This window comes from Phaseolus vulgaris, chromosome 1 (assembly GCF_051622355.1).
Source record: "Phaseolus vulgaris cultivar YP4 chromosome 1, ASM5162235v1, whole genome shotgun sequence".
Taxonomy (NCBI): domain Eukaryota; kingdom Viridiplantae; phylum Streptophyta; class Magnoliopsida; order Fabales; family Fabaceae; genus Phaseolus; species Phaseolus vulgaris.
Window position 1 is genome coordinate 33,023,868 of NC_143498.1, and position 72,089 is coordinate 33,095,956.

At 33.4% G+C, this 72,089-nt stretch overlaps 4 protein-coding genes across 6 annotated transcripts; 2 read left to right on the top strand and 2 right to left on the bottom strand.

Annotated features, from left to right (window-relative positions):
• Window positions 1-11,304: 11,304 nt before the first annotated feature.
• On the top strand, window positions 11,305-14,504 carry LOC137813849 (ARM repeat superfamily protein). Of its 2 annotated transcripts, none has more exons than XM_068616292.2 (3): window positions 11,305-11,378; window positions 11,825-13,140; window positions 13,833-14,504. In XM_068616292.2, the coding sequence occupies exons 2-3, from the start codon at window positions 11,839-11,841 to the stop codon at window positions 14,301-14,303; spliced, it is 1,773 nt and encodes a 590-aa protein (XP_068472393.1). In that variant the 5' UTR covers window positions 11,305-11,378; window positions 11,825-11,838; the 3' UTR covers window positions 14,304-14,504. The 2 variants fall into 2 exon arrangements, with proteins under 2 accessions (XP_068472393.1, XP_068472394.1); XM_068616293.2 differs by having other exon boundaries at window positions 11,327-11,483.
• A 4,666-nt stretch (window positions 14,505-19,170) lies between these two features.
• PNSB2 (NDH-dependent cyclic electron flow 1) lies at window positions 19,171-21,189 on the bottom strand. Its single transcript, XM_068616294.1, has 3 exons — window positions 20,463-21,189; window positions 19,930-20,370; window positions 19,171-19,676 (listed from the first exon to the last, which is right to left on the bottom strand). The coding sequence occupies exons 1-3, from the start codon at window positions 20,892-20,894 to the stop codon at window positions 19,479-19,481; spliced, it is 1,071 nt and encodes a 356-aa protein (XP_068472395.1). The 5' UTR covers window positions 20,895-21,189; the 3' UTR covers window positions 19,171-19,478.
• Window positions 21,190-22,184: 995 nt separating this feature from the next.
• LOC137813851 (YTH domain-containing protein ECT4) lies at window positions 22,185-26,481 on the bottom strand. Of its 2 annotated transcripts, none has more exons than XM_068616295.1 (9): window positions 26,347-26,481; window positions 25,738-25,814; window positions 25,537-25,633; window positions 25,369-25,436; window positions 24,311-24,913; window positions 23,382-23,942; window positions 23,077-23,289; window positions 22,689-22,835; window positions 22,185-22,547 (listed from the first exon to the last, which is right to left on the bottom strand). In XM_068616295.1, exons 1-9 carry the CDS (start codon window positions 26,372-26,374, stop codon window positions 22,365-22,367), a joined length of 1,977 nt encoding a protein of 658 aa, XP_068472396.1. In that variant the 5' UTR covers window positions 26,375-26,481; the 3' UTR covers window positions 22,185-22,364. The 2 variants fall into 2 exon arrangements, with proteins under 2 accessions (XP_068472396.1, XP_068472397.1); XM_068616296.2 differs by having other exon boundaries at window positions 25,532-25,633; window positions 26,347-26,469.
• Window positions 26,482-49,689: 23,208 nt separating this feature from the next.
• LOC137813852 (uncharacterized) lies at window positions 49,690-55,976 on the top strand. The gene is made up of 2 exons (XM_068616298.2): window positions 49,690-51,324; window positions 55,307-55,976. Exons 1-2 carry the CDS (start codon window positions 50,819-50,821, stop codon window positions 55,446-55,448), a joined length of 648 nt encoding a protein of 215 aa, XP_068472399.2. The 5' UTR covers window positions 49,690-50,818; the 3' UTR covers window positions 55,449-55,976.
• The last annotated feature ends 16,113 nt before the right edge of the window (window positions 55,977-72,089 follow it).

Below are 72,089 nucleotides of genomic sequence, written 5' to 3' on the forward strand. Positions count from 1 at the left end.
TTGTCAAAGATCAAACACCCTCAAACTTAGCCAAACATATAATTTAATATGCATAAAATAAATCACATGATATAAATAGCCAAACATTTCTAAAAAAAAAATCAACCAAAACATTCTACAAGCAACATAAATAAAATCCTAATATTAATTTCAAACAATTTGTCAGAGAATAAATACTCTCAAACTTAGCTAAACTTATAATTTAATGTGCATAAAATAAATCACACGTCATACTTAAGTTGTTGGATTCAGTCTTATTTATTTGACATGTGACCTAAACTTACAACATTCAAATAAAATGCTAAAAACAAACTTAAAACAACAACAAAAAATACTTTATTATATCAAAATTGGATCACAAATAATCTTAGTTTCAAAAGTTCACATAAACTTTATTTATATATTCCAAATATACTTCCAATTATAGAAATTTTAATTTCATCATCACCAAATTTTTGCCAATAATATTTATCATAGTATTTTCTTAATCAAAATCAATCCAACATATCAAGACACTAACTCAACATTTCAATATCAATAATATTTTGCAGTCATTCCATAGTTATAATGAGAGGAATATGCTACATGAGAAAAGAAGAGAAAGAATCATAATAAGAAAGAAGAAATATAGAAGGAATACAAAACGATAAAAAAAAATGTATTATACCCAACAATAACAAAATTTGTCATTGAAAATACTCGTACTAGAGAAAATATAGGAATACATATATCATTTCTTTCCATCTCCCAAGGAGAATCATCATATCTTAGATCCTACACCACCTTCACCATGTTGATGTTTTTAACACGCAATTGTTTCACTTATGAATCTATTATGTTGACTAGCCTAACTTCAAAACATAAGTTGTATTTGAATTGAACTATATGAGACTCTAGAATATGTTCAAGGTTAGGTACATACTTTCTCAATGTGATGCATTGAATATGTTATGTGGGATAACAGAGGAAGTAGGGCGAGTTCATAAGTTACTAGGCTTATTCCCTGAGAATGTGATAAGGCCCAATGAATTTATGAGAAAACTTCCTAGACTTGATATCCCTTCCTAAGCTAGTGAAAGGTGTACACTACAAGAAAATCATTAAATAGAAACTAATTTTAAAGACAAAAAATAATTAGTTGTTATAGTGACCAAATTAGAGACAACTTTGGAGACTAAAAAAAATTTTGGTTTATAAATTAGTTTCTATTATTGTTAAATGGTTTCTAAATTGGTATCTAATTAGCTACCAAGGTTTTAACTACCTTTTATTTAGATTCTAAATTTGGTAGCAAAAACCTTGGTAGCTAATTAGATACCAATTTAGAAACCATTTAACAATAATAGAAACTAATTTAAAAACCAAAAAATTTTTTAGTCTCCAAAATAGTCTCTAATTTGGTGACTATAGCAACTAATTATTTTTTGTCTCTAAAATTGGTTTCTAATCAATGATTTTCTTGTAGTAGTAACCCAAAGAAATACATGATGACCAATAGAGAACTTTAAAGGTTTTCTTTGTTGATATGCATAAATTTTTTGCATGATCAAAGGAGTTTTTAATGTCCCTTGTATCAACTTAACCTTCTCAGTGGTTTGTTAAAACATATCAAGTCATATTAAAACACTTTCCCCAACATGATACCAACAAAGAGGTGTCATGCCTTCCTACCATACAATGCTTCATAAGGTGATATTTCAATACTCATTCGATATTATTATTATTATTGTACCGACCCGGTAGTCGGGAGTGATGACGTGGCAGCAAGCGAAAATATAGGCGTGTTGAACGGAACACCTGGCTGACAGAAGGGAAGGACATCGGGAAGTCTGTGTAGTCGCTAATCGTTAAGTTGGCGTGCTCCGATCTCTAGCATATATAAACCGGCAGTCACCAGGCTTTTGTCGTAGTCGCCGTCTGCGAGCTTAGACGACCAAGTGGTCAGAGATCGCCGAGAGGGGACATCGCCGAAAGATCAGGAAAGCTTGTTCAAGGCTTTCAAAGGGCACGAGTACGAAGGATGAAGTTATCATATGATCATTCCCTAGCCAGAGGTTGAGGCCGGGGAACAGTTTACCAGAACATGCACGATGAGCAAGTAATGCAGATCGTGATAGCGGCAGGCGAGACCACAGAGAAGGTGTGCATGGTGACACCCCGTCCTCGCCATTAGAAGAGATCGCGCTCCAAGGCAGCTATGCCCCGAGTTGCTCCTCACCTGAGTAACTTAGTCGAACAGCCTGAAGAGTAGAAGTGGCGCTCAAGCAGAAGACGTTCCAGATGGTGACACGTGTACAGCTGGATGCGAGCCACGTATTCAGAGGTGTAACCGTCATTTGCTTGGATCAAGCTTGATCTCATGGCAATGCAAAAAGCAGGCTTGTGTAGCTCTTTCCACTGCTGAAGCAGAATACATTGCAGCAGGGAGTTGTTGTGCTCAAACTATATGGCTAAGACAACAATTGAATGATTTTGGTATCTTACTTAACCATATACCTCTGCTGTGTGATAATACAAGTGCAATCAACTTAACCAAAAATCCTGTCATGCATTCAAGAACCAAACACATTGAAATTAGGCATCATTTTCTAAGGGAACACATATCTAATGGAACATGTGATATTAAGTTCATTGGTACTGATTTACAACTTGTTGATTTGTTCACAAAACCATTAGCCAAAGATAGGTTTAATTTTGTGCTTAATGAATTGGGTATTATAAATGTCAATTGTGCCTAGCAGTGAAAAATTAAATCTGTTTATTCGTAATTGAATATGTTTATTTTCTGCACTGGTATGCATTTATGACTAGGAAAGAGAAATTTTGATATTTGACTGCTTGACTGACCTAGTGGGCATTAACCTCTGTACCTTTGACGGTTTTGGTCATGGTTATGTAACCGATTTGATGGTTTGGATGCTCAATAAAGGCATGAGTATGTGCATCGTGACCTTAAATATTTGCTGCATATTTTCAAAGATTCTCTGCACAAATTCAAAGCATAAAATCTTCATGCATATCCACTCATAACTGCCATATCAACCCATTCATTTCTATATAAATCTGTGTGAATACTTGCTACCCACATTGGCTATTCCTTTTCTGTTCTCACCATTTGAAACCAAGAAAAGAATTCAGGTTCAACCATGGCTTCTTCTTCCAAGAAACAGAAAAATAAGGGGAAGCAAACCACCTTTCAAGGTGTGCTAGAAGGTTGGTTCGCTGGAAATGAAGAAGGCATCAATGCCTACATTCACGAGACAAGCAGAAAACAGATTAACATCCCCAAGGTGTTGGATTTCAACTGGCTGAAATCTGAAAAACTGGTAGAAACAAGGGCTGTGTTGAAGCACCAGAAACTGAAAAAGCTGCTGGAATTAACGGGTAATGTTTATCCTGACTTGGTTAAGGTGTTTTATACTAACCTCACATTGGATGGGAAGAATGTTGTCTCTTATGTGAAAGGAATTAAGATGAAGATCACAAGTGAGGTGTGGAACTCTGTGGCTGGAATAAAATATGCTGGATTGAAAGTAGGAAAGGGAAATACCAGTGGAATTTCAGAATTCAACAAGCTGCAATATTATAAGAGTTGCATGAGGAATCCTACAAAGAGTATAAACAGGTTCCATGCAAGGCATTTGAACCTCACTCCACGTCTAGTTTCCTACATCATAGCATGGCAACTTATTCCAAGAGGGACAAACCATGTTGTCTTACATGAAGAGGATCTCATTCTCCTATATTGCATCATGAACCAGATTAAGGTAAACTGGGTTTTCATTATCAATGAACACATGCTCAAATAAAAAAGGTTGGCTGATTACTGATTTCCCTATGCTATAATTGTTTCCAAATTGATTGATTACTTTGGTATTGATGTTACAAATGAGAGAAACGACCCTATCAAGGCTGTAAGTGAGATTGATACTTCAACTCTCACCAAAATGGGTTTTCACAAGATTGAGGACAAGTGGGTGGTTCTCAAAGGGAAGGACCCTCAAGTAGAACATGAGGCATCAAACCTCCACAATGAGGATGAGGATGAAGCTGTTCCTATGGATGATGACTCACCTGCTACCCAGTCTGTGCATGAGGAAGCTGCTGCAAATGCCATAGTTGCCTATCAAGCTCCAGAATACCGAGGAGAACCAATGTCTATGTTTGAGAGGCAAGTGTTGTATCCTCTTGATGTAATGTCTGCAGAACAAAGGGCATACTTTGAGACTACTCATGCAAGGTTTCAACACCTTGATGATCAGATTGAAGGGGTTCAGGCACAACTTGCAGAGCTTTACTACAAGGATCAGTAGTCATCTGTTTTTATTGCTTTCTTTATCAGCTTTCAAATGTCTGTAATGCTGAACAATATGGTTTATTTTCTGAACTATTATGGTTATGGTTTCTGTTTCATATTTGTTTTTTCCCTGGGCTTATATGTTGTTTGATGAATCCAAAGGGGGAGAAAAATAGCTGAAAAATAGCTCACCATTGCTAGGTGAAGCTAGCTGAAACAGGGAGTTAATTATGCACCTTAAAACCATTTCAAATGCTATGCAATGTTGCTGTTTTTTTCTGGTTTAAAATCTAGTGCAGTGCAGGTGCTTAAAGCAACAAAGCTATGAGGTTAGCTATGGGGATTTGTCTCCATCAAACAGGGGGAGATTGTTGAAGATGGTTGCTGCCCCTTCAAGATTGTGTTTGATGAAGACTTTTATGTTCATTTCATGTGTATTTTTGCTTTGCTTTAAGTGTGTCTTAGGTAGTGCTTAGAGGTTGTCTAAGAGTGGGCTTTTTGCTGAGTAACTCACCTCATAACCACTGGCCATGTGATAAGAACAAGCATAAGTTTTCTTAAACTGTTTTTCACATGTTTTACAAAAAACACGTTTACTGCATAAAAATAAATCTGTTCTTTTCTAAATAAACAAATTCATTTTTACATTGATGCCTTGGCTAAGTCTTGTGAAAATTAGATTTTGTGCATCATGTATTTTGACTAAGTCTTCTATCTTTCAAAACGACTGTGTTTCAAACAGTTAAGCTTTTCTGTTTTCGTTTTGAAAAATAAATATGTTCATCTGTAAATGAATAGATTATTTTTTGTCTCTGGTGCCATGTCAAGCTTAAACGATTTTCAGTTTTATCTCAGCACCAGAATGGTTGACTAAGTCTCCTCACTTAACAAATTCTCTAACTGCTTTTGAAAATAAATCTGTTCATTTTATTTTCAATCTGTTCATTTTATAACAGCTTTAATTGTTTTTCAAAATTCTGTTATAAGTTGGTTTTCTATAAAATGAAAACTTGTTTCTGAGTTTAAACATCGTTCATACATTTGCAAAAACAAGTTTTGACAGCAGAGAATTAAAAGTTTAAAAAAGGATTAGCATTTGTTCTTCAAAGATTTCGAAAATCACAAAGTGCTTGTTCTTGGTTTGGTTCCAAAAGCTTGGTGTGAGGTGCTGCTACTGTTCTAGCAATCTTGCCTACTGGTTTAAGGCAGATCTTTGTATCCTCAATCAGGTGTAGTCGTTTCACTTCTCATTTCTTGTAATAGTTTGGTTGAACACTCTTCTTGATAGGTTTTCTTGGAGAGTGTGTGTGAGCTGAAATAGGTTTTTTCAGCAAGAGTACCTAAGTTCTTGTAGGTTTCAAGAACAGTGGGAATTGTACTTGGTTGTACTGTGTTTTAGTGATTTCCACCTGGATTTGGTGAAGACTGGATGTAGCTCAGTTGAGTGAACCAGTATAACTGCTTGTGTCCATTCTCTCCCACTCTCTGCAATTTCGTTTCTGCATAATTGATAAAACAACAAAGAAATAAATTTGTTCAATTGAAAATAAATCTGTTCTTTCTGGGCGTTGTGCATACTGTTCTTAATTTCTGGAAAACTGTCTGGTTTCAATAAGAACACTGATAATCTGTTAAAGGCTAATAAAACAGGTTGAGTGTGATAGATTGCCTCACTAATTGTCAAGCCCTTAACTGAACCTAAATCACATTATTTGGTATTAAGGTTTGTTGTTTTTGTGTTTCACTGTTTTTCGTTCTAATATCAGTGTGTGTGCATCTGGAAAATCTATCTGCATAATCTTGTGATTAACCTTGTTGTATAAACTCTTTTCAAACAAAAATAGTGCTGAAATAAATCTGTTCATTTTCACATAAATCGATTTATTTTCTGTAAACTGTGTTAAACACTGTTTCTGCGAGAAAGTTTTAAAAGGTCAATTCACCCCCCCTCTTGAACTTTGGCACTATTAAACCCAACAAATAATACTAATAATACTAATAATACTAATAATATTTTATAATACTAATAATATTAATAATACTAATAACATTTTATAATACTAATAATATTAATAATATTTTATAATACTAATAATATTAATAATACTAATAATATTAATAATATGAATATAATATTAATAATATTATTAATAACATTAAAAATATTATTAATAACATTAAAAATATTATTAATATTATTAATAATATGAATAATGTTAATAATATGAATATAATATTAAGAATATGAATATTGAATATAATATTAATAATATGAATATAATTTATATTATTATTATTATAAATTGTATAAATTATATTAATAATAATATGTATAAATTATATTAATAATAATAAGTTTAGATTTTGGAACTTGGGTTTAACTGCAGTTTGCTTCCAGTATTAATTTGGAACTTGGGTTCGAGTCCTATCCAGTCTAGATTCCATTAGGCTGGCTTCTAATAATCGGAAATAATGAAAATGATTTTTTTTTTTTTTTTTGCATTACATACGGATTTTGGGCCTTACATACGGATTTATCATATACTATGTTGAAAGGTTGATGGAAAATCATCCAAACACAACTCCCACATAATAAGAAGGATGAAAACCTAAAACTTTGTTTAAGAGCTTATTAGCATATATGGGACTAAGTGTGGTTTTTGTATATCTTATGTAGTGTTAGTTAAATGATATGCACACGATTTTTAAGATAACATTGAACTTAACAAAATTATTTGAGTTTATTTTGTATTGTAAAGAATGTTCTCATCTTCATGTCTATTAAGAAGATTTCTTAAAGCTTTTACCAACATCAAAGATCTCTTAAAGGACGTACTAAAGTTGTTTCACACTAACTCACACCGTGATACGCCTTATGTCAACTATATAAAGGTTATTTGTAACGTACGATCATATGTTTTACTCCAGTTTGGACAAAAGCTCTCTAACCTAGATCGAATAAGTCATGACAACTCTCAGGATGTTGCTTAAAGAATAGATAAATATTTAATGTTGCATGGAGCACATTTAATGTATCTCTACCTCTATGCATGGACAAATGAATGATTGAAGATGAAGATTTGAAGTAAAGCTTCTCAACGGGTAGAAAAGGATTTACAACGACTCTTTTCAAATTTGAAGAGCAAAAACAAGTGATCAAGAGTTGTCGAAACGCTATTAATTTTCTTTCTCAAATCTTTTTATGTCTTAAGTTTTTCACAAGAATATTGTTTGTGTCTGTTTAACAAACTAGACGAGTGTTTTGCTTTTTCTAGTAAGTAAAATCATGTGATCTTTTAGGTCATTCCTTTCTTTATAAAACCCTTTAGTTATGAGTGATTGTATTCCAAATAGTACTCAACTTTTAACCAATAGTAATTGCATTCCAAATAAACAATACTTTGGATTTTTAGCCAAGAGTGATTATTGTTCTAAACAATACTCGGGTTTTAGTTAGAAGTAGTTGTGTTCTAAATTATTCTTAAATTTTTAGCTAGGAGTAACTAAATGTCTAAATAATACCGAGATTATTTTAGCCAAGACTGGTTGAAGTTCAAACAATACTTGATTGTATCTTCACAGTGTTAATCTACCTAATAAAACTTATTCGTTGATAAAAAAACATAATATACATTTACAAACAAACAATGTATATAAATATATAAATTGCATGTTATTGAATTTCTTCAAACAAAAGAATAAGAATTTTAAAACACTAAATTTTTAAAAATATTTTTGATAAATCGTTTATCATATTAAAAACATGTGTTCATTAACACAATTTTACTAAAAAATTTAATACATAAGTCAACACTTTATTCTCATGTGTCTAGTCAGTTTATACAAGTTTTTATATATTTGATGTTAAGTGTACCATACCACATTATTTTTAAGATTGTTTTTTTCTAATTCTAAAAAGTGTTTCCTCCATTTTGTTGTTTTTATGTATTTTAAATTTTATCTCTAATGAGGTCTTATTATAAAATGTTATTTTATGTAAGTCTGGCTGTATCATATTTTTTAAAATTCTTTTTAAATTTTATTACTTATACTTTATTTTTCTGTGAAAAAAAAGTTATGTTAAAATCACAAATAATTTTTTTTATGTCGGTTCTTAATTTTACAACTTTTATGTGACATCAATATACTCTAAAAAGAAATCTTATAATCCTATTATAAAATCTACATTTGAAATGCTTAAGATTATTTTAGGTCAACCAGTAAATATAATAAATCTTTTTAATTACACTACAATAATTGTATAGTTTTCCAATACGATAAATAGAGATATAAATTACTTAAAAATTATCTTAAATATTAAAAAATTACAAAATAATAATAAATATGTCATAGAGATTCTAAAAGACAAATAAAAAACACAACAAAAACATTTAAAAACTGTCCCAAGGAGTGAAGGGCGCTTCTTTTCAAATTTCAAATTCGGTTACAATTTAAAAGAGTGGGAAAGGGCCCTACCAATATCATCATCCAGATCAGAAAAGCAAATAAGACAAAATTAAAAATCAATTCACAATATTACCCTCTCACTATTACCAATACACTTTTTAAAATATTAATTCAAATGCATCCCATGATTTTGGCATCATTTAGGGCTATAATTATGTAATCATTGAGTTTATAATTTTGTTTTTATCATAATAGAAAGGCTAAAAAGTACTTACAATTTGAAAATAAGAATAACAATGAAACAATTAATCATCCACTATGTTTACAATTGAAGATGATAAACAATTTAAATGCTCATTTTTGTTATTTTTTAGATTTTTATCAAATTTATATAAAATTTGTGCATAATTTGACAATAAAATAAATTATGTATTAACTATTATTTTATTTAATTAAAATATAGATATATAAAATAAATACATTTAAAATAAAATAAGTTTGCCATTGAAGATAGTTTTTTTTTTTAAATTTTATTATATTTTAATTAAATTATAGTTATTAAACTTTTAGTATTATGCTAAAATTTATATTTTTAAAAGTTATAAAAATGCTAAGATGATAATAAAATATTTAATTATATATATATATGTGTGTGCACGAAATAAAAATTTATAAAACTATTATATGGAAACAAATACATAAAGGTGGTTATACATATTATTCTTTTTTTATCTCTTTTCCATTTAAAAATATTTGGTTAAATCAGTTTATTTTTCTTCATTTATCTGACTTGGACGGTACTCCAACTGTGAGATTCTTTTAACTGTATCTTTATCAAATGCATGGTTGTAAAAAAATTGGTTGGTAAATATAAGATCATAGGTTTTAAGCTTAGTTTCATTACCTAGGTAATGATATATTGATAATTTTTATTTTTTTATATAACTAAATTATAACCTTTAATATTATTATTTTAATATTTTTTATATCATTTAATTATAAATTTATTTTTATTGTATATTTATATCTAATAAATTAACTAATTTAAGATTTATTTATATTTATAAAAAATTTCATGTTATGCATCATTATGTAACTTCACATTTTAGTTAAACTGACACTTCAAGTAATAACAATCATTTGCTATCACATAAAAAAATATTATTAAAAAAAATAAAAAAATACGATGAGTTAAACCAAAACTTCATATGTTAAAAAAACACAAATAAGGTAGGTTAAAAAAAAAATTCTCGTTTTCTAATTTTTTTAATTTTTATTTCTTAGTTTTTTTTACTTTTTTTCTTGCAAAAATTCATTCCTAAAAACAAATATTAGAGTTTTTTTTTTTAAATCAACAAAACTGTATTGATTTCATATATTTATTGAATTGCATTGATTTCATAGAGTTGAAAGTTAAAATTTGTGTACCAATAATATTTAGCATTGAATTACATTCATTTCATAGAGTTGAAATTTGTATACTAATAATATTTAACAATGAATTACATTGATTTCATAGAGTTCAAATCTGTGCAAGTGATCATGGACCATGAAGGTTTACAATTATAATTGGTACCAAAATAGTAAATATTAAAAGTCAAGGTAGTAGTTACAAAGGAAACTAAGATGTTTTATATTTAATTTATTTTCTTTATGAAACATTTGTATATAGTTATAGCCCAATGTTACAAAACTACTTTTTTACTATGTAATATGAGTATACATAATTATACATAGAATATAGTATTAGGGCAGTTATGTATTTAAAGTTGGGTGTTAAGAAAATTAAGATAAAAAAACCATTTTAAATTAAGAAAGTTTGATTATTTTTAATTTCATAATTCAATTATTCAATGTATTTATTATTTTATGTAAATAAGATAAATTTTTTGGATACGTTTCCCAAATTTTTAAAATTAGAAATAAATATTTTGTAAATAAAAACTAGAAAACCAATTTTTTTTAATGAAAAAACATATCTTTCTATCTACTTATTTTAAATATATGCTAACATTTTTTTTTAAAGTTCATCTATTTTATAACTGATTTCAACCTATAATTGTTGTTATTTAAGATGTGAATTGAATAATGATACTTAATATAAAAATATTTTTTTTATTCTATAAAGAAATAAAAAGTTAGTAAAAACAGTACATTAGAAAAGAAAAAACTTATATATGGTACTATGAATAGAACAAAGCTAATCTCTAGCTAAATTTATAATTTTATTTAAAAATATATAATATATTTAGTAAAATGAAAGTTTTTAAATTAAACTTTAAATTTAATTGAAAAGTAACACCAACTATAATCAATAATATTTATAAAATGGGTAGTAATTGATAGGATATTTTTGGTTTTAGGGTTATCAAAGAATCAATGCTTTGGTAATTGGTAGGAATTTTAGTAGTCAAAGCTCTTAATTACTTAACTGCTCATTTTTTCGTTAAGGTCAAAGCTTTTAAAAGTGTATTAATTGTTTTTTCAAAAACAAGTGAGGGTAGTTTTGGAAGCATAAATTCTGAATAATGTGGGGCCCACAGTGAGGATAGCGGCGTAATTTGAAAGAAATTTTGAATAGCTCACTCCCCGCTACTTCTACCTCTTCTTAAAATCCTTTTTGCATTTCATCATTCAACTGCTGCTCAATCTTATCATCCATCTTTACGTTAAGGTGAACTTTCTAGCTTCAATCTTTGCCGTGCCTTCTCCAATAGTATAATTCTCATCATTTTCCTTTTTTTTTTTTGTTTAAGTAACGTGTTTCCTTCCCAAGAAGGTAAATTAATAAGAACTAATTTCCCCTTCTCTTGCATGGTCCAAAGATTCTGTTTTTTTGTTTAATTGTTGAGGATTCAGTGATTTGAGGAAGGGGTGCAGTGGAGTTTCATGCCAGTGGTTTTTGCACCCTTTTGGGTTTTTTGTTTTCTTGTTTAGAAAATTTGTGAATTTTAGATTTCTCTTACAATACCTTTTGAAATGTTTGCTCTTTGTGTTTTATTACTTGATTGTCATTGTTCATGGGGTGGTGTGTGTTCGGTTGTAGTTCAAGAAAAAAAATGTTTTTTCTTTTATGGTTAACTTTTTTCGTTGTCATTGATGATGGTGGTGTGTGTTTAGTTTTAGTTCAAAAAATGGGAAGGAGTCTCAGCCCTTCGGTGTGGCAGGAGCTGGCAAATCTTGACAAAGATGATAGTCGCAAATCTGCCATGAAAGCATTGAAATCCTATGTCAAAGATTTGGATTTCAAGGCCATTCCTGTGTTTCTTGCAAAAGTTTCAGAGAGCAAGGAAAATTGTTCTGAGGAATTCACAATCTCAATCTATGAGGTTCTTGCACGGGTTCATGGTGTCAAAATTGTTCCTTTGATAGGTAGAATCATGACAACCATAATCAAGACGTTGACTTCAAGTGCTGGATCTTTCCCTCTCCAACAAGCTTGTTCAAAGGTGGTTCCTGCTATTGCAAGATATGGAATTGACCCCTCAACTCCAGAAGATCAAAGGAGGAACATAATTCAGTCCCTTTGCATGCCACTTTCTGATTCTCTTGCGAGTTCTCAGGAGGGCCTAACTTCGGGTGCTGCCCTTTGCTTGAAGGCTCTGGTGGATTCAGAAAACTGGAAGTATGCTTCTGATGAATTGGTGAATAGGGTTTGCCAGAATGTTGCTGTGGCATTAGATGGGAAGTCTGGTCAAACCAACTCACACATGGGTCTGGTTATGTCTTTGGCCAGGCGCAATGCTTTGATCATTGAAGCATATGCAAGGTTGCTCATACAATCTGGAATAAGAATGGTGAATGCTGGTCTTGTGGAGGGGAATTCTCAGAAAAGGCTTTCATCCATTCAGATGGTCAACTACTTGATGAGAAGTTTGGATTCCAGGAGCATATTCTCAGAGGTTGAATTCATAATTGAGGAGTTGGACAAGTGCCAATCTGATAAAATGGCATTTGTCCAAGGTGCAGCACTTGAGGCTTTGCAAACGGCCAAGAGAATTGCAAGTGATAAAAAGCCAAGATATGCAAAAAGTCCTTCCTCAGTGACAGGGTCAAATTTTAGTAGGAGAGAAGGAGAAAATACTTCTTCTGGTGAGGGAGAAAATACTTCTTCTACTCCTTCCTCTATTTCACCACAATCGCGCACTTTTGACTTTTTTCCTGGATATGAATCTATTGAGTCTCCTATTTCAAGCAACTTAGACTATGAAAGAAGAAGCGTGACTAGGAAGCTTTGGAGTAATGAAAATGGAGGGGTTGATGTGTCTCTGAAGGATGGCTTGTTCTCACGAGTCGTAAAAGAAAGTTCTTTATCAGAGCATTCATCGATTCATGAGTTTCCAAGTGGAGATGGATATTATACAGAGGAATTTGCTGGTTTCATGGACAGAAATCCCAGGCATGGAGTATCCAGAAGTACCACCACAAGTCCACTAGTAAGTTTCTCTTACATTGGTCATGTTCCAGTCAAAAATAAATGGTTGAATGTGGCATCCCTTTATTCCCATAATAGAGAAAAAAGTAACGTGACAGAACATATCAATTGGCAGTAGAATCGTAGAGTATTATTTTTTTCTTTTCATCTCCAATTCTTCTTAACCTCCTCCATTCATGTTTTCAACTGCGAAATGTATAGTTTACCTTTTACAGGACAATTCTGACAGAAGCAAGTTTTCTTAGAGTTGGCTAACATTTGAAGAGCTTGATTTACTATCCATTTTTTTATTCAGAAATGGTAACTGTTTTATGCTCTTAAAAGTATTTTAGAATATAATGTTTTCAATGCTTGAGAAATCACAGAAAGATTACAAATAATGTTTATATACTGAGAGTAGAACAATTGAAACCAATAAAAATATATTCTATAACTAAATAGAGTCCCTCCAAATGCATACGTAGCTAATATGTTTTTCAAAACATAACTAAATAGAATCCCTCCAAATGCATACATAACTTGTGAGCTTTGTGAAAACTGACCTTTTAGCATGCCTTAAAAGCTGCGCATCTTAATGCAATTGTTTTTATTGAACAGTAAGTAAAATTTCAATGTTTCTTAACTCAATGTTAGCGGTTAAATCATTTGTTTACTAATGGAGTTAGCATATTGTGTGGTGCTTTTGTTGATCAGAGGTCACGCACTCAGGCAACTGTTGACAGCATAAAAATCTTCAAGACCCCTAGAAAACTAATTCACTCTCTTCAAGATTCAAGTGATTTGACTTTGGGTTGTTCTAAGAAACAGAATAGAAGGTTCAAGAGTTTATCCTCAGGCAATATTGAGTGGAGTCCAGCTTCTAAATATGACCAGAACGATTTCTCTAATGATGTGAAGTGTGATAGTGAAGTAATTGAAAGTTGTGCAGAGGTTGAGTTTCAAGGTGGCTCAGAGTCGGTCTCATCAACTGATGACCTTCCTGGAGATGCCAGCAAGCAGACGTCAACCAAAGTGGTTCCAGAAGATAGGAATTTTACACCAACTGCTCTACAACAGACTAAATACAAATTGGTTTGTGGTCTTTCATTTGTTCTTCTTGCAGTGGCTACTCCTTTACTTTGGATCAATAGTCAGGATGAAGGTCATTATCTTGTACCAACATAACATCATTATTACCTGGTACATCTGAGAATTAAGAGCATTTTAGGTATGCTTTTGTGAAAGTAGGTGTTAATTCCAACAATGTTGGAAAATTCGGTGTAGCAGGAGTCTATGTTATGGTCCATTGAGCATCTTCAATGTGAATTTGTTTTCCTGTAAACACTTATAAATTTTTATGAAAATTTACTTTCTAGTGAAGGGTTACATGAATGGCTTTTTATTGTGCTAGTGGTGGATCTCTTAAGATTAGTATTGAAATTTAGGTATTGAGATATTTCTTTTGATACCCTAAGACTCACTTCACTCTGGCCCATGACTCATTTGCGTATTGACAGGTATTTAGTAACCATAAAATGTCTATATAAGAAAATGTTAAGAACAAATCAATATCTCCTATAGAACACTCTTTCTCAACAAAGAAGGTTGAAGAATAACTCCCTATTTTAAGATATAACAGTTGTCCTCGCTTTTTAGCAACTCCAATCAAAGTTTGAAAATTGAATTTACATTTGATGTAACTCTATCCATATTAGCATCCTTTGGATTAGTCTCCTTCCTTGAATTAGAACCTCAATCACAATTCTATTATTTTTCTTTTTAATTCTTCTGTTTGTGGTATGTAGGTAACATTTCCTATTCTCTCTATAACACTTTACAAGGGTTATACTACCTTGCTGCTAATCTTTTCTTCCCTTGTTCTTACTATATAATTTACTGCTTCCAATATTGAGTCTGCAGTCATTATCATGGTTGGGTGGGAAGGTGGATATTCATTACCATTTGTGAGGCATTTCCCTTGAAACACATTATTCAAGGCCTTAGTGGGTCATTTGTTCAAGGGTGAAAAGACCGCAGTAGCTTTACCCCATTACAAAAATTCACTCATCAATATCGAGGACTATTTCTTCCTGCACCTCAACACCTTCTTCCCTCACCTCCATAAGTTTTTAAATTTCCAAAAAATGTCCCTTTATAATATTTTGGATTACGTAATCTGGAAGTCATTTTTTAAATTTGTAATTAGCTACCGAATTACATAATCCGGAAGGCATTTTTCAAATGCATGATTATTCTCTGGATTACATAATCCAGAAATCTTATTTAACTTTTGCATTATGTAATCTTGAAGTCTTTTTTCAAGTCTTTTTTCAAATGAGTTTCCGAATTACATAATTCTGTTACTTCTGCAGTTCTAAATGAATGAACCAAAGAAAAAAAAAATAGCATATTTAGTTAATCTATCAATTATTACAAAAATAACGTGTTACATTTATTTACCCATTTCTTTACCACCTTTTGCATTCATTTCCAATGAAACTGTTCTTTGATTATCCTGTAAGTTAGCTCATAATTAACCTGAATGACCCCTATTGGTTGAATTATGAAAGTTTCAGAGGATTTTAGTCTTCAGACCTACATCATTTCCAACCACAAGCTTGCCTTTCCTTCCAAGAAATTCTCCATCATACGTATAGTGCTTGTAAGGTTGTTGTCATATTTTGTCCACTATCTTCTTTATGTACGAGGAAAATGATGTTTTGACAATTTTAAAAGTTGTATAAAACTCTTGATGTAATGGGTTTTGATATAAATATATATAATAAATGGTAAATTTGTAATTAAATGATATGGAAAAAATATTAAAATAATAGTATTGAGGTTGTAATGTTGTTGTATAAAAAAAATGGATTGTCAATTAAATGATATGACTTATGATCTGCCTTCTAGGAATTTTTTTCCTTTTCAATTAACAGAGATGTCTAAATTAAGAGTGTTGCTAAAGTGCCTTTACCTTTATTTCTAGATAAATTGCAATATTTCCTTTGTACGCAATACTAAAATCAAATCCCATTAATTTATCTAATCCCCAACCTAGAAGTTTTGATTGTGTGCTTAAACACAACAAGCCGAAAGCTTGAAAAACATAAAGCAATTGCATGGAAGTTTTGATTATGCGCTTAAACACAACAAGCCAAAAGCTTGAAAAACATAAAGCAATTGCATTGCATCTTACAAAAGTTGATCAAAACATGAGTGCATGTGCTTCATTTGATATGGTGTGCATTTTTAACAATTATTTGGTATAAAATATTCTCTTAGTGAGGAAAATAAGTATTGTAGCTATCAAAGTGTTTGCGTGAAAGAAAGAAAGAAGAAGAGAAATTCATGTTGCATGTCATGCATTTAATGCTTCTCAATGAAAGAGCTCATCAAATAATAGAAGAAAAATAAGAAGACAATGAAGATAGCTCATAGCTACCCAACGATCAGTATTAAGTAATAATGATTATCAAATTATACGACGCAATTATATGTAATTATAGGCAATTAATTTGATAATGATAGAATCTCATGATTAGTGATTCACTACATAATTAGCTTGTAGCTTGTAATTTAAAGAGAAAGTCTTCATACACTTGTATATGTTTCTATATATGGAGTGATGTAAATACACACAGAAGAATAAGACATTACCATTTTTCTTACCATCTTCTTATATACTATTATCTTATATGGTATCATAACACCGATCAACAATAATGGTAAAAGTGGCGCGTTTATAATGTGTGCCCACAACTTGTTTGTTGATTATGCGTCTACGAAACTATGGATTTTGGATAGCGGAGCAACCGATCACATTGCATCTTATTCACAATTTTTCACACACACTTTATCTTTATTCCAAATGTTAATCTGTCCACAGGCTCAACTGCAACCATATCATCTACGGGCACGATTAAATTCCAAGATGTTCTTTGTGTTCCTTCTTTCAATTTAAAATCTCATGTTCGTTATTAAGATAACCAATTCACTAAAGGCGTTTTGCAGGACTTGGCTACGGGGGAAGATGATTGGCTCAGGTAAACAATACGCAGGCTTATACTACATGCCCCTCTTCCAAACCAAGCCCGCGCATCTCAAATTTCGACCCACCCTGATTTATGGCACAAGTGCCTCAGAGATCCTTCTTTGGCGCGTTTGCAACTTGCATCTTCATTACTACCTATCAGTAAAAATCTCATTTCCATTCATAATAATTGTAGTATTTCTCCCAAAGCTAAACAGATAAGACTACCCTTTCCTTTATGACAATAAATTTTCATTCTCCATTTAATCTATTGCATTGTGACATTTGGGGTCCTCATGAAACCCCAAATCATTTTGAAAAACGTTTTTTTCTCATTATATTCGATGACTATACTAGATGATGGATTGTGCCTTCATGATCGATTGGAATTCTTGAATGTTGAGATTAATTGCGAAAGCTTCAATGGAGTATGCGTGCAAGGAGGCTCACTTGGAGCTATGGATTCCTTGAAGGTTCATGCTAGGTATGAAGAATGATTGGTTGGGCCATATCACTTGAGCTAGGTGAAGAAGAAGACTGAAGTGTCTATCCTAAGGAGGCAAGACAAGAGTGAGAATTTGGCTAGCAACTTTGGCACCAATTTCATTCATTCATTATTCTTACAAAAATATGAGCCAAGCACCTCAATTTATAGGAGAGAGGGCTAAACATTTTGGAGCCAAAATTTAAAAATTCAAAATAAAACTCTTCAATGAGAAGGTGTCATGTCGAGTCATGTTTTCCATGTTTAGCTCACACCTTCCATGTTAAATCATCTTCACTCCTATGTTGCTATGTGGACGTCCATGTGCTCCATGCCTAGATATTTTCGTTCTCCCATATACCCTAGACGTTTTAGGGTTACATTGGGCTCAAAGAAGCCCAATTGTTACTCTAAATAGTCACTTTTAACCCTAACTAGACTTATTTTACTATTGGCCCAAACCCAAAAACCTATGCTACTTGGTCCAATTGTTGTATGCTACTAGGCCCAATACATGGCCCATGAAATTCTAAACAACTTTGTACAATTTATTTAAGCTAAAGCTTGACCCATAAATAATGTTGACCAGTCAGCAAAAACTCAGTCTTCTTGTGTTCTTCTGGCCAAAGTTGTAGTTTATGTTTTGATGACTTTGAGGTCTTCTTGGATATGTTTGTACATTCCTTCACCCTAGAGTTGTTCTCTTGATTGGGCCTACAAAAATAAACAAAAGCCCAATTAGACCCATATTTGCAATTAAATCAATAAACAACCTCTAGGTCTTCATCCTCCTTATTATGGATTGTGTGGTTGGACGGTTTCCATCACTAGATGTACTGGGTTATTTCTTATGAATCACAAATCTGAAATCCAACATCTCTTAGAATCATTCATTACATTTTGCACAAAATCAATTTCAGGCATCTATTAAAATCATCTGTGTTAACAACGGATTGGAATTTATTTCAATGCGTAATTTTTTTTTCTCAAAAAACAAAATGGAGTAGTAGAACGCAAACATATACACATTTTAAACATAACACGAACCCTCCTATTTCAGTTTCATTTACCATTAAAATTTTGAGAGAAATGCATATTAACCGTCACATATATCGCTTGCCATCACCTTTACTCAAATAAAACGTTGAGAAAAATCTTTATTTTTAAATGATTGAATAGATTGGTACGAGTCTTGTTCATTATAAATAAATGCTCAAGAGTGTATACATAATTTTCATAACAAAATAATTAAGTTCGGAAAAATCAGACTAGGTAAACAGTCTAGAAAATAAACAAAGACAAGAGTGTCTACCATTTTTAAAATTATAAGATTCTCTAACGAGTTTAACATAATTAGAAACTTGAGTTAAAGGTTGCTTACGCTTAAAATTTTAAACTACGGCTAATGATGTTTTTAGCTTAATCATAATTTGTTCTTCTTGCTCAAATAACAGGTTTTATCTCATGTCAAATATAACAAGTACAGTATTATAAGTAGTTTTGATCATTTAGGCTCCAAAATGCATTCAAGGGATCCATTGAAATGAAAAATCTGCAAGCATTATGTAACTTCTTTTATTGATATGGTATTTTACTATTGAACATATAGACCAAATAACAATATATATAACTTTTGGAAAGAACGACACAAATCCTGCTCCAGAAAGAAAAAAAAACTAATAAAAAAATTAAAAATGGAGTGAAGCATGAAGGAAGAAAGATAGAAAAATGAAAGGTGCAGATGTTGCGTTTGGTTTTTTAACTTTACTGTGAAACTAAGTTATACTTTAATTTCACATCTCAAACACGATTTCACACTTCTCAGTGGATTTTCGGAACACACTAATCATGTTAGATTATCATGTTCAATCACCTGTGCCCCTCTCCATTCTTCACCAGGATTCACAGTCACAGGCACCAGTAATGAAGCAGGGCCAGTGCAGATGAAGTAGTCCTTTCCATATTTCTTTGACAAGGAACCAGGGCTTGATAAATAAATATCCTCAAAACCCATTCTTATCACCCTGAAGAAAATCTCACGTCCCTGAAAATCGACCAGGAGCTATTCAGCAAAAGCTTTCACAAAATAAGGTGCATGAAACAAAATTCTAACAACATATGTTCTTGTCTCTCTACATAAAACAAAAATATCTGTAGTTTCTGATGGGATTTTAAAGTCACATTACTTTTTATCAATGAAAAGACTAAAAAGGTATTAAGTATTTATAATTAGTAAATCTGAATTTCAAAATATTCTGATGTTTGATCAGAGGGTACACTTTGATAATCATTCTAACCTGGTCAATGGTTTCGTACTTGGAAGGAGGGGTATTATAGAATGTCTTTAATCTTTCCTCTGGAGGTGCTGAATAAACTCTACTCATCTTATTCTCAAGGAGGGTCATGGTCAAATCTTGCTTACCCCACGTACCAAACTTGACTTCAGGTTCAGCACCAAAGGAAAACCATCTAGGAGGCTCAAATAAGGTAGCTTCAGATGGAGTCAAGATTTGAAAAGGAGAAGATGGAGGAGAGTGAGGGATATATGAGCAGCTTCTGAGGCCTTGAACTGCTGTTCCAGCTCTTGTCTTAGATCTAAAATGGCTTAGTATAGCGTTGGTTAGAGTGGCAGGCTTGGGGCCTAGGTTCTTAGCTACCACTGCTGTGGCCATGCTCACAGGATAGAGAGTCACGATGTATGTGAGATCAAAGAATCTACTAGTGCAGCTCAATTCAACCTGAGGGAAATAGAATAGAAGCAAGAACACCAAGTTTCAGTGCTAGATTCACATGCAAAAGAAGACTATAAGAAAGAGGAATCAAAGGGTACCTGGAGAGCATCAATGGCATCAGAGTCAACATCAGTAACAGTCCACTCTAAAGTGGAAGGGAGTAACCCTTTGGCTCCAGGTTGCAGTATTTCATTCATGACCAAACCAACCCCACCTTTAGCCTTGTATGGAGCGGATTCAGTTGCAGGAATTGTGTAAAGAGCCTCCTCGAAACCATCATCTTTCCAATGAACTTTTGGTCTGTATGATGTGACATGAGCATCAGGTATGCTTAGCCTCAAGGAGCTGCCATTTCTGATTGTGAGCTCCACAATGGGGATGTTATCAGAGTCGAAGAACTTGATGCCTTTTCTGCCAAATTTCTGAGTGAGTGAATCAGCAGTGGGAAGAGTGGTGGTAGAGGTGTTTGCTGCTGAGGAGGCCTTGATTAAGTTGAGGTTGGGAAGAGATAAGGAAAGAAAAGAAGCCATGGAGAAGTTGAAATAAGCTAGCTACCTCATTTAACAGCTTCCACACAGAGTGGTGATGATGAGCATCTTGTTCCTAAGGCTCACCCTTAACTCAACACAACTATCTATTTGGATAAAAAAAACACTTTTTGTTGGCTTTTTGCTCACTCTAAAACGGAGCATCATGTTACCAAGTCAAAAATCTTGAAAGGCTCAATCCAAGAAAGGAGAACTCTGCTGTGCCACAAATCTCCTTTGTTATCCATTTTGTCGATTTCTTTCAAGTAATTAAATTTACTACATTTCTCTTTACGCTTCCTACCTCAATTGCGAACATGAATTTAAGCTAATCGCAAAATAAGCCTTTCATCATTTCTAGTCTCACGTAATCATTTTCATTTTTCCCGGAACGTCTAAAGGTCAAGAATTTCTTAATAGGAATCATTATATATATTGTGTAAGTGGGGGAAAATAAGAATTAAATATTTAATTTAATTATTTACTATAAAAAATCAGATTTGTTTTCTTAAGATTAAATTTTAAATTATTAAATTAACATATATGTTTATATTTAAATATATATATATCTTTATAACGAATTGAAGAAAAGGTTGTAACTTTTTTATGAAAGGAATAGTAGAACTTAATTTTCTAAATTTGTTTTACTCGATAAAATTGAATATATATTTATGCAAAAAATTATAAAATTTGATAAGTTAATAAAGTTTATAGCTTCTAATGTATTTTTTTTTTTGCAAGACAGACATTCATTATGATTACATAATACAACCCCAAACCATCTTTATGCCAATTAGAAACTCTTTATTATCATTGGATAATGTGTTTGGATTTGGATAGCGTATAAAGATTTTTGAATGAGTTTATTACATTAGATGTGTTTGGATTTGGAAAGCGTGATTAGAAAAAAATATGAAGTGAACATGTTTAGATTCGAAGAAAGCTAATTTCACTGCACAAAGATTTATAACACTAATTATTTTATGTGATAATTGAGAGAATGATATATTTTCAAAATGGAAAGACATATTTTATTCTTATTAAGTTTTATTTAAAAGAAAAGTTTTATAAAACACATGTAATATGAATGTTTTAAACTTACGATCCTACTATATATGTAGAGATGTCGAAGGAATTGTCAAAAAGACATAGATCATAATTATGTACACAAATCCATTAACCAAATTGAAACTAGACTCGGTTGATTCAACAACTTTATAGCAAAAGGCTACTCTGATAAAGCAAAATATATTTTAGTTTAAACTTTCTTTGACCTACCATGAAATTTATGACTACCGAAAACAAACACGTTTTATTAAACGGGACAAAAAAAAGCTGAAATCAGATACTCCACTCCAGACCAAGATCACATAAGCAAAGAGATTTTGAAACTAAAAACACCACCACTCACTACATCACTAAGGAAAAGGAAAAAAAAAACAAAACAAAAATTACGGAGTTCCTATCATTGGTTTAACAGCTCTTAGAAGAGTCTTCAGGTGCTGTGGTCGATCCATCCCCTTCTAGTAGCCCCTCTGACTCTGAATTCATTCTATCTTCTGCTGTATTTGCAGTAGCAGCTTCATTCATCAAGGTAGCATCAAGAGACTTTAGCAATGTGACTGTCCCAATAGTTAAATCACTGGGTTTGCTGATCTGTTTTGAACAAAATATCTTGTAAGGTTCATGCGATCCTCAATTTAGGTTACATGTTAATAAAACAAAGCACTCTAAAGTTTGAAGAAACATGTAAAATGTGGGAAGTTGTACTACATGCTGCAAAGACATGAATATTACCTGTTTAGGGAACTGCTGCTCCTTAGATTTCTTCTCTTGAGTTGCCTTTTCACGAGCCTCGTAAAACCCAAAATCATCCAAGATGCATGTTTGGCTTAAATGCTCCTTGAAAATTTTCACAATTTGAACTCCTTTCTCAAACTTAACCTGCAGAAGAGACATATACAAGCATTTAGTTGTGAGGTGGGGATTCAGGGGGTATCATAAAACCAATAAAGATCCTGTGCAGCCTCTGCATCAGAAATAATGACCATTGATCATATTCCCTCTTTATTAGTTACTGTTATATTAACCAATCAATGGTCCTGATTTTGTAGCACCATGGCTGTAGAGCGATTTAGCTTTAGAGGATCCAAGTTGATCATGAAACAAGCTGCTAAGAAAATACCTCCTGAGTATCCCTGCTATTCGTTACAGGTTTGTTTTCATTGTTTTCAAGTGTTATGTGCCTCATCACGCTATTTGGAATATCCTTTATGACATGCCACTTCACAGAAAAGCAACCAGTCCACCTGTCCTGCTGCCAATAATCTACACTTTTACCAAAATCAACAGGACCCAACATCTCTGCTAAACCAACAAATTGCCCACTAGTGTTGACCTGTAGGGAAAATGAATGAGAAGAGACAAGTGGATTAGAGAAACCAAGAAAATCTAATAATTGGCCAATTAAATGCTGCATGTGACACTGACCGAAAATAACAAAAATATGGGACAGCCACCAGTCTTCTCCTTTGCTTCTTGATATGCCGCATCCAGTTTTTTATTGCCATTAGGGGTACTTGCCCAAACACTATACTTTATGCTTTTATGAATATCATCCTCACTATAGGATTTGATGACAAAAAACTTGGCATCAGAATAATTCTCAGAAAATAATTTCCCATTGTATTGTTCCTTATTGGGTACCAAAAGAACTTCTTTGTTATCGCTCTTCACTGGAAGGTTCTGTCCTTTAAGTAGTAATGTAACAGGTCCAGGACTCTTTATATTTTTATAATCAGAACTTTTGGCAGCTCTTGGTCCCTTGTTTAGCTCACTGAAACCATCCATACTTTTTTTAAAATGGTTAAGACCATAGCCATGACCTGTGGCATTACGCTTATAATCAACCGAGCCCATTCTAGATCCAAAACGAGAATTAGCCCTAAATGTGTTCCCATATTGGCCGTACATCCTGTTGCTTGGATACATCCCATTCATGAATCCAGAAACCAGTTCAAGTCCAGATGGATGTCTGGAACCATTCATGTTCTGCCATTAAGAAATCATATTAGGTTAAATTTTGAATTGATTTTACTAGAAGCCACAATAAACAAAGGGAGGATCTATGGCATCTACATGAAATGAAGCATTTACATAGTATTATGATCAAGTAAACATGTATCACAACTAAAGCACTGCTAACATTTACAGATATGACAATATTATAAATGGCAAGTTGGTTGATGAACATAGACTAATTTGCTTGGACATTTTCAATTGACAAAATACAGACAGAACAAAGGCTTAGGTTAAAGCTTTTTATGGTTTTAACAGAGAAAAAGAACCCAATCATTTAAAGCTCACTTAGTCCGCATGGAAAATAGCACTCAGGAAAAGGGACCACCATTCCAACATACCGCAAATGGTGGAAGTTGCTGAAGAAGTCCTTGATTCCTTTGAGAAGTAAAATCTTTGACAGGCACCATTGATGAGGATAAACCAGCCTTGGCTCCATGTTTGGACTGTCTATCAGATATTAAAGACACATCTGACGGGACTGGCAATTGTGTACCATGGGTACCCATTCTTGGGCCCTGATATCCTGACAAAGGGGCATAAGTTGTTGGCAAGCTAGTCCCTTGATAAGAATCACTTGAATGCAAACTTGTATGCTGAGAACTCGTTAAAAATGACTTTAACCCATTTTTATTTGTAAAATCACTATTGGCCATGTTAACAGTGTTTCCTTTATTTGTAACATTTGATGAAACAACGTGATCAGCATCAACTGCAGTTGATATTTCTCCTTCTGTAGCAGTGAATTTGTTTGGAGTAAATGACACATCAGCAGAAGCTGGAGATTTGTAATAAGAGCATGGATATTGGTACTGTTGCAGCGCATAATGCTGACCATCTTGTTGAATCATTGGAGAAGAGGAATTGGGCGGTGCATATGCTCCATACGGCATATAACCATAACCTTGATGATACATATAAGAGCAGTTGTCTCCATAAACACCCTGTCATTATATCAAACAAACAAAATCTTTATTAGATGGCTAAAAGCTTCCCTTGCTTTTTTTTATCTACATTTTATCATAAAAAATTATGAGAAACAAAACTAAACACAATAATAAAGACACAAGATGGAACTTTGAGAAAAAAAAATCCACAGAAGGACACTGTTAGATGCAATGATCTGTTACCTTAACAATCGTTTAAATTCAGAACAGATGCAACAAGCACACTCATAACTTTGATGGTGGCTATAGCACAGTTTAGAACTATCAGAAACAACCACACAGTTAAAGAAGCAGCTAGCACAAGTCCAACATCAATTAATTTTAAAGCTAACATCTAACAAATTTTGATGGCCCTCATCCCATTGACCTTATACAAAATGATCCAACCAATGATTTTTAGTACAAAGAACACAATAATCACAAGATTGGGAACCAGAGAACAAAGTTTTTACCTGAGTCATCCCTCCATCAAGGTTCATATATCTGGAATAAACATTCCAATCACCTTGCCCATCATAACCTGAAACATAACCATCATCATATTTCTCGTACAGTCTAGGCACCCCAATTGTGCAGTCAATAACATGTTTATCCTGAAAAGCCATAGCAGCTTACCTTACCTCCATAATAGTAGGCCGAAGAGTATCCATTTGGAACAAAGCTTGAATTTGGATTGAACGGCTTGCCCATCCCACCCTTGGAAAAACCAGGTCCATTCTGCTCACAAATAGACTTCAATGATTAGTCAACATAGAACAACACCAAACATACTTAGTTGACCAAAAAAAAATGCAGCAGTAAATTGGAAAGCATTGAAGTACCTTCTTCACAGGCTCGGTAACTCCAATGGGTTTTGACTCCGAATCAAGGGTCAAATTTTGCAATAAATCTGCAGTTTCTAAGCATTATGGTAAAGGAACCATTTCCTTCTAATCTAGCATCATTATTCACATGCACAAGAAATTAAGAAATAAAGATAACTATGATAAACAGCAAAACCCATCAGAGCAAAAAAGAAGAAAAATTGAGCAACTAAACATTATTATACAGAGCAATAAAATTTTCTAGATAAACCATGACTCTTAATATACACTTAGTAGAGCTTTTCCTATTAAGAATAGATTTGTTGACATACTCTAGACTATGTATAAGTAGTTTACAAAAGGAAGAAATTCAGATATAAAAAAAAAGGGTTTTGACTTAAAACCAATTGAGCACCATGTATGTTTTAGTCATAACCTAAACTTCACAAAGCCAAAGAATGACGCATAAGTGTGATTAGAGTAAGAAAATTACAGAGAAGTCCTTATCAGTGAATTACACACCTAGCATGCATAGCACAGAGAATTGAAGAACAAAATTGTAACTTTAAGCAATGGGTAACACATAAACGATATAGAAAAAGAGGGTTTTTGACGAGAAAAGGATACTGTCAGAAGTAGGAGCAACAGCTGCCATGATCGGAATCAGAGAGAGAGAAAGGGTCGCCGCCAACTCCGTGTTCTTTGGGTTTGAGACACAGAGAAAGAGAGAAGAGGGAGAGCTAAGAACCTATTTGAGTATTTATATTTTTATATTTAGTTTTTTATTTTATATATATAAAAGGTTGCCTTTTCAGTGTAGCAAAATAGGTAGGCTAATTTTCGGCTAAATTAATGTTGAAAAATATTTATTTATTGAATGAATAATCCCTTATCTTAAATATGAAATATTATCAGTCTTTGGAAAATATTCAAGTAAGATTAAGTTCTTAAGTCTTTTATTTATTTCTTTTGTTAATGATTTTGTTAAATTATTTTCATTTTTCAGTTAAATATTGTTATGACATTTTCTTAGTTAGTATTTCTTGTTGTCTAAGTTTAAAAAAAATTAAAAATTGTTTGTTATCTTTTAGTTTTTAAAATAATATTTTGGATCTTGAAAGGATGGTTCAAACAGATAAATTCTTGTTTGATAAGATTCATCTTCTATCATTCTCTATTATTAACATAATTATTTTAAATATTTTTTGTTAAGTGGTTTTAAATTTATGTTAAACTTTTACACAATTAAAATTAAACCATAAATTGAAATTAGATCATCACTTGAAAATGTAGATTAGCAGTGAATTTCTAAAAAATCACCCAAGATTTAAGTAAATGGTAAATAATTTTGGATGACATTTTTCACCATAATGTAGTATTATGATTGACATCACCAACAAAACAAATTTTGAAAATACAAAATAGTTAAACTTGCAATTAAAATAAACAATAAATTATAAAAAAAATAATTAAAATGAAACAACAATCTTTATGTATATTCCAAAAAAAATAATTAAAACTTTATATTTAATTTAGCCATAGATAAACCTCTTAATGTGGTTCAGTTTAAAGGGTTTGACCCTTATCCATATGTGTTTTGGGATTTGGTCAAAAAAATGCATATAAAAAAAAAACTTATTACAAAAGCTCTACTGACAAGGTCTAACCTATGGTTTTACTTATTAAAGTAAAAAAAATCTTCTTCAAAAAACATCAATTTTAAGAAACTTGTTCTAGCCGGTTGATCGGGATCGTCTTTGCGCGTGGCTTGTCCTCGCGAGATATGACACCTTCGCCCTGCTCCGTCTGTGAGTACCTGAAAGAAGTGAACAAAGGGGCGCCCTCGCGACCGTTTGCACTCCGACGATCAAGTCAGCTAGCGAGAAACACCAAAGTGACTGAAAACTGTATGATAATCTCAATGACTGAAACTGTGTGGCTAAAACTGGGTTGCCTTAATTGCCTTGTGCTCACAGTGGGTGCGCCGTCAAGAACAACTGGGGTTTAGTGCTCTGTGTAACTATGAGAATTAGGTTAAAGCTTGTAAAAACTGTGAAAGCGTACCTTATTAGGGTTCTTCGTGCCCTTTAAATAGGTGAAAATTAGGGTTTACCTTTGCGCTGCTGCTCTTATCTAGGGTTCCTTGGAGAAGGTCCTTGCGCCGCTATTCCTAGGATCTGAGCGTATCTGGCACATGGACTTCCCTTATCTGGAGTGCAATGAATAACCTTGTGGCCGCTTGGGTTCTAACTTGAGCGCCGTATCTCTCGCGCCATCATACTTCGTGGGTGCCCTAATTAATCACGTGTCATGCATGCAGCCTTCCTTGGAGATCTTTAATGAGCACGTGGGCATTGTCACGTGCCCCTTTGACTTGATCGTTTATTCTGTGCGGAGGGTCCCAAAGTGCCGCCACTGCCCCTTTGACTTGATCGTTTATTCTGTGCGGAGGGTCCCACAGTGCCGCCACCCAACTTAGGGTTACTGAGGGCCCTCTTCTCTGCGAAATGCTTGTCACGCGGGTTGACTCTTCAGGCGACGTCTCGCTTGGGCGACGTCTTGCTTAGGCGATGTCCTTCTCTTGGGCGATGACTCATCTTGGCGGTGACATATCTCGGCGATAACCGATTATGTATACTGCAAAACGTCGCTTCTACATACGGCGACTATGTTGACTTCTTGACCACCTACCTTTCTCTTGTCCACGTCATCACACCTGATGACCTGGCCGGTACAAAACTCTTTATAAAAAATATTAATTTGATAAACTTTAGTCATTAAAAAAGCTTTATAAGAAAATTCACAGTTTAATCCAATTTAAATTATTGTGAAGATACGTGTTTCTGCATTCTTATTATATATTTAAACTATCATATTTTATTCCTACTGTTAAAAAAAGGATTAATCTAAAAATTTATAATTTTATAATTTTATAACAATAAGTTATATGTTATAAAACATTAATTTAAAATTTGATAATTTGTAACTGTATTATTTTTTAAACAGAATATCATTTATGATTTTATTTGAATATTAACTTATTATTTATAAGAGTAAATATTTTATTAAATAATTTATTTATTAAATTATAATAGTAATTGAGTATATTATTTTTTAAGAATAAAATATATACTGAAGGAAAAATTATTATATACCCGTTTTTTTTAAGGAAATAAATTATTTAATTATTTTGAAATAAAAATAAATTATTTAATTACTTAATTTATTAAAAGATGAATAATCTAAAATAATGTACACTGTTTTTCTTTTGACAAAAAATTACTATTATTATAATAATTATTAAAATAAAAATATATTATTAAATTGTAAAAATATTTTTATTAAAATTAATTATAAAAATAAATAACTTTATTATTTTATTGTATTGTATGTAATTTATTTTATTGTATACGTGTTTTTTTATTGGGGTGAATTATTTGAATTTAAAAGAAAAGTAATCATTTAAAAGGTAAAATGGTAAGAAATTAGATTTTTTTTTTCTAAATTTAAATTTTTTAAGTTTTTCGAAATTCAATTTTTTAGTTTAAAATAAATAACTGTCAAATTTATTATTATAAAAGATAAAATTAGAAAAAAAAATGTATAAAAAAATCCCTTTATATGTTGCTATAGATTAACACCATATGATTCTCTACAAAAAGAATTATAGGAAAAAAACATATAAATTGAAAAAAAAATAGTTGTTAATGAAGAAGATAAACACTATATATTCAGAATTTATCCTCATTCTTTTATAAATAATTTTATATAGATTCTTAAGTTTATTTTATACAGATTGACTAAAAATTTATTCATTTCAAATAACAATTTCAAATTTTAGAGATAAAATTTTAAAATGTATTTTTTTTACAAAATAATTATGTTTTATGCCAACTTTTATTGTTATCATTATCTTCGTATATTTGTAATTTTTTTATTATCTTATTTTCTAATATATCCTAAAAGATTAATAAGACATATTTTTCAATTTTTAAAAAATATAATTGATAAGTATATAAAAGACAATACTAACATTATATACACTAGACTTTAATGGTTTATTTTTATATATATAAAAATGTTTTCATCTTATACATCACTATGCAACTTGACATCTTAGCTAGACTAACACTTCAAGTAACAATAATCATTTGTCATCACTTCAAGTAACATGGAAAAAAAGTATTATTAAAAAAAATACATAAATATGGGGAGACTAGGTCAAAACACATATGTTAACAAAAACTATACATAGGTAGACTATATTTATTTATAATGAATTCTAAGAACAGGGTAGATGGAAGCCTATTATACCAATGAAATGATTCTTTATGAATAAATACTGAATTAGCCAACTTATCAGCACACACATTCCCTTCACGAAAAATATGAGTAACCATAAACTTGATTTTCCCACAGTAATTAAGACAAGTATTTCATCGATTTCGAAGCATCCAAGGAACATTTGTCCTAACAGTAAACTCAGCACAAACCAAAGAAGAATCACATTCCAACCAGACATTAGTAAGTCCCATCTTTTGAGCTTCCTCCATAGCATGTATAACCCCATAAAACTCAGCAACCAGAGTCGTCTGAACTTTAAGGAGCGTTGAGAAAGCTTCAATAAATTCCCCCATACTTCCACAGAAAATACCTCCACAAATAACAAGACCAGGATATCCCCTAGCAATCACATCCATGTTAATTTTAACCCAGCCTGGTGAAGGAAACTCACATCTCACAGGAAGAGGACGAAGAACTTTACCAGTACGAGTATTAATACCAAAAAACTTGATCACATTGAAATCCAACATATCATTTTTCATAGAAGCTTTAGACGGGTTACCCACCAGACAAGTTAAATCTTTAATAACCGAAATAGCCTGAGAAACCTTAATCTTATCCTGAAAACGAGCAAATTTCCTCATACGTCATATCATCCAAATAGAAAAAGTTATCACAACAAGCTTAATCAATTTAATTAAAGGACTACCATCACTTTTAATAAAAGAAAGAAGATCATCTTTATTAGAGAAATGAGAAGTAGGAAAAATCTCCCGAATCCAACTCCAAATACCCAAAGCATTAGAGCATTCAAAAAAATAAGTGTAGAATAGATTACTCGTGCTTTTCACAAAGCGTACACAGAACAAATATGCAAACCTTTATTCTGAATAAGATGATCTGTAGGAAGCCACCCATGAAAAAACTTTCCAAAGTACAAGAGAGTTGAAAGGCGAAATAAATGAAGACCAAATTAATTTACCTCAACCACATGGAGCTCCTGGTTCCAAGAAGAAAGTCCTAGCCGATTTAAGAGTGAAACGACCAGATTCATCTAGAATCCAATTAGGAATATCATGTTCCTCCCTGACCATGATATGACTAAAAAGATGAGGCATCTGTTGTAAAGACAATGGAATATTCCAATCATAACCTGTCCAAAACTGAGAAATTGTATCCGGAATGCTAAAACTATCAGATATCCCTGCAATATGTGCTAAAGAAGTAGTAGAACACCATTTATTATTCCATAAATTAATAAAGAACCTGTACCAACAGTCCAAGAAGTATAATCTAGTATAGTAGAATAAAATTGCTTAATTTCAGGCCAAAGAGATGAGGATCTATAAACCATTCTAAGCTCGTATTTTGATTTAAGAATCCCGGCTTTCAAGAGCAAAAACCAAGGCCTATTGCTATAAGCAAAGTTCCAAGCAAGCTTAAGAAGATAAACATTATTTTCTTGGTGAAGGTTAATAATCTTTAAACCGTCATTCTCAAAAGGAGAACAAAGTGTAGCCCAATTAACAGTAGTTTTGCCTTTTTTCATAATATCTCCAGTCCAAATAAAATTTCTACATCATTGCTCAACTTGCTTAAGAAGAGAAACATGCCATTTATACAAATTGTTAGAAGTCCCGTAATCACCGTATTGACCAACTGAATCTGACCCATCATGATAAGAGATTTACCTTTCCAAGAGGTAGCTTCAGTTTGACTTTATCAGCCAAAGCTTGAAGAAATCGACCCTTTGGTGCACCAACGCAAACAACCATGACTACAAGAAAGAATACGCTGAATTTTGGTGACAAATCTTGCAGAATTATCCATGGTGAAAAAACTACTCTTAGAATTATTAACATATTGACCCGAAAAATCACCATATGTTTTAAGAAAAATACTCAAATTCCTAAGAGACTTATTATCCACCCTACGGAAAATAAAAATGTCATCCACATATAGAATATGAGAGGGAGTGAGAAAACCTGACGGGCTAGCCATATGTAGAATCTTCTTATCACTCACAAGCTTAGAGAGACCTCTACTAAGAACTTCCTCTGCAAGACAGAAAAGTAGAGGAGACAAAGAATCACCTTGTCTGACACCTCTACTACAAGGAAAAAATCCCACCAAATTCCCATTTATTCTGATTGAAAACATAGCTAAACAAAGAATAGTACTAATCCAACAAACAAATGAGGGGTGAAAACCAAAGCGTGACAAAACTAATAGTAAAAACTTCCAACTCAAAGTGTCAAAGGTTTTGTGAGTATCAACTTTGTAAGTCACATTACCTCCCCGAACCTTTTTAGAAAGCATGTTAATAGCTTCAAAATCAATACCAATACAATCCTAAATATGTCTGCCCTGCACAAACCCATACTGATTAGGAGAAATTATTTTGGCAGCCACAAGAGCAAGCCAATCTTCCAGAATCTTGGAAATAATCTTAAATTTAAAATTAGCAACAACAATTGACTTGTAATCTTTAATGGATTCAGCTTTCTGGATCTTAGGAATAAGAGATACCACATTATTGTTCATTCTAGGGAGAACCCAATTTTGTTTTAAAAACTGTTGGACAGCGTTGCAAACATCTGTCCCAATAATTTTCCAACAATAGTGATCGAAAACACCACCAAAATCATCAAGACCAAGAGTATTATTACCATTAAGGTTAAAACTAGCATTCTTGATTTCCAAAAAAGCATAACATTTAATCAACATCATATTCTCCTCAGAGGAAACCATCTCATAAATATAAATACCAATACAATCTTCTATATTGCATGTAACCTACACATGAGAAATAGACTCAACATAAAGAGTTTTATAAAAGTCCAAAATATGTTCCTCAACGAGTTTAGGACTGGATCTTATTATACTTGATGTAATGGAAGGAGAGAGTTGCATAGAATTCATAGAAGACTGGATAGGGCTTTATGTAATGGAGTGTGTCTGAATGAATGAGATTCTTGTACTTATTAGGTTCTTGTTAAAAAATGTTCTGATCATTCCCCTATTCTTGCTAGTATTGCTAGTAATTCTTTGAATAAGGTTAGCAATTTTCGTTTCTTTTCTATGTGGGTTAAGAACACTTCATGTCTAAAGCTTATTCATGACTCTTGGGCTAAGAAGGTTGTTGGTTATCCTATGTTTATTTTGCAACATAAATTAAAAAGGTTGAAATTGAGCTCAAAGACTTGAATAATTTTTTTTTGGTAATGTTCACAATACAGTTCTTCTTAAACAGGGTCTTCTCCTTGGTATTCAACAAAAACTTAGAGACTGCTAGTATGTCTGATATTGATGGGCTTATTTGTCAAGAAAAGATTGCTAAAGAGGAGTCTGATCATGCTCTTCACTGTCAATATTTGTTTTGGAAAGAAAGGTCTAAGATGTTTTGGTTTAAAGATGGAGATAGAAATACTGCTTTTTCCATACTGTGGTCAAAAGAAGAAATAATTCTAGCAGGATTCATCGTCTACGGATTGACTTTAATGGTTTATTTAAATTAAGAAGGATTTTTTTTATTAATTAAATTTATAATTTATGGAAGTTATATTTATTCAATATATATATATATATATATCATTTCATAATTTATAAAAATTGTGAAATTGTAAATGTATTTTATGAATAATAGTTTAATATTTAAATAAGATTTGTATAATGATAACACAATTACTTTTAAAATAATATTTTGGAGCATTGTTTATTTTACACTCCACTTATATTGTTATAGTTATTATGTAGTATGTAAATATAAATAAATAAAATTCGTTTCACAACTAATAAAATTTTTAAAAATGTTAATAATAAAATTTCTATAAATTTAAGCAATTTTTTTTATTATATATTCTCAGTCATATGAACAAATTATTATGATTTTTGGTGAAGAAAAGTAATAGTATATTACATTTTAATTTTATTTTATTGAAATTTATTTTAATATTTTAGTGTTTCAAACCCACTCTAATTCTAATCTTAACTTTGGGGCTTTTGGGACCAAATACTTTCTCTACCCGCTAATTAGGTGAGTCAACAAAAATAGGCTTATTTTAGGACAGGGTGGTGGAGTTGATTGGTGGATCATGAATCAAATTGATAGGCATGGAGTTTACAAGATAAATTTAAATTGTCGTCACATCCCTCAGTTGTATGAGAGATTAGAGTTAATTTGATAACTTCAATACCAACATATTGATTTTAAGTGGTTCTTAAATAAAGAAAATCTTAAATATAGCAAATAAATAAACATTTGCAAAATATAATAATATTTTAATTTTAATTTTAAAAATTCACTTTAGGTTTTTTTTACTGTGCAATATCAATTTATAAATGAGACTATTAAGGCCAAATGAAGGCCAAATGAGTAAGGGAGAGAATGGTAGAAAATAAAAAGCAGATTCTTTTTCATCCTTGTGTTTTTTTTCCTACACTCTCACAATATTATATAGAGACTAAATTGTCCTTATTAATTTTAAAATTTCAAAAATGCTCCTAACAGATAAAAACCATAAAAAACGCTCACAATCATCTTCTTCTTGCGCAATCGCATCTTCGAACTGCAGAACTTCATTCTCTCCGTGGTGCCTCTCGATCTTGCACATCTCTTGGTGATTTAAAGTGGTCTTGGCAACTCAGTGCTTAAAGGTAAGTAAATTTTTTTGTTTTCGGATTTGTACATCTGTTTTTTCTTTGGATTTGTGTTTTCATAATTATTTTTTCACATTCTAGATTATATAAGCTGGTAGAATTTTGGATTATGGAATCCGGTAGAATTTCAGATTATGGAATCGGGTAAAATCTCAAATTTATGTTTCTGGTAAAAATCCTGAATTGGTGGTTCTGATAATGTTCTAGATTGTTGTTTCTGGAATATTAATTTTGTTTCCGTAACTGTGTGTTTGTATTGGCTCAAATTAGTAAACCAAAATATATTATGTAATTTGTATTAGGTCGAACTAGAGGAGTTATGGAGTTGAGTCAGTATGCACTCATTCATTAGTTGTAACCAAACTTGCAAGCATTTGAATCAAGATAATACATTTTTTTAAATAAGTGATTTAGTTTCTTTAGTTTTGATTGTTTAAATGAAGCTCTTATTTATTATTAAATAAGTGATGTACTTCATAAAATAGTAAAATTTAGTTTCACACTTTATTTATTGTTAAATTTATAACTATAATGTTAGATGATTAACATTATGGATTGACGAATTCGTAGTAGGTGTTCGGATTTCCGAATTTGTACTGTGCATTGTTTGTAATTTGGTTTAACTTGAATGGTGTAATTGAACAAAAATGGTGAAGCCTAGGGGAGGAGGTTCACAAGGTGATCGTCTACGTTCCACAACCTCTTTTAGAAGAAGAAGAAGACATGTTAATGAAGATGAAGAACATGTTGAACATGAAGATCCAAAACATGTTGAACCTGAACAAGTTGAACCCCAAATGGAGGTGAAGGATGAAGGCGCACCTGAAGTAGAAGGTGAAGGTTATCCCAGAGGTCTACTGGATGGGACATTGTTGACAGGTTATGAAGACCATGTGGTCATGCAATTATGGAATGGTGTGGTAAGTAAATATGTTGTAATATGATACTTGTTCATTGTTAATTTTATACGATTTTGGTTGATTAAATTGTATATTTTATATTATTTTGGTTAGTTAAATTAGGATCGAGGGGAGTTAAAATTGGTGTCTCATGGCCAAAAAATGAATAAGATGGTTGCTCCTCATCTTGGGATACCACCTGCAGTGGAGTTGTCGGGTTTAACCGAGCTTGTTGGGGCAAACTATGACATGATAGTCAAAGGATTTTTGTGTGCCTTTGTAGAAAGGTGGCACATAGAAACAAATTTCTTTCATCTGCCTATAGGTGAGTTGACCATCACATTGGATGATGTGTCGAATTTGTTGCACCTCCCTATTATCGGACAATTTTACACGTACCTGAGCTTAGATGCAGTTGCGGCGACTGATTTGCTTGTTGATTCACTTCGTGTAGATCGGGGAGTAACAACTGCTGAGACTCGTCATTGTGGGGGTGGACATGTGCGTCTAAGCTGGTTGAGGGAGGTGAATGAGAATGCATGTACCAAGAGACAGTGGACCGTGGCTGCACGAGCATATTTGTTACACCTAGTAGGTTGCACCATCTTTGCAGATAAGAGTGCTACGTCGGTTAATGTATCCTACTTTGGATTATTTGTAGATTTGAGGCACACGGGGGGATACTCGTGGGCAGTAACTACTTTGACCCACATGTATGAGCAGTTGGGAGATGGTTCCTATGCAAATACTAAACAGTTAACTGGGTATGTCACGTTATTGGCATTGTGGATATACGAACACTTTCTGACTATTGGACATCGACAACTTCAGGATGACTATGTTGAGGATGAGCCGTGGTGTATGGAATATGTTGTTGGGAGTAGGTTGTCCACACTTGCATCTGTTCGGATGCAATTAGATAGCATCTATATAGGTGTTGTTCAATGGATGTCTTATGAAAAGCACAGAGCGGTGCGTCCTTTCGAGTGGATTGCATTATTTTCAGGGTACATTCGGTTTAGGGCTTGCAAGAAGATGCATTTGCCTGAATGTGTACTCAGAAAGTTTGGATATATACAATGTATCCCTCCTCACCCAACCACCGTTCATCATGGCGATCCCTCAACATCTGAGATCGACCTATTAGTTTTGTACGCATTGTCCATCATCAATACAATGTTAAAGGCATTCAATAACTTCACTGAATCAGGGTGTGTCCAAAATAAATTTTGCACAACATTTGTCCCTTCTTAAAACCTAGACCAATGGACACAATATCTCTTTCAAGTAACATCATCAATTGTTGCATTTCAATTCTATCACCTTATTCTGATTTTTTTGTACAAATATTGTGCATTGTAAACTTGCTTTATTGTGGTCACATTTTTCTCATTATGCTATTTCACGGTTAGCAAAATATTTTTGGGCTTCACTGCACTGTCTTCATGTCCATAAGCATTGACTTCTCGCTACATGTGAACATACCAGCATATGGATGACCAACCAATGTATTTGTCAATTCATGATTATGAGACCCACAAATTAATTTCAATATCCATCATTCACCACTCTTTACTGAATACCCTTGTAATCTAAAAGGACAATCACATTTCCTAGTTCCACTCTCAGTAACCTGTAAATTCTTCTTAAATCGTCTGTATTTACCTTCTCTCTCACAACCTAATAAAACAAATGTCTTCCTTTCTTGTTGGCCAGTTGAAGTATCCGATCTCAATATCACAATAACAAAACCAAAGTGAAATGCAAGTTTTCTAACCCACATCACGAATTCCTCCCGAGTACGAAATACCTACAAAAGTTATCATAACAAATTATTTCATTTAACAATTAACAAACAACTTAAACATACTTTACAAACTTAATTTTACCTCATATGTAGTAAACACTTTTAGAATATGTGGCCTTAAACGAGAGGGGGGGGGTGAATTGTTAAGAGAGGTTTTTGAAAACTTTTTGAGGTTTAACAAAATTCTTTGTGTGAATCCAGAACAAGAAACAAGTTAGTCAAGAATATAAGTAATTAAATAGCAAAGCAATAGAAAAACAATCGGTTGTTTCTTCGAAACAATCGGTTGTTTATACTAGAAAAGCTTAAAAACAGAATTAAATGAGTTCAGACTAAGAGAGAGATACACCAACATTTTATACTGGTTCACTCTTAAGCCAATAGCTACTTCCAGTCCCCAGAAAACCACTAGGTAATCAACTAAGTAATCAAACTAGATTACAACACACAAACCACCAAAGTAGTGACCTTGAACCCTTCAAGAAACACACTTCTTTGGCAAAACACACCAAAAGTATTGATCTTGACCACCTCAAGAACACACAACACTCCTTGGCAACACAACACCAGAAATACAAAAGGTTGAGAAGGGATTACACTTGTTCACAGTACAAACTGAAATCAATACAATTGCAATACTATTCCACTCTCTTTGAAAACCCAAAGCTTGATGTGAATGTTCAAATCTTTAGAATCAATTTTGTCACAACTGAAAAACTCAAATATGTTTCTCTTACTTGTTTGAAAACATAAACAAACCATTTATATTTTTCAAAGATTGGTCAAAGCAATTAATGAAGGAGCATATTCAGTTGAAAATCATTTCAAGCACATTCAACAACCAAAACTGAATTTTGTTAGGATTTTCAAAGAAACAATCAGTGAAAACCACGAAACAACCGATTGTTTGGTTTGACAGTTAAGTCAACCAATCTAAAACAGTTTTCAACCTTTTCAAAACTCCTAAGAGTAAAACAACCGGTTGATTCGACAAAACAACAGGTTGTTTTTCACTTAGTTGGAAAAACACTTGATTTCAAAAAAGTTTTAAATCACATCAGTTTTAGATTCAACAAAGGAGTGGATCACATTCTATTCTACCCATATCCCTCCCAAACACCGCAACAACACCAACCTTGCATCAACACACTTTGGATTTGGATTCTTCAAAGCACTTGATCACTCTTGATCAACAAACGCATTTGTACATTCATATCCCTTTCGATATATTGTCTATTGCTTTGTTAGATAATGACTTCTCAATATTGTCATCATATAGACCGTCCCATACATCAACCTCATTTACAATCTTAGGTTTTAGAACCTAGAAAACTATAAGAAAGTGAATGTTGTGTATAATAATAGTTTAAAAGTATCTTAACTATTGAAAACAATTGTAGAACTTAACTAAATGTTTTCAACTTGTACTTTTCGCTATTAATTGATTGAAAATACTTGTAATATCTTTGAAAACAATTTCATGTGTTAAAATTATGTTTTGATATGTGTAATAGAGACGTCACATACAATCTAAGGTTTTAGAACCTAGAAAACTACAAGAAAGTGAATGTTATGTATAATAATAGTTTAAAAGTATCTTAACTATTGGAAACAAGTGTAGTACTTAACTAAATCTTTTCAAGTTGTTCTTTTCGCTATTAATTGATTTATAGCGAAAATACAAGTTGAAAACATTTAGTTAAGTCCTACACTTGTTTTCAATAGTTAAGATACTTTTAAACTATTATTATAGACGACTTTCACTTTCTTATAGTTTTCTAGGTTCTAAAACCTAAGATTGTAAATGAAATCTCTATTATACATATCAAAACACAATTTTAACACATGAAATTATTTTTCAAAGATATCATAAGTGTTTTCAATCAATTAATAGCGAAAAGAACAAGTTGAAAACATTTAGTTAAGTACTACACTTGTTTTCAATAGTTAAGATACTTTTAAACTATTATTATACACAACATTCATTTTCTTATAGTTTTCTAGGTTCTAAAACCTTAGATTGTAAATAAAATCTCCATTAAACATATAAAAACACAATTTTAACACATGAAATTGTTTTTCAAAGATATCATAAGTGTTTTCAATCAATTAATAGCGAAAAGAACAAGTTGAAAACATTTAGTAAAGTACTACACTTGTTTTCAATAGTTAAGATACTTTTAAACTATTATTATACACAACACTCACTTTCTTATAGTTTTCTAGGTTCTAAAACCTTAGATTGTATGTGACGTCTCTATTACACATATCAAAACATAATTTTAACACATGATTTTCTAGGTTCTTGTTCAAATTCTTCATTATTGTCCATGCTTCTACAAATTAAAAAAAATGAAACTAAATCATTGCATTATGGATCCATGAATCCATATGTCAAACAATTCATTCCGGATCCAGCAATCCATAATTCAAAAAAACCATTTCGGATCCAGAAATATGTAATTCAAAATATGCATTCCGGATCCAGAAACCAGTAATTCAAATTATGCATTCTGAATTTAGGAATCCATAATACAAAAAAAAAAACATTCCGGATCCACCAATCCGTAACAGAAATCAGGCTTATGGATTCAGCAATCTGGAAATCAAGAATTTATGAAAAAATTTCTTCTTAAACACCCCCTCATCCAGAAAACAAAAATTAATCAATTCTGGATTGATGAATCCGTAGCACATTACCAGGTCCTGATTTTCGAGAATCACGAAATCTTCATAACCACCAATGCTCCTAAAAAAACTACAAAGACTTTCCACCAACGATTGATTCAATGAAGAAGATGAACAGTGAAAATGAAAAATGCCCCTTTTCAAATATTAGGTCAAGATTAGTTTTGAGATTTTTAAAATTGTGGGGTGCAGTAAGAAAAATGTAGGGATGCAGGAAGAAGAAATATGAAGCCCATTTGAGGGAACTCGATTTTTAGCCAAACATTTATTTGAGGATAAATAACGTTAAATTAAAGGCAAAACATGAATGAAGTCATGGAAAGCATGATCAAGCTTGAAGTAAGATATGCATGTTGTCAATTTTGCACTATGGGTTCTTTTATTTCTTTATTTGAGTTTTAAAATTCAATTTTTTTCTTAAGAACTTTGAAATTTCGTCCAACTACTATAGACCACTACATTAGATTTGTATTTCATTTCTGAAAGATTTGAATTTCATTTAAGTTTAGTTTAGGTGGTACTTGATTATAAATACGCAGTGATTTGTTGTATAAATATTCACTATTTTTTGTGTAAGCAACTTTTGATTATATAGAATGAGAGTTGAAATTTTATAACATTTTATATAATGTTTCTGAGAAAGAGAGGATTCTCTAAAACAATTATAATTAAAGTTACTAAATGTGAGTTCATTAGTAAATGTATTTTATATTCATGTTGTTTTATCTAAAATTATAAAAATATAAAGAAAATCAATTTTTTATCCTAAATATTATAGTTAGATAATCATCAAGCTTTAATCATATAGCGTGCAATTTTCTCTTTCTTCATCTTCAAAACTATGTTTGGTGTACATCTCTAGCATTATATATTAGTGCACTTTATCTTTTTATGTTGTTTACAACATTATTTTCATTTACATCCATTAATATTACACAACATTTAACGAAAGAAAACGTTAAAAACTTAATTATTACCATTTTTTTTACATATAAACCCTCTAAGTTTTGAAAAACATTACAATATATTCTTTAAATTTTAAACACATTACATATACACCCTCTTATACTTCTTTAAGAAAGATCATTATAATAATTAAAAGCTAAAAATATAAATGTAATTTAATAAAAACTCTGAAATATCAGTACAATTTATTCTAAAATTTATTATACTCTATTTTATGTTTTTCAAGTAATAATAATCACAATACATTATTATTAAGAAAATTTAAAAATAATACAGTGTCATTATTTTTATGTTATTATAATTAAAATTTATGTAATATGAAGATGATAAAGTTTGAATTTAAAATCATATGCATAAAACTAAATCTCCTAATTCATTGTGTACTTGATTATTCAAAATATATACTAGAAACAACAGAATTTTTTTTTTAATTTAGTTATGAAAACTACACTAGTTTTTTTTTAAGTGTTTGGATTAAAGAGAGAATGTGTAGGGATTTGAGGGAGGGGATGTGTGAGGATACAAAAGGGGAAGAAAGTGATGTGATGGAATTTGGATTGAGATATGTTAGGTAGATATGTGAGAAAAGTTTATGAGAGTTTGTGAGTCATGTGATGGTTTTGAAAAAAAATTGAATTTGTTTTAAAGGTGTAAAATGTTATTTTACAAATTTATCCTTACCTATTAAATTTTTTATTAATGAAATGAGTTTTTTTTGTTTAAAACATATTCATAAATTTAGAAATTATAATTAGAAAAAATAAATATGTATTAAATATAAATAGATACAATTTAAAAATTATAATTAAAAAAATAAGTATTCAATAAATTAAATAAAAATAGGATCTTCACATAATTTCTTAAAATATTAAACATGTATTATAAAATTATCAAATAAATCAAAAAATAAATCAGATATTATATGAATAAATAAAAATATTATTTTTTAATATTAAAAATTCTGTACTAATAAAAATTAAAAAAATACTAAAAAAAATATAAGGTCATTAAAAATAGAAAAGAATTTCATAAAAAGTCATAATTAAATAAATTATAACTCATAAACATAATAATTATACATAAAAAATATATCAATATAAACAAAACAAAAAGTTAAATAAAAATAGAAATTCAAGTAATTTCTTAAAATATTAAAACATATATAAAATTAGAAAATAAATTACATCTAATATAAAAAAGTACTATTTTTCAATGTTAAAAAATCTTACAGTAATGGAAAATAAAAAATACTATAACAGTAGAATAAATGAGGATAAATTTAGAAATGATAAATGCTGATATGACTTTCCCTCTACATCTCTTCATTTTGAGAGAAGAGAATATTTATTATTTACAAGTATATTCTCTCATTTTCTTTCCCACAAAAACCTGGATCCAAATAGCTGATATTCCTTCACTTCTTTGTCTATAAACAATACATCCAAATAAACAAACAAACCCTAAAAGTTTTTAGGATTTGTTTTGATTGTTTGAAGCAACTATTTTATTGAAAAGGTTTCATGTCTAAATGTTTTTTTAAGCAACTCAACCTTAAAAATAATAATAAAATAGTATTTCTCAATTGAAGAATATAAAAAAATTAAGTACAATAATTAATTTTAAATTTAAAAGTATAAAATTGTGAATTGTTTAGAGTTTCTTTTATTCGTGAATATAAGTTTCTTTTTATTGATATGGTATGGTAGATCACAACTTATATTTTTCCAATGTAAGAAGTAGAGGTCATTAAATAAAAATAATTTTTAGAGATAAAAAAATAATAATTATATTAATTAAATTAGATATTATTTAGAGACTAAAAATATTATTGTTATATAAAATAATATATATTATTAATAAAATATATAAAGTAGTTTATAAATTAGTATCTAATTAGTTACCGAGGTTTTAACTACTAAAATATTATATAATTTGATCAATATAATGATTAATTTTTTTTGTCTCTAAAATTTCTTTTTATTTAATGGTTTTCTTGTAGTGAGTTGCTAGATACTCTAAAGAAAAAACTTGAACTTTTACAAATTTTCATCATAAAAACTTAATTTTACTTTAGATGCTTAGATAATAAACCTAAGTCATTAGTTGGTGTTTTAAACACCCCAAATACTTACTAAGTATTATGTTGTGAAATCAAGAGGGTCTATACAAGGGATAAAATATTTCAAAATATTATTTGTACACTCTTAGAACTTAGATAAATACAAGATATTTACAACAATAAGTCTAGTAATACGCTTATGATCTTCGAGATGCTTTTGCCCTACATTTGTACCTGCTCTGTACATAATACCATCATCACAATTTAGAAAACAAACAAGACAAGCACGAGTAAGCTATTGAATAAATTTTCATTATAAGAAATTATATTAACAAAATTTTCAATTAATAGATCACAACCACTTGATTTACTTCAAATGTCAACATGCAACAACCATATAGGCTCCACATGGATCTATAAATCAAGGATATTCAACAAGAAGAATATCAATTTATTAAGTATGTCTTACCAGAAACTAACATTTGATCCAATTCAATACTTATATTTACAAGTGAATCCAAAAATCATGGTATCATGCATCTACATATGTCATGCATCAGGGTAAGTTTAATACAACTCAGGTCATGCATCTACATATGCCAGTGTGTAAGAACTTTTTCCTTAACTTCTCACCACCTGATATCTTAATCTATGTGAATTAGATGATCAATGAATCAATGGGATATCTGTTATGACATAGGTGTCAATACTTAATACACAATCAAATAACGATTCACACATTATACCAAATGTATGACCTTAATTTCATACAAATTTCAACATTCATAGTAATCATTTTCATACATACATATCATTTAAGAATTTCCCAAATCAATTTAATATACAAATTGTACCGATCAGGTAATCGGGTGTGACAACGTGTTTGGCAAGTGACTACGTGGGGCGCGCTTAGCAGGACATGTGGACAAGAGAAAGATGAATGGTCCGGCAGTGAGCATAGTCACCATTTGTGGAAGTGGCCTTCTGCAGTATACATAGTCGGTCGACACCAGGTTTTTGTGTCATCGCCGTGCTAAATAATGGAAGATCAGGTGGTCTGACATCGCCACAAGAAGCACATCGCCAGGTTTCCCAGTAAACTTAGTTGAAGCTGTTGGAGGTTCAGGCGAGTAAGTTCAAGCGTGTAAGTTCAGTAAAGATGATTGTTACGTCAGCATGGAGCGTGAAGGTCGAGTGAGTTGGAGGAAACAGCTTGCCCATCGACGACGGGATTCCCAGAGTGGACATTCGTCGATGGCGAGGTTTTCTCAGCTAGAACGTGCATGGCGTAGCAATGAGGAGAGTGGCACTTGCGACAAGCGATATCATAGAGACGGTGTACTTTGTTGCACCCGATACTCGCCTTGTCGGGTGGTGTTCCAGAATGTGTTACATGCTAGATTACTCCTTGAATAGGAGGCCTTGCTGCGCAACTGGTTACTACATAGAAATGACGCTCAAGTTACCCCAGCCCGGATGATGACACGTGTAGGGTTCGGTACTGCCAGTTACCCCAACCCAGATAACGACACGTGTAGGGTTGGATGCTACATAGAAATGACGCTCAAGTTGTCCTAGCTCAGATGATGACACGTGTAGGGCTGAGCGCTACTTGATACCCCAACCCAGATGATGACACGTGCAGGGCTGGATGCGAGCCACGCGTCCCAAGCGTAACTGCCTGGAGAGAGAAAAAACCTAGCTATAAAGGTAAACTTAACAGAATTTGCAGAGGTACGTTCATTACGGCTCATTGTTTTTTGGTTGAGTGCACTTTAGTACGGTTCTACAGAGCTTAGTTTTCTCTCAGTTTTTGGGTGTTCTTGTTACTGACTTGAGCGTCGGAGCACCACCGGCCGCAGAGGCGCCATCTTGTGTTTTCAGGTTTTCGGAGAGACAATCTGTCGTGTGGACTTGAAGGGCACGTGGTGTCAAAGCTGGTGAGGAAAGATCGTGACGAGGCATCGTTCTTGCGCTTAGTCAACCGGCAGGATCACAAACTAATATTCACTTTACACTTATAAAAGCATTCATACATAATCCAATTCAAAGAAATAAGAAGAAAATAAAAGAAAGAAGTTCTTTTAGCTTGAGTGAAAATTTGGCCTAAAAGGTTAATTTTTAGTGATATTTTCACTTAAGCAAGAACTGCTTCACTTGAGCAAAAACATAGTTGAAAATAAGTTTGAGTGTATGGTTATTTTTGCTTGGGCGGGAATTGTCTCCCTCGAGTGAAAATATAAGAAAATCAATCTCAATAGCAGAGTCAAATGTCTTTTAAAAAATATTTCAATAATAAACTTCTAAATAATTCAAAATGATCAATCCAAATTATAATCATTCAAACATTATCCCTCAATCATTTTAATACAATATAAATCATTGAAACTCATATTTGCATCAAACCATAATCAAAACTTAGTTTAACTAGCTTTATACTTTAACATCCATAAACTAGTTACTAAATTAACTTTTTTTTTTTATCTAAATTAACTATGCTAGGATTCTATCGAAAACATAAACAACTTCTCTTACCTGAAATGTTGTTGGAGATCCCACATCGACTAGAGATGAAGACATTTCATTGTATATAAGTGGGTGCAAACCTCAACCTCATGAGCCGGTTTTATGGGGTTGAGTTAGACTTAAAGTCCACTTTGTAATATGATATCAAAGCTGTTTCGAAGAGCTCTGTAGCGCTTCTTTCTTATTTTTATTTCCCCCTTTATTGTTCTTGGTTATCTTTTTTGCTCTCTTTCAAAATCTTGATTGGGTTTCAAAATCTCTTGGGCAATGTCTAATGAAAACCCTAGTCTTAATAGTAGTTACACTATTACATGCAATTTTTGTGGTAAATACTGAGGCTCTTTGTTTTCACAAAGTGGGTTTTCCTTCTGGTAATGTTAAAACCTCAAAGTTTTCTTCTACTAGAAAAGTTTGCACTTTTTGTAATCATCTTGGCCACACTGTCGACACCTGTTATAAAAAGCATGGGTTCCCTCCTGGCTACAAATTCATCAATTGAACATCCCAAGCCAATAATATGATTACTACTGACACTTTTTCTTAGCTTTTTCCTAAAGAACAGGATGTAAAGGGGATTCAACTTACATCATAATAGTGCCAATTCCTGACCAACATTTTGCGTCAGCAAAACCTTGAGGATACTGTCCCTCACACTCAAATTAATCAAGTCGACACCTTCTCTGTGGATGAAATCCCCAATACTAAGCAATCTTCAACAGGTAAGTTTCTCTCTTCACTATCTGCTATAAAAGAATATTGAATTATTGATTATGGTGCCACGGATCATGTTTGCCACAATTTGAACGTTTTTACTTCTTATACTAAAATTAAACCTGTCTTAATTAGTCTTCCAAATGGTCAAACTGTGTATACCACATATTCTGGTTTAGTACATTTTTCTGATAAGTTTTATTTGTCTGATGTGTTATATGTACCTCATTTTCAATTAAACTTAATATCTGTTTCTAAACTCACACACCAACTTAAATGCACTTTAAATTTCACTTCAACCCACTGCATTATACAGGACAATCTCACCCAAGAGAGGATTGGTACAGTTCAAGCCACTGTTGGCTTGTACCTTGTCACTACCTTGCCTACTTCTAGCCGTTCTAAACTGCATTGTTTTTCTCCTTTTATTAATTGTAATATCACGGACAAAACACTCTGGCATTATAGGCTAGGACACACTTCACTTGAAAGATTACATGTCTTAAGCAAACAATACTCTTTTATTACTGTTGATACTCATCATGTATGTGACACTTGTAGTCGTGCAAAACAGAGAAAACTTCCTTTCACTTTAAGTAATATTGTTACCTCTGCTATCTTTGATCTCGTACACTTTGATATTTGGGGACCATGTTCCATAATTTCTATGCATGGTTTTCGTTATTTCTTGACTATTGTTGATGATTACTCACGTTATACTTGGGTTATTCTGTTGCATAACAAATCTGAAGTGCGTCGGTACATCATTAACTTCACTATTTTCGTTCAAAATCATTTCAAAACTAATACCAAAATGATTCGTACAGATCTCGTACTAATATCAAAGGGAATTATACATAAAAAAATCTTGTGTTGAAACACCACAGCAAAATGGCATTGTAGAACGTAAACATCAACACATACTAAATGTAACCCGAGCTTTACTTTTTCAAGCAAATCTTCCTCTTATTTTTTGGGAGTTTGCTGTAAGACATGTTGTTTTCTTAATAAATGTTATTCCTACTCCATTACTTAATAACATCACTCCTCATGAAAAGTTGTTTGGAAAACCATATGACATTTCCTTTTTAAAAGTGTTTGGTTGTCTCTGTTATGCTAGTACCATTACTGCACATAGGAAAAAAATTAGATGATATATCTATCAAAGGTATTTTTCTTGGCTTCCCACAAAATACAAAAGGTTATATCATCTTAAATTTAAAGTTTAATAGCATAGAGATATCAAGACATGTAATCTTTCATGAAAACCACTTTCCATATAAATTGGACAATGGCTTGCGTAGGGACCCTAACACTTTATCTCTCCCTATTTCTAACACATAATTCTGCTTTTGATTTTTTTTTTTCTGATACTGCACCTCCTGCTGAGCCACGTGCCTCTACTCCTGCACCCAATATTGTTCCCCCACCAACCTCAACCTCATTATCCTCTGATCTTCCAGCAAATAGTGTCTCTGCTCCTGCATCCAACATTGCACCTCCACCAGAATTATCATCGCCTCCACCTCCAGGAAGCACCTCACCCCAATTTCCAAGAAGATCATCTCGTCCTCATCGACAACCTGCCTATCTTGCAGATTTGGGATTGAGGTAGGCTTAAAGTCCACTTATATACAATGAAATGTCTCCATCTCTAGTCGATGTGGGATCTCCAAAAAATGTTTATCTTTAAATCAATTTCCATAACCAAGCAACACATTATTTCAAGATCTAGGAACATAGAGTAAAATATCCAAATATACCAGAATTCTAGTATATGATAAAAACAAATTGAAAGGAGAGAGATGTTTTGCAAGGGGTTACATTTTTAATAGTTGGCTTATCACATTGAACTAGATATACCAAAAATATTATGTAAAATGTAAAGAATATACAATAGTTTAAACTTATATGTGAGTGTTAAGTGTTCTTAAAATTTAAAACAAGTTATAAAGTAATATAGGAATAAAACTATGATAATTTCATAGTTTAAAAATATGAAAATATTAAGAATGAAATAATTCTAACTATTTAATTTATTGTTGGAGATCCCACATCGACTAGAGATGGGAATATTTCATTGTATATAAGTGAGTGCAAACCTCACTCCATGAGCCGATTTTATGGGGTTGAGTTAGACTTAAAGTCCATTTTTAATATGGTATCAAAGCCATTTAAATTCTATCCTACCGAGTGTTTTTTGGGCCTATCGGGCCACCCACTATCGGGTCGTTATCGGATCACCCATAATATGTTGTCTCACGCACGAGCTGTCACTCTTGGCGTGAGGGGTGTGTTGGAGATCCCACATCGACTAGAGATGAGAATATTTCATTGTATATAAGTGGGTGCAAACCTCACTCCATGAGTCGGCTTTATGAGGTTGAGTTAGGCTTAAAGTACATTTCGTAATATCTATCATTTCATAAACTAGTATTTTGACATTTATAGGCATCGATTGTTTACTTGAAATATATCTAATGTTAGAAATAAAATTAATTTATATACAATTAATTACAGCATATTTTCATTTATTGTCTCAATTATTAAAAAGCTAAATAGTGTATAAAAAGAAATTATTAATTATTTTATAAAATATTTGGTTATTTCTATTATCTTATTCACAAAAAGAAGAGCACAAAGTAAGGAAGTTAAGTGCAAAATATACTCTTTAATTGTATTAATGTTAGGTTATAACATATTTACTTCTGCATAGGAGAGAAAGGTGTGAATTATGGTTATTGACATATATGCGAGATAATCCGTTTGATAATAAGATTAGTTTTGACCAAATGGAGAGAGAGAGTGAGTGGCAAGTTGTGAGGAAGAGAGGTTATGGATCGAAGAATACAAGTGTTAAGTTTTTCTTCACGAATTTTCCTCTTGAATATGAAGAGGAGGACATGTGGAGAGTGTTTCAGAGATGGGGAAGAGTTGTTGATGTGTTCATTTCCAGAAGATTGAATATCAAAAATAAAAAATTTGGATTTGTTAAGTTCATAGATGTGGTAGATGTGGTAGACTTGGAAAGGAGATTAAATTCTGTTTGGATCGGTTACTGGAAAGTAAGGGTAAACAAACCAAAATACAAACACAACAGTGAGAGAGAGCCTAGGTACACGAGGAATGTGGAGCCCAAACCAAAAATCAGCAGAGATAGAGTGCCAATGGAAAAGTGGAACGTCGAACCTAAGGTAAATCGGAGTCATAACGTCTGGAAGGAAAAGTTGTCATATGCTTCGGTGGTGGAGAACGTTCGTAAGGGGGAAAAAAGGAATAATGACCCAATAGCGTTCAAGGCAGAGGTGAAACATTCAGAGTGGTTAGATAACTGCTTCATTGGTAGAACGGTGGAACCAAGTAAGGCAAAGGACTTGAAGGAAAGTTTTATCTTGGGTGGATTTAATTTTATCCGTGTGCGGTTTTTGGGAGGTAATTGCGTTCTATTGTCTGGAGAAGATGCGAGTTTGATCAGAAAGGCCATAGAAGAAAATAAAGAGTGGTTTGAATCAATCTTTGAATCAATTAATCCTTGGGAGAAGGATTTTGTGGGAAAATAAAGAGTGGTTTGAATCAATCTTTGGATCAATCTCCCAAGGATTTTGTGGTGCCGGAAAAATTTGTTTGGGCTCGCATTAGAGGGTGACCCCTGAATCTGTGGAGTAGACATAGCTTGAAAAGTATCGTTTCGATGGTCGGAACACTTGTAGAAATTGACAAGGATACATTGGAGATGGATGAACTAGAATATGCAAGAGTCCTAATTAAATTGCCTGTAGCAAGGGAGGCTCGTTGGTCAAATTGTATGAAGGTCAATGAGACTCTATGTCAAATAGCCATTGAAGAAGAACCTTTTAATAATATTAAGAGATGTTATTTTGGTGAATGGGAGAGAAATTATGATGATGGTGATTTCGGAAGTTTCGTAGGGAGGGAATGCGGTGCATCGGAAGGGTCAGAGTTTGGAAGTAACCTAAATTTTCATGGTTGTGTTGGGGAGGAGATGACGGTGGAAGAGGCGGAGGGGATCCTCCGTAGGGAGGCACGCGCGGCTACAAAAGACAGGAAGGGTGACGTGGATGGCCAACATATTACTGGGATACAAAACGATAGACATATTAATGAGGTAATTGATGGTTTAGTTGGCCAAGATGGGTGCATTAATGAGGAAGGTGATGATTTAGAGGGGATGTCCAGAAATTTTAACGTTGCACTTAATGAGGTAGGTGGTGAGAGGCAAACCCTAACTGAGTTAAAAAACTTATATGTTGATATTGGGCCTATGGGTGACTGGGCCCAATTCCAAACATTAGAGAGGGGGATGTGCTTAGCTGGAACAGGCCCATCCATCAGTGAAATTGAATTTTCTGGGATAGGAAGTAGGGCTGATGTGGCCTAGGTCAACCTAACAACGGCCATCTTACAACGCCGGTTGCGCTCGTCGGAGATAAGGGGGCCTTCACTGTGGCTGCATGTGCGCGGAGGGACACATCTGTTCGAATGGTGGACGCTTCAGCGGCGGTGGCGACGAGAACGGAGGTCGCTCTCGCTGTACATGACGCTGCGACGCCGCCTTTCGTAAGCAACCATGGTCGCGACGATCGAAGGGAGGTTGTTGCTGTGTTATCACAACCCACTAGGGGTGTCACTCGAACTGGTTCTCTCTCTGCCGCACACGAAGTTGTTTTGTTGCTGCCTTGCCTTGATGCACCGGCCACGCCTGTCGGAGATGGTGACTGGGTGGTGGCGGAAACTTCCTCGGAATCTGGAAGTGATCCTGCGTACTCTCTGGTGGTCCGTAGACCGCTACACTTTGCTGCAACATTTACTGGGGGTCTTTCTGTGAGCCCTGTGGGGAACGTGAGGTTTCAGCGTCAAGCTACAGCGTTACCAGATGTTGGACAAAGGTTGATGGAAGTTGGGGAGTGTAGCAACAGCAAGTCACAAAAGGTGGGGATTACATGTCCTAACAGACCCAAAGATCAATCTCGCACAATGGATGTAAGGTTAGTATCTAGTTCTACTGACTTTTCTAATAACGGTACTAAAAATTGCTTGGTCTGGTTAAAGAATGAGAATGTGGAAGCAGATAGAATATGGAAGTCAGGAAAGGAATTAGGATACTCTCGTTTGGGAAAAAATGATGATATACTAAACAGGTTAAAAGAGTTGGAAGAAAGGGATAACGGGAAGGAGGGATTAGACAGGGGTGGGCTAAATGGCGGTTATGATGAAACTGATTAGTATGAACATTAGGGGTTTGAGAGGAAGGATAAAAAGGAAGTATGTTAGTGATCTCATTAAAAAACAACAAGCTGGATTTATCTGTCTATAGGAAACAAAATGTGAACATATTAGCAAGGAGAGGTGTTATCAAATTTGGGGGTCAAAAGAAATTGACTGGATTGAGATTGGAGCAGTCAATAATGGTGGAGGGATTATTACGATGTGGAAGAAAGACTGTTTTGAATTAAAAAGGTACCGGAATGGAAACAATTTTTCAATTATTGAAGGTGTTTGGAAGGTAGGAATGCAAATTGAGATAACAATAGCTAATGTTTACTGTGGAGGAACGTTAAGAGAAAAGAGAGCTATTTGGGATGAGATAAGTGAGATAGGGAAGAGTCACCCAATAAAAATGTGGTGTGTAGTTGGAGATTTTAATTCTATTAGAAGTGCTAAGGAGAGAAGAGGTCAAAATTATAACGTCAACTATAGTAGTGAAATTCAAAGTTTTAATAAGTTTATTGAAGACTCTAGTCTGGTTGATATTCCATTGGTGGGTAGAAAGTTTACTTGGTATAAACCTAATGGGACAGTGAAGAGCATAATAGATAGAATCTTAGTCTCTCTTGAATGGTTAGAGAAGTGGCCAGCAAGTAAGGTGTATGCGGAAGGGAGGTCGGTTTCAGATCATTGTGCTTTAATTTTAAAGGAGACAAACATAGACTGGGGTCCAAAACCGTTTAGATGTCTCGATGTATGGCAAAAGGACAGTCGTTTTAAGGAGCTCGTAAGGAATAAGTGGGAAAGCTATGATATTAGGGGGAATAATCTATACGTTCTAAAGGAGAAATTGAAAAGGTTAAAATTCGATATAAGAAATTGGAACAAATATGTATTTGGAGACGTTAATAAACAAAGAGTGGAATTGGAAAAGAGAGTCCAAGATTTGGATGGAAAGGATGATGTCGGGGACTTGAGTGTGGAAGATAGAGAGGAAAGAAGACAACTGTTAGCTGAGTTGGGGCAAGTCATAGTTAAACAAGAGGCGATCTTACAGCAAAAAGCAAGGTTGAGTTGGTTAAGTCAGGGGGATTTGAACACAAAGTTTTACCATTCAAGTATTAAGTGGAGGAGGATGCAAAACGAGATCAATGGCCTCAAGGTCGGAGATCAGTGGTGTGATGATCCAGCTGAAGTAAAAGCTAGAGTGAAGGAATTTTTTGAGGACATATTCAGTTGGGGGGAAGTCAACTGGTTAGTTTGGATAATGTGCGTTTTAAGGGCATATCTAGGGAGGATAATGAAATGTTGGTTGGATTTATTTCTGAAGATGAAGTTAAGAAGGCAATGTGGAACTGTGACAGTTCCAAAAGTCCTGGGCCGAATGGTTTTAATTTTGAATATATAAAATTTTGTTGGGACATTGTAAAAGGAGATGTTGTAAGTGCGGTACAAAGTTTTGCATAGGGTGGAAGTTGGCCGAAAGGTACTAATGCGTCTTTCATTACCCTTGTTCCAAAGGTTGCAAATCCACAACAACTGAATGACTTTAGACCGATCTCTTTGGTGGGTTGTGTGTATAAAGTTATTTCTAAAATTCTTTCTTCAAGGTTGAAAAGGGTGTTAAACAAAGTCATTGACCCCAGGCAGTCTCCTTTTTTGGAAGGAAGGGGTTTGTTGGATAGTGTGTTAGTGGCTAATGAGACCCTTGAGGAGGTAAAAAGGAAAAAGAAAGAATGTGTGGTGTTTAAGGTGGACTATGAAAAGGCATATGATTCAGTAAGTTGGGAGTTTATCTATTACATGCGAGGAAGATTGGGTTTCTGTGATAAGTGGATTGAATGGATTAAGAACTGTTTAGAATCTTCCTCAATATCCGTGTTGGTAAATGGAAGCCCAACAACTGAGTTTAAACCTTTGAAGGGCCTAAGACAAGGCGACCCTTTAGCGCCTTTCCTGTTCCTAATTGCGGCCGAAGGACTTGCAGGGGTAGTTAGATAGGCGGAAGAAAAGTTGTTAGTGGAAAGTATTGAGGTCGGGGAAAAGCGAGTAAAGGTGAGTATGTTGCAGTATGCAGATGACACCCTATTTTTTAGTAAAGCCTCAATACAAAGTGTTCTGAATTTAAAGGCTATCCTGAAATGTTTTGAACTTGCCTCTGGACTTAAGGTTAATTATTCTAAGAGCAAGGTTGGTGGAGTGGGGGTGAATAGTAATCAGATGATGATTTTTGCCTCCATTCTGAATTGCGAGATTATGAAGTCACCTTTCAGTTACTTGGGGGTGAAGGTAGGCGGGAACCATAAGAGATGTGCTTTTTGGGATGGAATGCTCATTAAGTTACGTAGTAGGTTGAGCGCGTGGAAAGGGAAGTCTCTCTCTTTGGCAGGCAGAGTATGTCTTATCAAATCAGTGCTCACGTCTTTACCACTCTTTTATGTCTCTTTATTTTGTATGCCGACAACAGTGGTGAGGGAAGTGAAAAGGATACAAAAGAACTTTTTGTGGGACTGGGGTTCAGAGAACAGGAAAATTGCTTGGGTGGCGTGGGATAAGATATGTCAACCGAAAGATAAATGCGGTTTAGGGGTAATTGACATAGGTAAGTTTAACTTGGCTCTTCTGGGGAAATGGATTTGGAGACTCAAGTCTGAAGAGAGAAGCCTTTGGAAGGATATTCTAGTCTCTAAGTATGGTGGGTGGAGGGATTTAAGATCTCAAGGTCAGAAAAGTAAGGAGTCAGTCTGGTGGAGGGACCTTAAAGGTGTGGAATTTAGAGGAGTGGGGTAATGACTTCGAAGACAGAGGTCAGTGGGAGGTAGGGGATGGGAAAGAAATCAGGTTTTGGGAGGATAAATGGTTGGACAATGATACCTTATTGCATAAATTCCCTAGGCTGTTTTCGGTTTCCTTAGATACTGGTCGCAATCTCTCACAAGTTGGGGTTTGGAACAATAATGTTTGGTCGTGGAAACTGAGGTGGAGAAGGAATCTTTTTGTGTGGGAATCCAGCCTTGTTGATATTCTGATGCAGTTGTTGGATAACAAGAGGTTAACAAGAGAGGGTGGTTTTAAACCCGACAAATGGCTCTTGAGGGATGGGTCTACGGACTTCTCTGTGAAGACAGCCTATAATATTCTCTTGGGGGAGGAGTCTACAGTGGGTGAGGAACTTTTCGCGGAATTCTGGAATCTAAAGACGTTACCTTCGGTACAATTTACGGCTTGAAGGGTACTACGTAATGTCATCCCCACTAAGGACAATATTTTGAGACGTGGTCTACTTTTGATAAGTGATCGGTGTCCCCTGTGTGGTGAGGAAGAAGAATCGGTAAGACATTTATTTTTTGAATGTAGGATCTCTTGGAGAATTTGGGGTATGTGTCTCAGGTGGCTTGGGTATTCTTCGGTCTTACATCATGATGGACAAATGCATTTCAGGATGTTTAAACCTTTAGACTTGAAAGAGGCTATTATTAGGTGTTGGGGGGCATTTGGGTAGGCATTGTAAGTGAAATTTGGAACCACAGGAATAGGGTTGTGTTTGAGAATGGGCGGGTTGATTTAGTGGAGGTGTTTACTGTGGTACAAAGGAAGACTTGGTCTTGTGTCACAGTAAAAGAAAAATTGGTTGTTTTCTCCTACTCAGATTGGTGTATGGAACCTCTTTGCTGTATGAGGTATTTGAAAGACTGATCTTTTGGTTATACTAATGTGTTTTTTTTGCCTTGACCTTGGAAGTAGTGGTGTGTTTTTATGCAGGTCTCATCGGGTACTTCTATCTGGCAAGGTTGGATTGAGGGATGGAAGGGTCAGGTTGATGATTTTGTTTATGGAATGTGGTAAAGGAAGTGCCTTTGATGTATTATGTTCGGTATGGTGGTGGAATCTTGTATGGCGGTAGAAATCTGGGAGTTTGTTATGTGGTGTTTTGGTCTCTGACATGCCCAACTTTTGGGAAGTTGTTGTGTGCTTTTTTGCAGGTTATGTCTGGGTTGTGTATTCTCCTCATATGATCAGTCTGTTGATGTTGGTTTTTGGTTTTTGATGCACTTCTGCCTGTTGCAAAGTTTTTTGGTTAGGTGTTGGATAGTGTGTCCCCTTTGGTGAACTATTTTCTGCTTACAATTCCTTCTTGTATGTTTGGGTATGTCTGGATTGGTTCTTGGTTACAGTACTTCTATCTACTAGCAACGATATTTTAGGTGATGGGTGTACATTCTATTTTGAGGGTATGGTCTCTTTGGTGGGTTGCTGTAACAGTATTTGCTGGGTCTTAATATCTTGTAATGGTGTATTATATAGGCTTGTAGTGTAATGTTTCGTTGGGTCCTTAATCGATAGGGCGCTAGAAAACCTGGTTTGGTTGTTATGTATAAGGGTTGAGACACCCCTGAAGTGTCTCATTTTATTTTATTTATTCTTTGCTGATAAAAAAAAGGTTATAACACTTGAAAGACTGCATAAGATTAATTTAGGAGTGGGCTTAAAGAAGTAATCACACATACATATAGGATAAGTTTTTTAGTTTTTATATTTGTCACTTTGTATAGTTTCTTTTTAGGCAATTTTTTTCTTCACCTTATAAACTAACTTAGATCCGATCCTTTTTATTTCCAAAATTATTTTTTATTTTAGATTTTAAGATCCAAAATTTAAAAACTATATTCTAAAACAATAATTCTGAAATAATTTTTTATGTTTCGGAAATAAATTCTGAATAGAATTCAAAAATCAAAATCTCATTTTAAAAAAAAACTTAAAAAAAAACGTAATATACAAAATTTAGAAATATGTTCCAATTTAAGAAAATATTTTTTGAAATTGAGAAAATTATTTTAAAAATCCAAATTCAGAAATGTATTTTAGAAAAGAGGTTCTAAAAGTATTTTTTATTTCAATCTTTCTTTTTATTTAAGGGTAAGTTATTTTATATAATGCATGTTCAAATTTGACCAGGTAAGAAGTAATTGCCTTCTTTTTATATTTGTTAGTAATTAGGTTTTTTAAGCAGATTTATTGAGAATTATAATATAGTGACTTTCTACGGTGTATATGTGGTTTTAATGGGTTTCAAGAACTCGTGCACAACACAAGATTTTATTCAAATATAAATTTATTGTACACACATTTGCTTTAAAACGAATTGACTTAAAATTGAATCGAAATATTAAAGTCATCTATTCATATTTCAAGCATCCAAAGAAGTTTTTCATTATTTTTTTTATTTAAAAAATCTTTTTTTTTAAAGAATCTAATCGGCGTAGTCTTAAATCCAACCCTTAGTTCAATACAATTTATATTGAAGTTAGGAACTTCATAGATATTTTAATAAATGTTTTTGAAAAATGACTAGAAACCAACAATCCTTCAATCAAGGTGGATCAAATAATCATTGTTTTATTCTCACTTGATAAAATTACAGGTTTTAAAAATTAAGAATAAGTATAGTTTATATATATTATTTTTATTAACATTGAGTTTTGTTATATTTCTTTCATAGTTTTATTGTATTTTTTTTAATAATATTTTTTCGTGTTATAACAAATGATTTTTATTATTTAAGATATCAACGTAGCTGAAATTTTACATAATAATGCCGCCTAAGATAAAAGTTTTATAAAAAAAATAAAAATATTTCAAACTGTTACTATTAGTTTTCTTTTTTCCCAATAAAACATTGTAGATATTATTTTTCATGCGATACAACAAAAATCATAGGTATGGTTGTCTTTACAGGAATGCTTCATTTTGTACCTCAATCACTTCTTCGACCATTCCATTCTAAATTTGATTTTATTATTATACCATTAAGTAAATAATATTAAAATATCAAAATTTAAACCTATTTTTTTACTTTACCTACTTTCTTGTGCAATTTTCACTTTCTGAACCCTTGTGTCTCTCATTTTCAACAGTCACACACCTCCAAGCATTCACCACCAGAGACCTTTTCATTTCGATGCAGCTTCATTGGCAAAACACTCCTCTTCATTCTTCAGTTCAGATTTTGTTGTTATAAAAGTTAGTAGTTTAATTTTAACTGTGTTTGTCGGAATGTTTTTGGAACATATTTGAACCGATTATGTAAGTGCCTAGATTTGTTTTTTTAATAAAGTTTTGAATTAATTACGTAATTCAGTAATTTTCTTTTTTAATTAGGTTTAAATTATGTAATTTTGAACTTTTCTTTTTAAATTAGATTTTGGATTATATAATTTGAAAATTATTATTTTTAATTAAGTTTTAGAGATTATTTAATCTAAAAGTTAATTTTTTATACATAATTAGGTTATGGAATAAGTAATTCCTAAGTTATTATATATTTGTTCAAATTACATAATCTGAAATATGTTTATTTAAATTTTAAAGTTGGGATTATGAAATTTGAAAGTTATTTTTTATACGCTTCCAAATTATATAATTTATAAGTTATTTTATATTCGATACGGATTATGTAATCTGAAATATGTTTATTTTGGATTTTAAGGTTGCAAATTATGTAATCTGAAACAATTGATGTTTGTAAATAATATACCGAATTACGTAATATGAAAACACTTTATTTTATATTGTGGATTATGTAGTCCGATAAGTAATGCTTGCATCGAGTTCAATGTTTCTGATTATGTTATCCCTTATCTTATTTGTAAATAGTTGAAATTGGCATGGTGTTATGGACATATATGACTAAAACAAGAGATGTTGGATCTTAGGGTCATGGGCCAGCGACATTAGTCCGTAGAAGAGACCAGAGTGGTGTTGAGGAAATGATTGATGTTGATGATCATATTGATGATGAGCTACAACAAGGATTCTGTGATGATGAGCAAGTGGACCATGCAGAAGGGTTTCCTGGGAGACCTTATGATATGTCGTTGCTGGTAAAATTCGTTGACCATGTTGTTGTTAAGCTGTGGGAGGGGGAGGTAAGAAAAAAAAAGCCTTCAATTAAATTGTCTTTGTTAATTGTTTTTTAAATTGATTTAATTATATTGAATATATGCAAATATTTGTATTATTAGGATTGGGGAGAACTTAAATTGGTATCCCACGGTAGAAAATTACATAAATTTGGGATGCCTCATGTTGATATTGAGTTTTTTGTACAAAATTATGGATTGTTTAGTTCGTGCAATATAAGTTATGAGATGGGGGACAAGAGACTAATTTTAGCCTTTGTCGAGAGGTGGCATCAGAAGACAAACTCATTCCACCTTCCCATAGGTGAGATGACCATCAAACTTGATGATGTGTCATCTCATTTAAACCTGCCCATTTTGGGTTAATTCCCTACATATGTGTCCTTAGAGTACAACAAAGTTGTGACAGTTTTAGTTGAGTTACTACGGCGGGTGGAGAGGGTCACGGGAAGTTATAGTAACCTCCAAACCATCTTGTACCTACCCCCCCCCCCCCCCCCCCCCCCTTTCACAACCTAACAAGACATGTCTTTCTTCCTTGATTTCCATTTGTTGTGTTAGATCTAATAATGATAATAACAAAACCAAGTCCATAACCAACCCTACAGACCCATTCAAGTAAGTCTTCTTGCAAAGGAAATACCTACAAAGCTATTTTAACAATATTACAAAATCACTTCTTCAAATTTTAATGCACTAAAAATAAATCAAATGAAATGTTATTCACCTCATCTGTTGTAAACTAGGTATCATAGTCCCCTTCAACCAATTCATGTACAAAATTCATCAAGTCTTCCATACTACACAACATTTCTACTTCATCGGATTTTTTTGTAAACAATCAAACCATCACGTCCATACTTTCACCTTCATTAATAAAACAAAAATTTCCATTTTATTATAATGTTCATTCAAATTTACACAATTATGCAAATTAAAAACAACATTTAATTTCCCTTCTGGATTGGGTAATCCGTAACTCATTTATAACTCAAAAATAACTTCTAGATTGGGTAATCCATAAGTCATTTATAACTAAAAAATAGCTTCCAGATTGAGTAATCCATAACTTATTTGATAACTAAAAAATACCTTCCGGATTGGGTAATACATAAATCATGTTTTAAGTTATAAAATGACTTTTGTATTAGGTAATCCATAAGTCATTTTATAACTTAAAATATTACTATTGGATTACACATTCCGAAAACATGATTTTTGGTTCATTTTCGGATCTGGTATATGTACGGATTTCGTAATCCAGAAGTTTTAAACTTAGTGCTTGTGTTCCAAATTATGTAACACAAAACTTAGTTCTAGATCCGAATTAACTTTTCAGATTATCTAATACGAAACACAATAGTGTCTTTCAAATTGAATAATTTGGAATGCTCTTCCGAATCCAGAATTAAGTTTCATGTTACATAATCCAAAACATGATTATTTAACATTGAAACTTACGAATTATATAGTCTGTTGATCTAACGGATTATCCAATCTAAAACATAAAAGATTAAGGGCACGCGTTCAAGAGAGCCAAAAAAATCAATCGAGAATGACACCACCACGAACGAATCGCTGCCAACCACCGTCAACACCACCACCACAACCACCACCACAACAACAACCACCGCCACCACCATCATAACAACCATCGCAACCACCACCACTTTCAACCCACACACCTTCTTCACTCAGCAAAAAAATCATAAAACATTGCCTTTTTACTGAAGGGTAATTTAAGAATTATAAATTTTATGGGGGGTGGCTGAAGAAGTGATAGATGTGCATGAAGAAGCAGTCCTTTACAAGATCCTCTATATATCCACTAAGCTTGGGCTTTGGTGTCTTTGTATAGCTAGCATAAATTAATTTAAGGTTGCTTCTTCTTGAACCTCCACACATTCTTGTTGCTCCACCATACCAAATGTGAAAGTATCCATTTGTTCTTAAGTAAAAAAATTAATTAACCTTTATAATCTCCCACACCTTTTTAACATTCTTTCTTCTTCCATTTTATCTCACCCCAACACCCTAAGGACCTCCACTCTTTTCTTACATTAGTTTGTCACTGATTTGAGTGTCCTTCATTTTTTTAAAACATTATGAATTACATAATTCAGAAGATATGTTTTAGATTTTGAAGTGTTCTCCGGATTTATAGAATCCAAACGCAATTTAAAAACAAATATTCAGGATTATATAATCTGGAAGCTAATCTCAGATCCAGAAATAACTTTCAGATTATGTAATCCGAAATATATTTTTGAAAAAAATGGTATTCCGAATTACATAATATGGAAGTCTTTTTTTTTTTATTTGAGATTAGCTTATCGATTATGTAATCTGGATATATTTCAGATTACATAATTCAGAAGCTAATCTCATATCTAGACAAGACTTTCGGATCATGTAACCCGAAAGCTAATCCTGAATTTGGAAAAGGCTTCTGGATTACATAATTTGGAAGCTAATCCCTGATTTGAAAAAATACTTATAGATTATGTAATCCGGAATATAAACTACACCACATCATAAATTTCATATATTTTTAACTTTTTTACATAAGAGTTTTTTGGAATACAAAATCTTATGGGGGTGACACAAAAATATATGAAGGTGTAGGAAGAAGCGACTTTAATTTAATTAAAGAAGCTCAATCTTAACTTTATAAATACCTATGACTTGTTTGAAATCTACTAGAGACAACTCTCCAATTTATAATATTATGGTCTTTCATATATTTCTTCATGAAAACAGGAAAAATAATTTGATTACTATTTGAATTTAGCAAACACATGAGGAAATCAAATTCTCTTCTTTTTCATAAATATTTTGTAAAATATTTTTCAATAATTTTTATAGAAAAAAAGTCTATGTGATAGGAATATCTTTTGTTTCCATTTATTGACAAGCACGTCTTAATAGAGTTCAATGAAGTGTTAGAAAACATGGAAGTGTTTAGAACCACAATCATGTTAGGAGTTGAATATCATTTTATGCTTTATAAAAGTAAATTATAATTCATGAGAAGTTGAGTTCATAGTTCCAATCATAAAATAACATATATAAGTCAAGAACTAGTAGAATAACAACAACTTAAGAATACAAAAGAATCTACATAATTAAATTAAAAATACAATTAGGCATGAGATATAACAAAATAAACCAGACTATAAACCAGATTATAACATTCAGCAACACACGCATGCACACACATACACACATACATAAATTTTTTTAAATAAAATAAAAGAAAATTTAAATTTTGAAATCGAAACACTATTGATATGAATCCAAATAGAAATGACAATAAAATTGAGAATTTATGGTTACAGAACGGAATAAATTCAAAACAGTAACAATAGAAACCTGGATAAAGGAAGGCACCACAAACAAAGTTTGATAAGCCTAAGGATGATCGCCACAAGAATTGGTGGATTCTTGATAAGATTGCAAGATGCAGGGAAAAACCCTAGCAGAGAAACACTCTCTAAAATTGTCAAAATATTCGTCCCCCTATTCTGAGTTCCAACAATGTATAAATTACAAATTTAGCTAGAGGTCTTTTCTTGTTTGTAAGAAAATAAGACGATACTACAATCCTTATATTTCAATAATGATCATTTGTCCTAGTGGTTAGGTTGATACTTTGTACTTGGTCCTGAGTTCAAATCTTAACTCCAAATAAAAAATAATATTATTTTATTTTAATATTCCAATCTTGTTCTTAACTCCAAATAAAAAATAATATTATTTTATTTTAATATTCCAATCTTGTTGTGCGTGTAATCAGCTTAGTCTTTTTAAACTGTAGGCCTCCAAAAGATCTACTCATATTGTACTTACTTGAAAGATCAATCTTGTAGGCATTGTCATTAATCATTTCTAACACTTGAAAAGGTCCATCCCGTCTATGTTGGAGCTTGAATTTTCTTTGTCTAGTTAACATTTCTTTCCTCATGTGTACCCAGACCCCATCTTCAGGATCAAAGATTACTTTCTTTCTTCCTTTGTTAACTTGTTTAGAATAACCTTCACCTTTTTCTTCAACTTGTGCTTCAACCTTTTTATGTTGCTTTCTCACATAGTCAACCTTAGCCTGTGTATCTTTATGCTTTAAAACATAAATGTTAGGCATAGTTAACAAATCTATTGAAGTTAAAGGATTTAATCCATACAAAATTTCAAATGGATCACAATTCGATGTGCTGTCAACAACCATATTGTAAGCAAACTCAATATGATGTAAACATAATTCTTGGATAGCTGTCACCTTTTCATAATCTACTTGAACTCCTTTGGCACTTACCACAAAACACAAGAATGCAATTTGTTCAGTACAAAATGTGCATTTCTCAAGATTAGCATACAACTTTTCTGTTCTAAGAACATTTAAAACAACACACAAATGTTCCTCATGTAATTCCAAAAATTCTCTCAAAACATAGTTCATTAATCTCATAAAAGTGCTTGGGGCATTTGTTAGCCCAAATAGCAACACACGCCAGTCATACAATCCATATTTTGTTGTAAAGACAGTTTTCCATTCATTCCCATTCCTAATCCTAATTTGATGGTAACCACTTCTTAAGTCAATTTTTGAAAATATACAACCACCATACAATTCATCGATTAAATCATCTAACCTGGGAATATGGTGTTTATACTTAATGGTAATGTTATTGAATGCTCTGCAATATGTGCACATCCTCCAATAACCATCATTTTTAGGCACCAAAATTACTGGAACAGCACATGGCCTCATGGTCTCTTGTACCCATCCTTTGTTCATAAATTCTTCAACTTGAGTTTGGATTTCCTGCAAAACAGAATCAACACTAGGAAGCAAATTAATTTGGTTAGAATGGTCAGCAACCAAAGTGTTGTTTTTGCAATAAGGTAAATAAAGAGGTTTGTTAGAAAGTAGCAACTTCTTCACTTCATTCACTTTCAGTAATCCACTCATTTTTCTCTCATGTGTTTCTCTCTGTTTAGGTGTTTCACTCATCTCTCTTTTCTCTTGGACTCTCTTTTCTCTCAATTTGATTTGATCCTCACACACCTCTCTAGGAGATAAGGGTTTGAGAATGATCTTCTTATTATTCTGCATGAAAGAGATTTTATTGGTGAAACCATCATGAATAGCCTTGGTGTCAAACTACCACAGCCTCCCTAACAAAATGTGAGTTGCCTCCATTGGAACCACATCACACAAGACATTGTCATTATATTGTCCTATGGATAGGTGCACCTCCACTTGCTTACTCACTGTCATCTCTCCATCTTCACTAAGCCATTGAAGCTTGTTTGGTCTTGGGTGCGGTTTTGTCTCCAAATTCAATTTGGTAACTAGTCTTGAGCTAGCTACATTGGTGTAACATCCTCCATCAACTATGAGTGAACATATTTTCCCATGAATGGAACATGTAGTATGGAAAATATTTTCCCTTTGGGTTTGGTCCAAAGCTTGCATTTTGCTTCCTAAAAGCCTTCGAATCATCAACAAATCACCCTCCAATGCATCCAACTCCACCTCTACATCCTCCTTCTCTTCTTCACTTGAAGGTTCACTGTCTATTTGTCTATTTGATTTTTTTTTATCAGCAATGAATAAATTGAATTAAAAGGGATATTTCAGGGGTATCCCAACCCATATACAAAAACCCCAAGGCTACTCCTCCTTAACTCTTAGAGCAAAAACCATATATGGCTTGAACTACAACATAACAAACCCAAAAAATATACATAATTTCATGAGCACCATCATAACCTTCACCCCATTTGCAACACAACCTAGAGAAGGAAAAAAGCATATAGCTAGAGCTACATAGAGCAGCATCCAAAGAAAAATCCAAATTGCAGCTTCGCAGAAATTGATATGTATGTGGCAGCAACCATACCAAACCATAAACATCAACAAATTACGCAGTAGATTTCAGAAATTGCAAACTTAGAATGATAACCAATCTATTATGTAACAAACCATTTGAAGCACCTGCAGGATCATTTATCTAAAGCAAATGGTCGTGCCAGACTGTGTGACAACTCCACAACGTGAGTTCTAATGTTCCCATTGCACGCCCCTGTTCCAATGCCATGCTTCAACAGACCCACCTTGGACCACCTAAACACCGATCCACCCACACACCATGATGTAAGCTACCTCCATACCAGACCATCCTAACCCAACCAGTAACAAACCATAAACAGCTGCTTGAACCAGCATCCCATCCCAAACTGCCACACTTTCATCTCCACACTAACCCGGACCATCCCTACCATACTTGACTCACAAGGTCCAAACATATTACGGCTTCTAATCCCAACTAAGCTACTACTTCTACAAACACCAGCAGAGGGGCTGCTACTGTGGTTAGAGAAATGCACTCTTCCTTTTACAACAAGACCAACCATTGCAACATAAATCACACTGGATCAACCTTGGAGATTCCTTGCCACTGCTGCCACCAACTTCCAAGACCATTTCACTACCTTGTAACACAAATCCCAACTTGCTTGCCCTCACTCTAGAGTTCCATTTGAATTGACCTTTTGCACCATCAGATTCAAACTGCCTCAAGAGACAGAACACCATAAATGATGAAAAACTTTGATAAGCAAGTGCAGCAACACAGATCACATCTTCATGCATAGATCAACCCCACCTTCTATTCAACAAACCAAAAAGCACTAAAGCTGCAGACATATTGGTAAAGCAACAAAACCTCAAAAAACCATGTGCCTAGTGACCCCACCAGCTAGCAGACCTATACTTATTAGGCCACCTTGCTTCACCTAGAGATTTAAGCTCTCAGCATACATGCCTCCAGAAACATCAACGGTCACACTCCCAACCCTGCATTAGAACAGGTCCAAACCACCGTCTGCACTACCAATGTACCTTCACCCTCACCCCAAACACAAGCCTTTTCCATCCAGTTTTACCACAACCAACTACTACGCCCATTGGTAGTTGAGTTACTATGTGTCAATAGCAATGCCAACTTTTCAGAGGAATTAGCCAAACAAGTACCTAAATAAGAAGAGAAAAGTACCTTCCCGTGGAGGATTGACACTCACCGGCTCGACCAGATAGCAACTGAGACAGAACCTCAGCATACTGCTATCACACACCCCACCTCAAAATTAACCCGCACCTCCAAGCCTCAAATGCTTCCTATATTGAGCATTTGTTGCTTCCAGGCTACTGCACCCTTAGTTATACTGCAGACAGACTTGTTTTTCTGGATCACCAACCCCCTCCCTTACAAACCTGCTTCCTCATAATGATGAACCAATCAGAATCTGTGCAAGCGAGACAGCATCATCCAGAAACTCTTCTTATCACTTCTCCATCTGGATTTAGTGCAACCACCTTCCTACTTACAGATTTTAAAGCAGATATTTGGGTTGAGAACCCAGTCAACGAAGGAGTGACGAAAGGATTGCATCTTATGTTTCATCCACATCCAAGTCTTAAGTTGCACCTTCTGGAAAATCTCTTCCGCGTCTACTGCCCCTTGCTTAAAGATGATCTGGTTCCTTTGATCCCATATGCATCTGACAACAGCTACCCATACTCCTTTCCAAATCAGATTTTGGTTGTTACTAACTTGGAACATGTGGAAACTAAGGAAGTGTGACTTCAGGTCATTTTGTTGGATAAAGGAGATATCTAACCACCGGAACACATAGACCACACCCTTTGCGCGTGACAACACTCCATGAAGAGATGTTGAGAAGACTCCTCCTCATGCTGGCATAGGGGACACACCATGGAATTTAATTGCACCCTTCTCCTGTTTAAATTCACTCTCGTTGGAAGTTTGTCCAACAACACCCTCCATGCTGTCACAACTGCATTTGGAAATGCCTTAGCCTTCCACAAGAGTTTGTACACCTCAGACTGGTGACCTCTAACTTGATTGGACAGGATCTCATATGCAGAAGTCACGGAAAACTGCCCTGGTTCCTCGTTCCCCCACACCTGAATATCCGAAACATTGTATTTCAGAGTGACCCTGGATAAGAGCAAGATAAGCTCCTATTCCAGATCTGACTCCCATACAAATCTGTCACGTCTCTGAATACCAACTGATATGAATCCAAATAGAAATGACAATAAAATTGAGAATTTAGGGTTACGGAACGGAATAAATTCAAAACAGTAACAATAGAAACCTGGATAAAGGAAGGTGCCACAAACAAAGTTTGATAAGCCTAAGGATGATCTCCACAAGAATTGGTGGATTCTTGATAAGATCGCAAGATGCAGAGAAAAACCCTAGCAGAGAAACACTCTCTAAAATTGTTAAAATATTCGTCCCCCTATTCTGAGTTCCAACAGTGTATAAATTACAAATTTAGCTAGAGGTCTTTTCTTGTTTGTAAGAAAATAAGACGATACTACAATCCTTATATTTCAAGAATGATCATTTGTCCCAGTGGTTAGGTTGATACTCTGTACTTGGTCTTGAGTTCAAATCTTAACTCCAAATAAAATAACTTTTATTTTATGTTTGTAGGAATTACAAGCTTCTTCCGTCCTTCAAGAAGATCTCATAATGTCCTTTCAATATCAAAGATTTATTAAAGAACATGTTGAAAGTTGATTCATACAAATAACTTCTCCGAAGAAGGCAAGATGTTAGCATTGCAAAGTCAACTAACTGTGTTAGAATTTGTGTTTTTCTCAAAGGTGGAAAGGAGCCACCTACCCAAGCTTGTAAAGCTCTGTCATGCTCTAGAGGTATTTGCAAAGAAGCCACACACATTCAATACTAAGTTAAGAGCACTTAAAGCATCTTAAAGCCTTAAAACATGCTCAAATGCAAGAAGAAGTAGTAAAAAAAAAACCCTCACAACAACTACAAAAGATGTGCAACAACTCTTTTCTTCCAAGCTATATATATCAAAGATCTCGTTGAAGAAAAAAGGGGACAACAACGAAACTCTTAATTCAAGAACGTGCACAAAATCTTAAGCTAACTAAGCCTTGTAGTTGTGAGAAAGAATATTGTTGTGTTCATTAAAAAACTAGTAGAATGCATAAACCTTGTATACATCGTAAGAAAACCTTATTGATATTTTAGATCACTTCTTAAACAAACCTTGTCTTAGCTAGGAGTGGTTGTGTGTTAAAGAATACTTGGTGGGTTAGTCAGAAGTGGTTACGTTCCAAAACAATACTCAGGTTGTTAGCCAAGAGTGACTAAGTGTTTAATGAAAACTTGATGGGTTATCCAGGAGTGGATATGTTGTGAAACAATACTCAACATGTTAGCTAAAAGTGACTATATTTTGAAACAATACTCAAAGGGTTAGCCAAAAGTGACTATGTTACAAAACAATACTCAACGAGTTAGCCTGAAGTGGCTACGATTCAAAAGAATACTCATGTTGTATCTTGCAGTGTTAGTTTGCATAGTGAAACTCAATCAATTGATTGAAATTTAGACATAGTCTACGTTATCAAGTGAACCAGTATAAAAACCTGAGAATGTATTCTTCTTTCGTTATCTTGTTAAAATTTCCTATCATTACATTTGTGTTAACTTAAGAAAGAGATTTTCAAAACTAAATTTTTGAAGGACTTTGAAATATCGTCTGTCAAGTTATAAACTATCATTTGTCTGTGTATCATCAAATAATAATTGTAAAAATATTTGAAAATTTTTAAAACATAATTCAATTCTCCCTTATATATTTTGGAGTGAGTTGCATAGGAACATTAAGTCAATGGAAAGTTAGTTATGCATTTTCTAAGATTCAATCATGCATTATCACTATATGTTTAAATTTTGAAATTAATAATTAAGGAAAGATAAATCAATTTCACACATCACTTGCAGATTAACACACTTTTGAAGACAAATTTATCCCTTTTAATAATCTTAGTTTTACCATTTTTTTATGATAGCCATTTTCAACTAAAATTTGAAAAGTTAATATAACCAAAGGGAAATGTCTTGGATGATTACCTGAAACCCCATTTGGACAGCATGTCATTGCTTGCAGTAATCAAAGATCAAGGGAAAAAAGAGAAACTTCGATGCACCCTTGTATCCATTATCCTTCTAATATTAATATAAACAGGGAATAAGTCAAACATTTTGGCCATTTTCCCATTTGGTGTTGGTCTTGGAGGAGAAATTGGAGCTTCTTTGGAAAGACAACGTTGATTATGATTTAAAATATTGATTTTTGTGTTGTTAAGGAAACATTAGATAATTCATAGTGTTTATTCAGTGGTCACTTAGCAAGATTTAAAATTATAGCACATATGGTAATGAAGTCTTTGTTATAACACATGCTAGTTGATTTATTGTTTGTTCCGCCTGGGAAATTTCCGTCAATGATGGTTGTAATGTGAGATCATTTTTATAGTTTGTGACGCCTTTAGAACCTTTGGCATCTTTTTAGGACTTTCTAAAACTCTTGTACTATTCTTAATTCATCCTTCCTTTTTATTTGTTGAATTTCTCTACATTTATCTTATTTCACCTCTTTAAAATTCAAAATATTACTTTTTGTCTTTTATAAAATGTGATAAAAATATATATGGTAAGAAAACATAATATTAGAACCGTGAAATCTTATCAGAATTTTCAAAAGTGATTCAATATACATCTTTTAATTTGAAGGTGAAAATTATTTTCTAACCAACATGGAGAAATAATTGGAAAATTCGTTTTATAGTATTTACATGCTTTAACTGCAGGTTTTATCACTTTGACACCTTCAATTTTTATTTATGTAAACCTGTAATAATATCCCATTCTTAATTTATTGGTGAGCTATCTTTATTAATGAAGTTCTAAAATCATTATACATTTAGAAATTTGTAATTTGAAAAAAATAAAAAATAAAATTTAAATAGATAAATAAAATTATTTTTTCATATTGTTAAAATAAATTGTAGTACTATTATAATGAATTATCACAAGTGTTAAAAGTTGTAACATACATGTTCTCGCCGGTTCATATAGTCGTCAGTTGACTCTGGAATAGGTTGTGATTCCGTCTGTCTCTGCTGGAATTTGCTTTTTCCATGTGATGTTGAAACACGACTCCGTTTGAAACAGAGGGGGCCCTACCTATTAATTGCACTCCGACGATCAAGTTAGTATTGGGCTAAGAAGTAATGAGTAAGTAAACAAAGTAGTTTCAGTCTAAGAAACAATGTACCTTTACCAGGGATCTCAAGTCCCTTTTATAGATTACTTTTAGGTTACCTCTTGTAACAACCTTCTCCCACGAGAACCTTATCTCCAAGCATGTTTGATTAGTGCTGCAACTGCACAAAATCTTATCTCCTTGGAGTGCATAAAACCTTAACAAATTAATCACTAGAGTACCAACTCATGTACCAACATCATGGGTCTAATCTGTCCCATGGAGGCATACAAGCCTCCACGTACCATGCATGCAACCTATTCTCCTCAACCCTAGCACTCTTAGGCTTAGGCTCTATAGAGAATGTTTTACTTGTGTTAGACACCACATGTACTAAATGTACCCCTATGTTCACAAATACTCTTCATTAGTAGCCTTATGCTCACATATAAAAGATTACTTCAATTATGCCATACTGACCAAACGTGGCCCATTTTACTGGCCCAACAGCCGAGCTGACCTGCCTATACCATGCACCAAGATCTGACCCTCGAGCACTAAGTCCCGAGCACTCTGTCCAGTACACAGGCCATCCAATCTCGAGCTGAGCTTGCTTTAGCGAAGAGACTATTGAGTGCTCTGGTGGCTAACACGGCAGTTTCTCAGGGGGTAGGTGATAACCCAGTAAACCTTAACTAGCTTAGGCCAATGTATGCCTTAATTAATTGATGGTAATATAACTGACAACCTTATCAACGTAATGCATTGATTAAGCATGGTAAATCATAGTGCTCTTGACGGAGCTATATTATGGACAATTTGTACCTTCTGGCCATAAAGAACGTTTCACTTGCTCGAGCACTAAATAGCTACGTGAGCAGGGAATTAATTTGGTCATGGAGGACTTTGTGCACTTGGAAAGTTTAACCGCTTTCCTCACATATCCTTCCCCGAGATCAGGGGTGACCTGAGCATCTGACTCGAGGCTAATCTCTACACCAAGTCTGCCCTTAAATGGCATTTGGCAACTTAGAGTATCTGACTTGAGTGTTGGTTTACACACTAAGTCTACTCTTAACACCTTTGTGGTGCAACTCTACCCCCCACAGGGTTATCTTGATTCTTTTCCACAAAGTGCCCGAGCTCAGATGGTTTCACCAACACCGAGGTGGGTTTCTCTCTATATCTTTAGTTGCACGCTTCTTAGTTACCGTTAATTGCAGTTTAGTACCTCTTGGACTCAGAATCTTATTGAGACATGTTATCTTTACTAGCTTAAGCAAAACAATCTTAGTCATGGCTAGCTACAATTCTGGGCACCCGAGCTCAGAGTCTTACTGAGCTTAGGTCGTTCCATCTGAATCACCATATACCTCGACACTCCTATGCTTGGAATCTTACCAAGGAAATGTCGTCTTTCTTGGGATAAGCCACATATGCACTTCTTTCATATCTTTTGCCTTTAGGACATCTGACCTGGGTGTCAATTCACACATCATGTCTATCATATTAATGTCTTTTGCTTGGAGTTTCTGACTTGGGTGCTAGCTTACAACGCCAAGTCTCCTTTTCAACATCGAGGTAGGTTGACTTACCTGCCCTCGGATAAACAATCTTAAATTTACTTGGAATTATGGCAAACAGAACTTCTGAACTCAGAATCTTACTGAAACAAAGGTCGTCTTGCCTTATAGCACTAACTCAGGGCACCTGAACTCATAATCTTTTACCAAGTCAGGTCGTCTTCCCCGACTTAAGCCAACCGATGGTGAGCGGCGATCAGGGTTACCTGAGCTCTTTGAGCAAGAGGTATTCACACCTGAATCACTATGAACCTTTCTTCTCCCTAAAGGGAGATTTCATTGTGCCAATACAATGGTGAGCGACGATCAGGGTTACCTGAGCTCTTTGAGAAAGAGGTATTCACGCCTGAATCACTATGAACCTTTCTGCTCCCTAAAGGGAGATTTCACTGTGGTTCGCTATGAACCTTACTACTCCCCAAAGAGAGATTTCATTGTGGTTCGCTATGAACCTTACTGCTCCCTAAACAGAGATTTCACTGTGGTTCGCTATGAACCTTACTGCTCCCTAAAGGGGGATATTACTTTTCCCAGCTCGAGCCAAACGTTGGCGAGTTATGATTTAGGGGTACCAGAGCTCAGATTCTTATTGAGCGAAAGGTCCTCTCGCTCGAATCGCTACGGATCTTAATGCTCCCACTCTTGGAATCTTACCAAGGGGAGATTTTACTTTCCCAACTCGAGCCAAACGTTGGCGAGCTATGATTCAGGGGTACCCGAGCTCAGAGTCTTACTGAGAGGAAGGTCCTGTTGAACCAAGTGGTGTTCAATGTTTTGAAGAATTCAAATCCTTTGGAGGATGTTGAAGCCTCTGCTTTGTTGTGTGTTGCTGTGCTGGTTTAAGCTTTGTTCTGGGGTAGTTTAATGTTGTAATCCACCCTTAGATTAAATCTCAAGCAATTAGCATCTCAATCTTTATCA

Excerpts from the sequence above, each read along its gene's own strand:
- LOC137813849 (XM_068616292.2), top strand. The coding sequence starts at position 11,839 with ATGGGAAGGAGTCTCAGCCCTTCGGTGTGGCAGGAGCTGGCAAATCTT. Across the intron at positions 13,141-13,832 it reads GTACCACCACAAGTCCACTA|AGGTCACGCACTCAGGCAAC; the intron begins GTAAGTTTCTCT and ends TTTGTTGATCAG.
- PNSB2 (XM_068616294.1), bottom strand. The coding sequence starts at position 20,894 with ATGGCTTCTTTTCTTTCCTTATCTCTTCCCAACCTCAACTTAATCAAG. Across the intron at positions 20,371-20,462 it reads ATGCCATTGATGCTCTCCAG|GTTGAATTGAGCTGCACTAG; the intron begins GTACCCTTTGAT and ends TATTTCCCTCAG. Across the intron at positions 19,677-19,929 it reads AGTACGAAACCATTGACCAG|GGACGTGAGATTTTCTTCAG; the intron begins GTTAGAATGATT and ends GTCGATTTTCAG.
- LOC137813851 (XM_068616295.1), bottom strand. The coding sequence starts at position 26,374 with ATGGCAGCTGTTGCTCCTACTTCTGACA. Across the intron at positions 25,634-25,737 it reads TTACCGAGCCTGTGAAGAAG|AATGGACCTGGTTTTTCCAA; the intron begins GTACTTCAATGC and ends ATTTGTGAGCAG. Across the intron at positions 22,548-22,688 it reads AGCAGCAGTTCCCTAAACAG|ATCAGCAAACCCAGTGATTT; the intron begins GTAATATTCATG and ends TGTTCAAAACAG.
- LOC137813852 (XM_068616298.2), top strand. The coding sequence starts at position 50,819 with ATGGTGGACGCTTCAGCGGCGGTGGCGACGAGAACGGAGGTCGCTCTC. Across the intron at positions 51,325-55,306 it reads TCTCGCACAATGGATGTAAG|GTCTCATCGGGTACTTCTAT; the intron begins GTTAGTATCTAG and ends GTTTTTATGCAG.